Source organism: Cryptomeria japonica, chromosome 2, assembly GCF_030272615.1.
Source record: "Cryptomeria japonica chromosome 2, Sugi_1.0, whole genome shotgun sequence".
NCBI classification, from domain to species: Eukaryota; Viridiplantae; Streptophyta; class Pinopsida; order Cupressales; family Cupressaceae; genus Cryptomeria; species Cryptomeria japonica.
The window spans coordinates 624371472-624443560 of record NC_081406.1 but is presented as its reverse complement, the minus strand read 5'-3'; positions in this window follow the sequence as shown (position 1 = coordinate 624443560).

The window sequence follows — 72089 nt, the reverse complement described above, 5'->3', positions numbered from 1 at the left end:
TTAGCTCCTATTTTGGTAGCTTCCACAAGCCATTTGCTCACACCCGTGCCATCTCCCTTATCTTCTAAAATTAAGGAATTGTGGGCCTCTCTTGAGGCATCGATGCAGAAAATGATCAACCCATTACAACAACAACTGTAGGGATATGAAAATGAATTGGTCTCAGTCAAGAGATAGTTTTGGTAGGCTAACAACAAGTCTTATTAGCCCCAAAACCAAAACTATCAGCAGCGGAGACCTAATTTTCAAGGGCAGAACCAATGGAACAATGCTAGGCCCTTGAACAATTTGAATCCCACAACTGCAAGAACTTCAAAGGTTGTAGTGCAAATTCAGAACAATCTTGCTTAGGAACAAGATTGGTGTGTCCCATGTAATCATCCACACAATCATACCTCATGTCAGAATGGTGAGTTTTCTTAGGCCCAAGTAGCACAAGAGGAACCAACAACATCAGGGCAACAACAATTTGTTGACTATCCCAGTCATACACAAGGAGATACAACTTTTATGAATTGGCAGGAGGCTGATTTTTGTGGAATGAATCAGTGAATCAGACAAGTGGGGACAATGTGGCCAACAAAACACGATCAAAAAGGAGGGCCATATATCCCAGTGTTAATTCTGTAGTAGTAGCTCAGACTCCATCTATAGCTCAAACTTCACAATCTATCCTACAAACTACAATGCCAAAGACCCCTAATAAGATGGCTTCTTTGAATAAGGAGCAGGATTTGACTCAAAAGGTCATGCAAGGAGAGCCACCTAAGGCTCTTATAATACAAAAGTCAGACCTTGTTGTTGCAAAGGTCCCTGCTAAAGCTACCATCCCCTTTAATATTGTTGAACAAATGAAGATGGCCAGCCTCAATGTATCTATGTGGGATGCTCTTGCTATCCCACCTCAAAGAGACCTACTTCAAGAAGCCCTAAAGAGAATGGATGTTGCAAAGGATACTAGTCAAGGTTGTTTTTCTTCAACTTTGACAAGCTTGGTGCAACCTTTGGAGGCAGAGAGCTCAAAGAAAATCAGTGAGCCTCCCCCTTTTTATCTATCATTAATCATAGGAGATAAACTTGTTCATAATTGAATGATAGATAGTGGGGCTAGTAGTTTAGTTATGCCAAAAGAGATAGTTGACCGCCTAGGTATCAAGTATGAACCTATCACAAGAGGAGTTGTTCAACTTGATGGCACATCAGTTCAGAGTGTGGGAGTCATTAAAGATTTAAATCTAACCTTGCATGCCTGCTCAGGTTGTAGTGTGTTGCAAGACATCTTTGTGATTGACCTCCCTGCTTATTTCGCCATTTGTTTATCTAGGGAATTCACTGCCAAGATAGGTGGCTACCTATCTTCTAACTAGTCTCACATGTTGTCTAGGATAAGATATGGTACCAAAGTAACCATTAGGGTTGAACCTATTGCCAATGTTTATATAGAGCCCTATACCCCAAGTCCTATCAACACAAATTGTACACTCCGTGAGGAGAAACAAGAAATTTTAATAAGAGAGCCTGCAACTCAATTTGATGAGGTTCTTGATTGCCTACTTGATGAGTGGGAAAATGCATTTCATTTTGACTCCATTGATGAGGTCAATGATATCGGCCTAGGTACATATTGTATACATGAAGAAGACATCTCCATTCCCAATATTTCAAAGGAAGACAATGATATGTAGGGGATATGGGATATGTTCTTTGATGGTTCAAGGAACAAAAAAGGCACAAGGGAAGGTGTATTTTTTATTTCTCCCAAAGGGGAGAAATATTTCTTTTCTTGCATACTTCAATTTAGTTGCACTAACAATGTAGTTGAGTATGAAGCTCTGATTTTGGGTCTCCAAACAACACAGAGGAGAGGAATCAAATCTTTGAAGGTGCATGGAGACGGTAATTTGGTTGTAAATCGGGTCATAGATCAGAATGTCACCAGGAGAAACCTTCTCAAGTCCTACAAACATAGAGCATGGGACCTAATTGAAGGATTTGAGGCCTTCAAATTTCTAGTGTCCCTCTAAATCAAAATAAACATGTTGAACAATTAGCAACAATTGGTGCACAACATGAAATTCCATCGCATGCTGCAGTAGAGAAAGAATAAAATATCAGACTTGTGGTGAGACCAGTAGTGCCTAAAAACCAAGTGAACTAGCAGATCTTTGGTTTTGATCAGCAAATTGTGAAATTCCTACAAGATGAAGCAGAGTTGTCACATAAGAAACAATGCATGATTTAGGACCAGTATGAAGATCAAATCATGCAACTAAGCTCAAACAGGCTACCCAAGGGGTTGATCACCTTGGAGGGGATCTTCAACACTAATGATCAAATGAAAGGGAGAGCAATGAACCTAGCCACAAAGAAGCTACAGATCAGTCTCCATATCTGATGGCAGAGCTCTCAACTTGGGGAAGGTATGTTCCCAAAGTGATCAAGATACTTTTGTCAATATTTGTCAAGAGTATAATGATATTTTTCCTTTTACATATAAGGATCTAAAAGGGTTTGACCCTATCTTAGCTCAACATACCATAGAGTTAGATCCTAGTGCTAAACCAGTGAGAGAAAAGCAAAGGCCTATAAATCTCAAAATTGAGCCTTTGATGAGGAGAGAACTATCCAATATTATAGAATCTAACATTATTTTTCCAATTAAGTATTCTTCTTGGGTAGCCAATCTTGTTCCAGTTAGGAAGAAGAATGAGGTTCAAACATATTGTGTGTGGACATTAGGGACCTAAATAGAGCCTCCCTCAAAGATCATTACCCCCTCTCTTCCATGGACCAAATTTTAGCAAAGGTTAGTGGCTCAAAAATACTAATCTTGCTCAATCACGAAAACTAAAATGCAATGATCTATCCTAAACACACTCAATAAAGACATGAAAATGAAACATTCAAAACTAAAGACTATGCAAACCAAATGTAGATCTAAATGCTTCCTTCATGTGGCTCCATTGTCCTTCTTTCTTCTCCAAATAGCCTTTGTTTGTGGATCTCACCTTCAAGTGCATACACATGAGATGAAAGCAAATAGACAAGATATTGGCGCAAGAGTACTCGAAGTGTGATTGATTTGACAAAGTGATTAGAAATTCGATAATCTAATTAGGGATTCAATTAAAGAAATTCATCCAATTTATAGACAAATTGGAGAAATGATCAAATTAGCATGATTCAATTCAAATGGAAATTGTAAATCAAAAATGTCAATTATGACAAATTATGCACTTTCTATGCAAAATTGATTGATTGATAATTTATGACAAATTATGACAAATTTCTATGTCAAAAATTGATTGATTGTTAATTATGACAAATTATGACAAATTGGAATGTCATTCCCATGAAATTAGGAGAAAAATAGGAGGAAATTAAAATTAGGAATTAGAAAATTAGAAAATTAGAAAAAGAGGGAAAATTAGGAATTAAGATAAATTAGGTGAATTAATTAATAATTTGTCATTTATTAATTAATTCACAAAAAGAGGAATAATTAGCCAATTAAATGAACATTTAATTGTGACTCGAAGACTTAGGATAAATAAATAATTTATTAATCCTAAAGGGAGAAATGACAAACAAGGTTAAATGATTAAATCACGAAACCCTAAAAGATGAATTAGCAATGCAAGGATGACAATTAGGTCTTGATGAAAGATAATTGACTCGATCATGACTCTGATTAACAAAGGACCAAAAATGATTTGATTGATAAATGCGCCAATTGACGAGGAACAATGACAAATTGATCCAAATTGACATGATTGAGAAGGACGACGATAGATGACAAATCGATCACAAAATGAAAAAATTGACAAGATGACAAAATAGACTGCAAGACGACAAGATGGAAAATGACCACGATCGATGACAAATCGATCGCAAAATGACAAGATCGAACATGACAACGATCGATGACAAATCGATCGTTAAAATGACAAGATTGAAAATGATAAGGATTGATGACAAATCGATCGCCAGATGATAAGATTGATAGGAGGACAAAACCCTAATTAGGATTGACGATGTCCAAAATGATGACAAATGAGCACGTACATTGATGCGACAGGATAAGATCGATCAAAATCATGACTGGAGAGTGTTTTCGACAAGACCAAATTTGAGAGCGAGACAAATGAAGAATGCAGAAGAAGAACTCAATGCTCGCAAATGATAAAAATCAAGTGTGTGACATAGGAGAAATGTTAATGCGACGCAAAAACCCTAAAATAAGGCAATGCACAAATGTTAAAGTATGATCTCGCAAGCGTTGACCATTTTTAGGTGTCTACATTTTGCCCCTCTTTGAGACAATGCGATTTTAAGCGTTGTTTTAAAGAACATTAATAAAAATGCCCCAGACACTGACAATGACATATGCATGCCCCCTTGAGGAACTGGCCAGAAACATGCAGAAAAGAGGCCAATTGATCGATAAAAATGATAGGATCGAACGGACTGACAATCAGAGATCGGATGCATGAAGGACAAGCAATTAACGACACACAAGACCATGACCAACATAACATGGAAAGGGTGCACGTCCATCTATGCACTGACAAAGATCTATAAATGAGGCAAAGAGCATGAAATTTGCTCATTTGCACTAGCTCAAGAAGAGGATTTGTTGCTCTGGAAAAGGACACTTGCAGAGAGATGGCGAACATTCCAATGGCAGATCACCTCAAAGAACATGTACGCACATACAGATGACCGAACGATGCAGGAGCAGCGGTATGTATCTCAAACACCCATGTGTTCAATCTTATGAATTTGACTTGCTTGCGGGACATTGCGGGGCCCACAGGGAATGCAGAAACTGACTTTTGCGCTTGTGTAGGGCGAATCCTACACTTGTGTGATGTCTTATGTGCTTGTGTAAGGAGACACAGGTGCAAGACTCATCACACAAGCGCAATTGTGCAATGGAAACCCTAATTTTGGTCAAAACAACATGCAAATAAGTCGGAAAGGGGGGATAAGGGTAGGATAGGTCAGAATAGCTTAGAAACACCCTGATTTGTGGATGAAAATGAGGAAATGCAACCCATAGGAGCAAACCCTAAAACTAACAAAATATGCCCCAATTATGATGCAGAGTTGACAGTATCCATTGATCACGCAGGAGAGCCGACCAGACTGCTTCATGTTATGACATAGACTCAGGAGCACAGACAGAGATACATTAGCAGGACTTGGGATATATTATGTCACATTCATGCCCAAGATTAGGGCAAACACAAGATTGCTTACTGCATTGGCAGAGTGATGGCATTCGGAGACTTCCTCCTTCCATCTGGCGACTGGAGAGGCGACTGTGACACTAGAGGATGTATGGCGTATCCTCCACATTCTGATTCATGGAGAGATGGTAGAGTATGACCCAGTGACAGGGAGAGACACGTTGTGTAGATTATTTGAGTGAGATGTAGATGATTTGGATATCGTAGAGAGGGAGATTGGCTGGGAGACCATGGCATCAGAGTATGATCGATGATATGTGGTGATAGCAGTGGTGATAGCATGCTTATTAGCAGGAGACAGATGAGGACATGGATTCCCTATTGGATGGGGAAGAGTGCTAGAGCAGATGGCGACAGAGGGGACGGTGTATGCGTGGGGACCATGTGTACTGGCTATGTTGTATTTTCAATTGCATCAGATAGCATATCAGGGAGTTCAGACTTTGAGCTGTGGAGTCACATTGTTACAGGTATGGGCATTTGAGCACATAGCCATATGTCGACCGATTACAGAGAGACAGGTAGTACCACACTGACCCTATGTGTACTGCTATGGTGGAGCACTGAGACAGGGTCCTTTTGGATACATATTGTATTGGCGACATGAGCTAGACAGATTGAGAGAGTTCACATGGAGGCCATATAGTGATTGCCCTGGATGGTTAGATGATAGGGATGAGCTACCGTATTGTAGATAGGAGAGGTACTTGATTGGGTGACCAGTGAATCGCCAGATAGTGATTGAGATGTACCTGCCAGAGAGAGTCAGATGACAATTTGGAGAGAGGCAGGATGTACCTAGGAGGACTGCACACTTTGCCCGATCTCACAGAGAGATGAGTCAGTGGGGGAGTATGATTCAGCCACACATAGCATATGCTAACTTCTCATAGCTACAGCAGAGACACTGGGATTGGAGATCAAATGTGGTGGACGTCGGGACGACAAAGGAGTATGAGAGATGGTTTGCACGACGACGGCCAATGCCCTTGACAGATCGGACATTCCAGTACCTAGGCGACAGGAGGACTTCCCACTCGCTGGAGAGGAGGAGGGAGATGATGAGGATGAGGAGGATGAGGGTTGTGATGAGGATGAGGACGGAGATGAGGAGGGGGATGACAAGTAGGAGGCATTGCAGGATATACCCATAGAGCCGGAGATAGCTAGGACAGAGGAGATGGAGATGTGCAGGGCTACCATAGCGAGTCAGCAGGATCACATTGCGACATTAGAGAGAGAGCATGATCAGTTTAGAGCAGAGATAGCCAGACTCACAGTGGCTCAAGATACAGCGATAGCTCAGGCACAGTGGGAGGAACAGAGAGTCACTAAGTACATTGGGTCGATTCGGGATGCCAGTGCATGGGAGATGGCACAGATGCTGGTAGAGACCGGAGAGGAGATACGCCATTGGAGGACTCTATATGAGAGCGCAGTCCCACTAGAGTAGAGAGCAGCATCATATCGGGCACGATCAAGGACAGAGAGCAAGGCACACTCTCGGAGGTCATTGAGCAGCATGGGGGTGAGTGGACCTATGAGACCACCACAGCAAGGACCTAGGACAGGAGGGGCATCATCCGCGAGACATGGCAGGGATGAGGAGGACAGAGGGAGCACCCAGTGACAGAGGCACATGCTCCGTATGACAGACAGTGGACATTATGTAGCTTGATATTTTGTAGTCAGCATGCGGGCCATACTTAGGACAGACAGTCCAATTTTGTACTCCGATATTTTTGATGATATATGATATGATATGCATCGATATGATGGGATGCAATGTGTTATGACGGATGTTATTTTCTATGTATGGATGACTTATGCATTGTTTATGTACCATTGTGGAACATGTATGGATGTATTTTATTTTTTTTTATGTGTTTTTGATGCATTTATAATATGAAATGGATAAAATGCTTGATATGATGCTCGATGTGATGTTTGATATAATGAAAATGTACTAACCAATGAATGCAGGATGCAGCATATGTGTTTGGGGAAATCAGAGCACTAGACCGAACTGACTATCTGAATGGACGGAAGAAATGTTAGTAAGAAGAAATGAAACAGAGGACAGTTAGAGATGAAGAAAAACTTGCTTTCAGTAATGCACTTTGTAGGTGAGAACCTTTATTTTAATGTAGCAAAATGGATGCGTAGCATCATGGCATTGAAGGCCAAAGCTGAAATGCAACCCTTTTTGCAAAAGATAGACACATCACAGACAAACAACAATCACAACAAAAAAGAAAAGGACCATGAACCATCCCGGTCACTCTAAATCACTCAGTGACATCCTCGAGCAACATAGGAACATGACCGAAGCCAAAGATAAATCAATAAAAAGATAAGATGCACAAATTCCAACAAATCAAACAAACATCTTGATCTTCATTGTCAAAAGTTGAAAGTGCTGATAGGACGATCATGTTGTTTGGTTTCAGGACATGCAGTACCCCGTCTAAGACAGGACACAGTCTGGTTTTGAGTATACCACACCCTGTATAAGACCCATGATAGTAGAGACAAGGACAAATGATATTGAGGTTGATTGATATGACAATTTTGATCAGTTGGAATGTCTAGTTTGATTGAAAAAGTTCATCTGTTAACACATGATTTCATTAAAGCACAGTGTATGATTGCGAGTGTCGTTGGAGGGATGCTCAGTGATCTGTTTTATGCACAAAGGGGATATTTTTATGTTTTGTTTTTCGAGTTTTTATAATTTTTTTGTTCGTTTTTTCAGGACTTTATTTGATTTTTTTGATTTTTTCAGGACATTATTCAATTTTTTTGAATTATTTCAGGACATTATTTCAGGACATTTTTCAATTTTTTTGAATTATTTCAGGACATTTTTCAATTTTTTTGAATTATTTCAGGACATTTTTCAATTTTTTTTGAATTATTTCAGGACATTTTTTTTTTTTTTTTTTGAATTATTTCAGGACATTTTTCAATTTTTTTGAATTATTTCAGGACATTTTTCAATTTTTTTGAATTATTTCAAGACACTTTTCAATTTTTTTGAATTATTTCAGGACATTTTTCAATTTTTTTGAATTATTTCAGGACATTTTTCAATTCTTTTGAATTATTTCAGTGATTGATCATGACAAAGGGAGCGTACCCAATGCACAGCGGAAAGACATAAAAAAGCGACCAGGACCAGAACATATGTACAAGAAACCGGGGTATGCAAGACAATGATGTTGACCAATAACAGGCCTGAAATAGAACATTAGGTCAAGACAAAGATAGACATGATAAACCGGCCAAGAGCAAGCATAGCTAGAGGTCATGACAGATGATGGAGCAACGATCTCATTACTCACATGGTGCCTATTTGCCAGGTTTTCACCAAGGTACTTGCCCAAAGCGCCTGTTTGCCAAGTTTTCACTAGAGGGTGAATCATTTTTCTTTACTCTTTTGCTCTTTTTTCATTTTTTTTGTATTTTGCTTTTTTCACTTTTTTTTTTGTATTTTTTGCTTTTTTTCAATTTTTTTTGTATTTTTTCAAGATCATACTTGAAGAAGTGCTGATAGAAAATTATGCCCAGTACTTGCGAAGATGCATGTTGTTTACAGGATCAGACAAAGGTTCACCTTCTGGGGTGGTAAGCTGATATGCCCCCGAGCCATAGGCTGCAGTCACTATGAAAGGCCCAACCCAATTAGGTTCAAACTTACCTTTGATGATGTCAGTAGACTATGCATTATTAGGGTTTGCCTTTAAAACTAGATCTCCCACTTCGAAGTGTCACCCTTTGACCTTCTTATTATAAGAGCGACGGAGAAGGTTTTGATATGCTTGCAAATGTGTCAGGGTTGTCTGACGTTTCTCATCTAACATTTCAAGCTGATGCAACCGAGAGACTCTATGCGTCTCATCATCAATCAGATGTTGCAAGGAAACACGCAAGGAAGGAATCTCCACTTCCAAGGGTAAAATGGCTTCCGCACCATACACCAAGGAATAAGGTGTTGCTCCCGTAGGTGTGCGGATAGAAGTGCGATAGGCCCATAGTGCTGGATTCAACTGTACATGCCAATCTTGACCAGTGTCATTGACAACCTTTTTCAGGATCTTGATAATGGTTTTATTTGATGCTTCGACTTGACCATTCCCCTGTGGATAGTATGGACTGGAGAGATGGTGTTGGATATGAAACTTTTCATAGAGTTCCTTGACATCTTTATTCTTGAAGGGACGACCATTATCTGTGACTATGGCAAGGGGAACCCCATACCGACATGTGATATAATTTAGTAGGAATTTTGAAATTTGCACACCAGTGATATAGGTCATGGGGATAGCCTCGATCCATTTTGTAAAATACTCTGTGGCTGTGATGATGAACTTGTGTCCATTTGTAGATGTCGGGTGAATCTTGCCAATAATATCCAATCCCCACTGAGAAAAGGGCCACGGAGATATGATAGAATGAAGCTCTTGGGTTGGTGCATGAATGTAGTTTCCATGAATCTGGCATTTGTAGCACTTCTTAACAAAATCATGAACATCTTTTTCCAGAGTGGGCCAATAATACCCAACACGAATCAACTTTTTAGCTAAGCTCAGACCATTGAAATGGCCCCCACATATACCATCGTGGACCTCGTGTAAAGTTGTTTATGCTTCATCAGAATCCAAACACCTGAGGAGGGTATGGTCAAAGGAACGACGGTAAAGGGTGTCGGCAATGATGACATATTTGGCCGTCTGTCAGATGAAGGCTCAGCGTTGATTAGCGGAAAGGTTAGGTGGTAAGGTTTGTGATTTCAAATATTGATATATATCATTGTACCACAGGGAGTTGGGACCAACCAGAACACACATCACATCTGTTGTCGGAATGTCAAAAGAAGGAACCAGCAATTGTTCAACTAAAAATTCACATTTGTCCATATTGTGGGGCATATTCAACATGGAAGCAATCGTAGCCATCGCATCTGCCAACTTGTTTTGCATTCTTGGAACTTGATTGAAATGGATAGCTGTGAATTTTGTCTTGAAGAAGTCTACCATATGCTTGTAAGGAATAAGCTTTTCATCTTTTGTTTCGTAGTCATCATTCACTTGTCGGATGACTAATTGAGAATCTCCATAGACTTGCAAATGTGTGATATTCCAGTGGACCGCTACTTGGAGTCCTGTGACCAATGCTTCATACTCTGCAATGTTATTGGTACAATGGAAAGTGATTCTGTAGGACTTGGGAATAGCATCACCTTGAGGGGTGACAAACAAGATGCCTGCTCCAGACCCGAACTTGGTATGGGACCCATCAAAGTATAACTTCCATTCATTAGAAGATGTAAGAGCAAAGATTGATTCATCTGGAAAATCTGTCAACATGGGATGATCATCATAAATAGGAGCCTCTGCAAGTTGATCTGCGATGACTTGTCCTTTTATCGCCTTTCGCTCCATATACTCAATATCAAATTCACTAAGGATCATAACCCACTTTGCTAGGCAACCCGTCAAAGCTGCTCTGCTAAGCAAGTATTTTAGAGGATCAATTTTTGCAACCAGCAATGTTTGGTGACTTAACATATAATGTTGGAGCTTCTGTGTTGCAAACACCACTACTAAGCATGCCCGTTCAATAGTTGAATAATTCAGCTCATAGCCTACTAGTGTCCGGCTGATATAATAAATAGCTCGCTCTTTGTCGTTCTCATATTGTTGGGCCAAGAGAACTCCTAGTGTCATTTCAGTCACAGAAATATATAATAAAAATGGCTTTCCTTCTATAGGAGGCATTAGGATAGGCGGCGACAGCAAATAGTCTTTGAGAACTTGAAAGGCTGATTGACATTGCTTAGTCCATTTAAAAGCGACACCTTTATGCAGTAGATGCTGGAATGGATGACATTTGTCAGCCAACTGAGCTATGAAGCGGTGGATTGACTGTAGCTTTCCTTGCAGACTGCGTAGTTGCCGAAGATTTGAAGGTGGAGGCATATCCATTATTGCTTTAACCTTGGCAGGGTCAACCTCAATGCCTCTGTGAGAAACAATGTACCCTAGTAATTTGCCAGCTGTGACACCAAAGACACACTTCTTTGGATTGAGTCTGAGCTTGTAGGTCTCCATTCAGTCAAAGATTGGGCCCAGGATGGCTAGATGACTATCTCTTGTGACAGATTTGCATAATAAGTCATAAACATAGTCTTCCATCAAAGTATGCATGAAATCATGGAAAATTGTCGTCATTGCTCTTTGATATGTTGCGCCTGCATTTTTAAGACCAAAGGGCATCACGTTCCAGCAATAGGTACCCCAAGCACAGGTGAATGTTGTCTTATTTTGATCTTTAGAAGCAAAGCGAATTTGGTTATAGCCAAAGAAACCATCCATCAATGAAAGCATCTCATATCCAGCAGTCATGTCAATTATGATGTCGATATTTGGTAGTGGAAAATCATCTTTAGGGAATGCTTTATTGAGATCCCTAAAATCTGTACAGATTCTGATGCCCCTAGTTACTTTGCTAACTGGTATTAAATTTGAAATCCAGTCTGCATAATCGATGGGTCTGATAAAGCCCACATCTAGTAATTTTTTCAGTTCCACCTTGACCAAAAGAGCCACCTGGGGATGCATCTTTCTAAGTTTCTGTTTGACAGGCTTGGCATCTTCTTTCAATGGTAAATGATGAAGGACTAATTTTGGATCAAGGCCAGGCATGTCTGCATAGGACCATGCAAAGCTGGTCTTCTTCTCAAGAAAGAAATTGACAAAATCTATCTTTTCCTGTTGTGATAGAGAAGCAGCAAAATGAATGACCTTAGGGTTGTCAAGTGTACCCAAATTGATTTCCTCGATCATTTCCACAAGCAATGTTGATTTGTCCTGACTTGATAGGGTTATGTCTGCTCTTCCACCTTTGGGCGCCTCAGAGAGGTTTTCACCTGCAGGTACGTCTTTTATTTTTACTTTTTCATGGTCAGAGAGTGCCTTACGGTTTTCACTCAAAGACCTATTCTTTTGATTTTTTACTTTTTCTTTTCTTTTTTCATTTTGATGACTAGAAGAGGGAGTTGACTCCCCAAAATATGCTGTGGAATCTAGGTCAATAGCAAATCCTGCCTTATGATCACCTTGTGGTATGCCTTCCCGTAGTCCAAGGAATTCTGCAATTGCTTCGTCATTTTGAAAACAGTCGAATGTGAGTGGTTCTTGTTGGTCATGTTGGATAAGCTGGGGATAGATGAGGGGCATGTCATCATCAGTTGTAAGGAGAGAAAGGGCTGATATGGTAAAGATGTAAACATTTGTGGTGTCACTATTCGAACTACTTGTATCTGATTCGGAGCTTGGATCCCAGAATGACTCTATCCAAGCATGAGGACATGTTTTAGGAAGAGGAGTTATTTCATGTTTGTCTTCCATAGGCAAATTATCAGAGTCAAGGAACATATTGTCAAGGGCATAGGAGCTAGAAGAAAAGGAACTCCACTCCCATTCATTGGAATCAATTTCGGGTCGGGTATCCTCAGGTGTTATTTCATCATCAGAGTCATGCCCTTTTCTACACGTGGGCACTTAGGTAGATGAGGATCCAATTCGCAATGGTACAAAACCTAACCCTAAAGTTGGAGGTCGCATCTTGGGTATAACAGGTTCTAGCCTTCCATTGTTTTTCAGGCCTAAGCCATTGCAGCCGTCATATCCTTTTTTTTGCAGCATAATGAATCCTTTGCCGTATCGTTCCACTGGCAACCTGATAGGTGGGGTCTCAGTTGGATCTTTGTAAAGCCAATCTATGACATCATCATCTAACGTTTCTTTGTCAAGTTCACCCCATCTTGTAAATGTAGTGTGAGGTTGATATTGAATAACGACCTTAGGCTCCTTTTGCAATAAATGTGGTTTGCCATATGATTTTGGAGATATTGGTAAATTCCCAATGAGGAATGTTTGATCCATTGAATATTCTCCACATCCTTGGTCCTGTATCTTCAATTTTCCTTTGACAGCATCTAACAATTCATTAGGATCTACATAACTATGTGATTTGGCCTCTCTATTGACTGGGACTTGCTGCTGAGGGGTATCCTTTAGAGTAGCACAAAATTGAAATGGATTAGGATCTCCTGGAATAGTTATCTTAGTTCCATTGTAAGGATATTTTAAACATTGATGATAGGTGGATGGAACTGCTTTCATTGCATGGATCCATGGACGGCCAAGAATCATATTGTAAGGGAGATCAAGGTCCAAGACCTGCAGAAAAGTGTTTTCTGTCACTAGACCAACTCTGATAGGCAATGTAATTATCCCTTTGGATGGGCGCTCAGCATCATCATATGCTTTGATTGTTATTCTTTTGGAAGCATCAATGTCATTTTCTGTATAACCAAGGCCAATGACCACTCTCAAGGTACAAATATTAAGACCCGCTCCGCCATCTATCAAGACTCGTCGGATTTTGCAGTTATGGACAAAGACTTCAAGGTGTAAAGGATCATTGTGAGGGAGCTTATTAGGTGAGATATCATTATCAGAAAATGCGACATTTTGGGAAACAGCTAGATGTCCAATCCGGGCTTGAAACTGGTCAACATCAATATCTGTCGGGACAGTGGACTCAATTAAAGCTTTATCCAGGACTGCACGATGCATGGGGGACATTTTCAACAACTCAAGGATTGATATTTGTGCAGGTGTCTTTCCTAGATGATCCAAGAGATTATACTGACTTGCAGGAGTTGGTTTGGAAGGAGCTGCAGGAGCTCCTTTTAGGACTATTTTAGATCGACGAGTGGTAACTACGCAAGAAGGATCTTGTCCCTTTATTCTTAGGGTGGAAACATACTCATTTGACACGTGAAAACAATTGATGACATTGTTATAACCAGTATTTGCATAATTTGCTGTTTGGGTAGAGTTTGAAGAAGACGCTTTACCCTTGTCATGATCAAGCAAAGGAGTTTTGAAAATAGTATGATCAGTGTTAGAGGTCGCATGGGGTGGATCTACCTCAATTACTCCTTGCTCTAACAAATCTTAAATCATATGTTTCAATTGAAAACATGACGCGGTTTTATGCCCTTTAGACCGATGATATTCACAGTATGCATTATCATTCCACCAATGCGGTTTTACCACTGGTTCTGCCTTGATATCTGGTAGCTTAATAAATTTGGCTTGTATTAATTGCTTCATTACCGACTCAATAGGCTCTCCCAATGGCGTAAATTGTTGAGGAGGCCCATCCCTTGATCCGAAAGGTTTGCATTATTGGCTTTGTTACTGGCCTTGTTGTTGATTATATTGTTGAAGATGATGTTGGTATTGCGGCTGTTGAGTAACATTGCTCACTGGTGTTCGATTTTGTTCCATAGTTGACATATTAGGAACACTCAATTTCTTGATCGTGAATGGAGGTTGGTTTGTATTTACCGCTCTTGCATCAACAACTCCATCATTAGTGACATTCTTGTTCTTATACCAAAATCTATTTTTGTCCCCTGAATTGTTCGTGTTGTCACTGTCTTTGGTAAGCTTAATGATTCCTTTAGCCACAAGAGCAGTTTCAATATTCATCCCTTTCTTAATGAGTTTCTCAATAGTACTGGGACTTTTCAATTTCAGTTCATACATCATTTCTGGGACCAAATTTTGGATAAATAGATTCACTTGTTGTTCTTCAAGTATATCTAGGGAAGAACGACTATACAAGCTTCGCCATCATTGCAAGAAAGTCACTAATGGTTCACCTTGCTTTTGCTTAGTGTTGCATAAATCTGACATGGTCACGTCACTGTTGATGTTAAATGCAAAGTGAGATATAAACTTTTGAGCCAATTCAGACCAAGTCTTTATATTTCCTGGCAGATGCGAATACCAATCCATGGCTTGTCCCATGAGACTTCATGCAAATAATCGCATTAAATATGTCTCCTCATAGCTCACTTTAGTAGATGCCGCGAAAAATGCTCGAATGTGATCTTTTGGATTGCCATTCCCTTTATATTTCTCAAAATTAGGTGCCTCAAAATGTTTAGGGAATGGAGGCATGTATAAGCTCTTATCAAATGGATTAGGACACAAATCATGATCTGTATACAACTTCTTTGTTCCTTTAGTTTCTAATGCGTCAACTTGTCATTGCAATTTCTCAAGTTGTTGCGCAATTGTATCAAATTTTGGAGGTTCATCATTAATCCCGGTGGGTACTCTTTGTCGATACATCGTATTTCCAATCGGCTGTTGATGCTTTGAAATGGCCGTTTTTGGTGTCTCCGGCATATAATGTTCTTAGTACTTCTCTGGTTGTTGTGGTTGTGCCATGCTTTGATATCGACCTTGTTGTGGTGCTTCTTGTAGCCTAGGTTGATATTACAATTGAGTATGTTGATATTGCACAGGCGCCAATTGCGGTTGTGAAGTATGATAGCTTGTTTGCCTTGGCACATATTGAGGCACATGTTGTTGATGCTGACGAGTCGGAATTTGTTGACTTTGTGCCAATTGTTGTCGCAGTGTATATCCCATCATTTGCAAAAAACTTTGTTTAGGTGGTTTTTGTTGTTTCTCCTTAAGATGGGGTATAGCACTTGCATTAACTTGTTGTGTTGTTTTTCCAATCCATTGTGATGGTTGTAAGTTTGCAATAACTTGTAATGGTGCCGAAGGCGCTGCAATTTGTTGTCGAATGCGATATTGTTGTTGTTGTACATTGCTTGTTTGCACATTTGATTATACCTTTTGTGTATTACTCAATTGTTGTTGGTGCAAACCACTATCTGTAGCTCTTTGTGTCGCCATTATCAAAGGATCTATCGCAATAGTATTTGACAAATATATTGAACTTAATGGGACATAAGAACTTTGTTGCATCATGGAATTGTTTTGGCCATTGGTGATATCAGGCATTCCAGTCGTGAAGCTTTCTTGCATCTTAGATGTTGATCCAATTTTATGCATGTAAGGAACCACTTCTTGTTGAGGGATAGTTGTCAATATTTGCGCGGTCTTCATTTGATCTTGTTGCACAGGTGTTGTGTTGAATAATGGATTATTTATTGTTTCAAATGGTGACTTTTGAGGAATAGTCACTGTCAATGCTTTTGAAGCACGTTTACTCATCAAGGTAGGTTGAGTTTCTTGTTGCATATTTCCTTCATTTGGATGCGGAGAGAAACTTAACAACTCACCACTTTGTTGTTTTTGCACATTGATTTGCTCACTTGAGGTGGTCACATTACTCATCATGTTAAGATATTTTTGTGGGAACATTTTAAAGACCTTGTTCAAGAATTTATCCATCTTTTTTGTCAACTTTGGATCTTGAAGGAACATGTCAACATCATCAGAAGCATCAGAATCTGATGAAGAATCTGGTTGGACATTTGGATTCGTTTCTTGTTGAATGCCTTGATCTGAACCAAATCCTTGCGAAAGAGTTTGTTCTTCATATAATGTTTGTATTCCATGTTGCAAGTTTGGTTGATTCCAATCGAAAGGTGCATTTCCTCTTGGAGTTGGTGGAACACTCCCATGTCTTAGTTTCATAGGTACAAACACTGGTTCATATAATGGAGGTGGTCCAAGTTGAACCATTCCATATGGTGGTAATGATGTATTTGATGAACCTTCAATTTGCACTGTTTGACTAGTTTGAAACTGCGAATTTGCTATGTTGTCAATGGGTTGATACGTTGGTTCGCCCATCTTTTTAGATTTTGATCTTGTTTCAACAGGCATGTCACTTATGCAAATGCAATATTTTTGAAAGTTTTCAAGGACAATATATGATATGCAACTAAATGCAAACTAAATGAATGAGAATGCAATCTATGGCAAGAATGCAACCTATGTTTTTGGTTGTTTTTCAAGATTTTGACAAACTTTTTGGAATGCAAATCTAAAAGAGACCTTTAGGAAATTGAAATGATGTCTAGACCTTTAAGGACAAAAGGACCAAGTGACAAAAGGACAAAATGACAAAGTCTCCCCTATATGCTTGGATACTAAGCTAGGTTTGACCAAATGACAATAATGACATACAGAGAAAAGGTTTGATAAGGTCTAGACTTCTTAACAATGACTTAGGGTTTATCAAAGATTTGGATTACTCAAGTATGACAAAACCTAGTTTTGACACTATATGCAAAGGGACAATTACTATGCAAATAACCCTAATATGATATGATAATGACCTAAACTTAATGAAGAGACCTAGGGTATGCAAATATGAATGAATGACAATGGTATTACTCTAATGCAAGAGGACATATGCAAATGGATGACCCTAAATCTAAGTGACATGAATGTTGAGACAAGATTTTGAAAAATGTTTGACAACCATGCTTGAAGATGTTTTGAACTTTGTTGGATGAAATGTTCTTGTGTTTAACCTTGTTTTGAATCAATTTGTCTTGTTCTTGAAATGAGATAAAATTCAACTTTTGGCAAGTAAAGAAGACAAGATATTTTAACATAGACTCAAGACAATCATGCTCATTCACACATTGCTTATGGTAGGCAAGGACATTAGGTACTTGAGAGGTAGACTCATTATGGGATTCAAGGAGAATACATAGATGCTTGACCCCAGGGGCTCCCCTCCACGGCACTCACTTCTCAAGGCAGCCAAGCATTAGTCCCCATGGAAATCTCCCCATGGCGAACTTAGTATCTCTTCCAAGTATCCGAACTTGTCCTTCTCAAGCAACTAGAAGGATTTTTGGCCTCTAAATACAAGGTGTTTAGTAAGGATTTCTGTTAAGCGTTACTCCTTGATGTCACGCATGCGTGATTGAGACATTAAGCCCACCAAGATACCAAACAAATGTAGTCACGCAAGCACGATTTAGACCATGAGTCCCTACTTAGATGTTGATATGAGAAAGAGTTCAAGGGTCATCACTTCCCAAGTAACTACAATTCCCACGTAACCCTTCCTTCAAAGCTTTCGCTCATCAGGTATTTGTTTATAGTGAGTTAGAATGCCAAGGTATTCTAGCCGTACTCACTTTGGGTTGTTCCCTTCTCACGATTATCACTTGCTTGCAAAAGCAAATGGTCGGGAAGGCAGGCCCTCTAAAGGTGACAAACAATCAAAGACATGAGCATGGTATTGAAGATCTGGATTTTTGATCACCCTAAGAAGGATGAGAGCATACTCTCCTACTCCAATGTCAAACTCAACAATCAAATCGAGCATAGATTCATTCCATCCTATTTAGAAATCACTAGGTGCCTAAACATTAATTGCAAACACAAAGTTTAGTTGTATTCCAAGGCAACCTGCAAAACCCAAGTCAGAAGTTTGATATGTTTACTCTTTGACTATCGAACCTGCACAAAAATGTGTTAGTAGTTTCATTTGTTTGTCTTTTCCATGCGTATGCCAAGGTGTTGCATAGAGAATCAGTACCAAAAACCAAAAAGTAGAAAACAGAATGCAAAACAAACAATTTTCAATTAAAACACTGCCTTTTTTTTACCTTTGTTTCTGGACTTTACACTGGCACAGAATTCATAACATAGGCGCATGCATGACACAAGCGCAGAATGTCTTTAACACAAGTTCAGGTTGCTTGACACAGGCGCAGGTTGTCTCACACAGGCGTAGAAGTCCCCAGAAAGCCCTGCATTACCCTGTTTTTTGGGTTTTTGGCCTGCAAATCAACTCAAAAGGCACTCAAGACATGATTAGAGGGTTAGTTCACGTCGGGTTCACCAATTAATGTAGCATAGGAATCTAGAAATCATCAAAGCATATCAAAATACTAATCTAGCTCAATCACGAAAACTAAAATGCAATGATCTATCCTAAACACACTCAATAAAGACATGAAAATGAAACATTCAAAACTAAAGACTATGCAAATCAAATGTAGATCTAAATACTTCCTTCATGCGGCTCCATTGTCCTTCTTTCTTCTCCAAATAGCCTTTGTTTGTGGATCTCACCTTCAAGTGCATACACATGAGATGAAAGCAAATAGACAAGATATTGGCGCAAGAGTACTCGAAGTGTGATTGATTTGACAAAGTGATTAGAAATTCGATAATCTAATTAGGGATTCGATTGAAGAAATTCATCCAATTTATAGACAAATTGGAGAAATGATCAAATTAGCATGATTCAATTCAAATGGAAATTGTAAATCAAAAATGTCAATTATGACAAATTATGCACTTTCTATGCAAAATTGATTGGTTGATAATTTATGACAAATTATGACAAATTTCTATGTCAAAAATTGATTGATTGTTAATTATGACAAATTATGACAAATTGGAATGTCATTCCCATGAAATTAGGAGAAAAATAGGAGGAAATTAAAATTAGGAATTAGAAAATTAGAAAATTAGAAAAAGAGGGAAAATTAGGAATTAAGATAAATTAGGTGAATTAATTAATAATTTGTCATTTATTAATTAATTCACAAAAAGAGGAATAATTAGCCAATTAAATGAACATTTAATTGTGACTCGAAGACTTAGGATAAATAAATAATTTATTAATCCTAAAGGGAGAAATGACAAACAAGGTTAAATGATTAAATCACGAAACCCTAAAAGATGAATTAGCAATGCAAGGATGACAATTAGGTCTTGATGAAAGATAATTGACTCGATCATGACTCTGATTAACAAAGGACCAAAAATGATTTGATTGATAAATGCGCCAATTGACGAGGAACAATGACAAATTGATCCAAATTGACACGATTGAGAAGGACGACGATAGATGACAAATCGATCACAAAGTGACAAAATTGACAAGATGACAAAATAGACTGCAAGACGACAAGATGGAAAATGACCACGATCGATGACAAATCGATCGCAAAATGACAAGATCGAACATGACAACGATCGATGACAAATCGATCGTTAAAACGACAAGATTGAAAATGATAAGGATTGATGACAAATCGATCTCCAAATGATAAGATTGATAAGAGGACAAAACCCTAATTAGGATTGACGATGTCCAAAATGATGACAAATGAGCACGCACATTGATGCGACAGGATAAGATCGATCAAAATCATGACTAGAGAGTGTTGTCGACAAGACCAAATTTGAGAGCGAGATGAATGAAGAATACAGAAGAAGGACTCAGTGCTCGCAAATGATAAAAATCAAGTGCCTGACATAGGAGAAATGTTAATGCGACGCAAAAACCCTAAAATAAGGCAATGCGCAAATGTTAAAGTATGATCTCGCAAGCGTTGACCATTTTTAGGTGTCTACATAATCATATCCTAGTCCAAGAATTAGACCAATTCAAGACTGCATTCACTACTAAGTGGGGTACTTATGCCTATTGTAAGATGCCTTTTGGACTAACAAATGTAGGTGAAACTTTTCAAAGAGCCATGGATATGGATTTTAAGGGAGTATTAGCAGAAATTATACTAGTATATCTTGATGATATTACTGTATACTCCAAGCACGCAGCAGACCATTTTTCTCATCTTGAGCAAGTTTTCAAAAAATGCAGGGAGTATGGTGTGTCTTTGAACCCCAACAAGTGTGTATTTGCCACTAATAAGGGCAAACAACTTGGACACATTGTATCCAAAGATGGTCTGGATATAGACCTAGAGAGGGTGGAATCCATTATGTCTCTTCCACTTCCACATCACAAGAAAGGACTTCAAAGCTTCCTTGGAAGAATCAACTTTGTCAGAAGGTTTATCCCAAACCTTATAGCTTTGGTTAAGCCTCTCACAGCCATGCTAATGAAAGATTTACCCTTCAAATGGACTAGTGAAGGGAAAGAAGGCTTTGATTAGATCAAACTGGCCACTGCTCAGGCTCATGCCCTAGTAAATCCAAACTATGAGAAGGATTTCATCCTTTACACCTTGGGAGGAGATGCAAGTATATTTTTTGTCCTAACACAGTTAAATCAGGAGGGATTGGAGCAACCCATAGCTTTTTTCAGTGAAGGCCTAAAAGAATGTGAACTCAGGTATAGATATGTAAAAAAATAAGTCATCATAGTTGTGAGAGCACTAAAAAAGTTCAGACACATGCTCTCAAACAACAAGATTCAGCTCCTACTCCCACATGCTAGTGTTAAGGATTTCCTTCTCAACAAGGATAAAGGTGAGAAGAGAGTTGGATGGATCACTAAGGTCATGGAGTATGACCTTGACATCAAAATTACCAGGTTCGTGAGGGGAAGGGGACTCTATGATTAGTTCAATTCATCTTTTAGGAAAGAGTCAAAGACCTCCATCTTGCTGTAGGAAGAAGAACAAGTTGATAACTAGGGAGATGCACAAATCGGTTGGTTGGAAGTTATGTCTTCCTTCTTAAAGGATGGTAGCTATCCTTCTAACTTTGATAGAACCAAGAGAAGGCATCACAGATTGCATTCCATCCCCTATGCCTTAGTGGATGGTACATTATTCAAAAGGGGCCTGGATGGTGTCTTGTTGAGGTGCATCCATGGAGATCAGACTGACAAACTGTTAGAGGAATTTCATAATGGGCCCTCAGGCGGCCATTTCTCAATAAGGACCATAGCCATGAAAATCATTAGAGTGGGCTATTATTGGCCTTCTCTATTCAATGATGCTCACAAATGGGTTAGATAGTGCAAAGAATGTGCACTTTTTGCAGGTAAACAAAGGTTAGATACCCTTCATCTTCATCCCATCTTAGTTGATCAGCCCTTTCCATAATGGGGAGTATCCAGTGTAGGCAATGAGTGGATTTTTGAAGCCACTAACTATTTCACAAGGTGGACAGAGGTTGTTGCTTTGAAGGATACAATTGAGAATGCAGTGGTTCAATTCCTTGAGGGGATTGCAACTATATTTGGATCCCCTTCCACCATCATATTAGACAATTCTAAGGCCTTTATGGGATCTCAGATCAGTCTATGGGTAGTCCAACAAGATGTGTTTCTACAAACATTATCAAATTATTATCCCTAGGGCAATGGCTTGGTTGAGTCCTCCAACAAGAATCTAATCAAGATCATCAAGAGGACTCTTGAGGACAATCAGAGGTCATGGAACCTCAAGTTGGGAATAGCTCTATGGGATAATTACTCCCAAGAGAGCTTTGGGCAACTCACCTTTCATGCTAGTATATGGCAGGGAAGCAAGGCTCCCATTATCCCTTGAGTTGCCATCTCTAGACCTAGCTCATCAGTTGGAGCTCCTAGAAAATGATACCTTGTCGGTAAGGTATGCTGAACTTACAGAGCTTGAAGAGGTCAGGGAGAAGGCCAAGTAGGCTTTAGATGTCCATCAGGGATAGGTAAAGAGATACTTTGACAAGAAAGACATTTTGAGGACCTTCCAAGTTGGAGATTTTGTCCTAAAATGGGATGCTGACAGAGCAAAACCTGGGAGGCACTCAAAATTTGACGCAATATGGAGTGGTCCCTATGTGATTACAGGTTGCAAGGAGGCTAATGCTTTCGGGTTAGCTGGGTTGAATGGGGATGATCTCCCCATTGCGGTGAATGGGATTCACCTTAAAGCATGCGCTTAAGGGTTGATGTTTCACCTTCTATTGTAAATATTATAATTTATGCTCTTCTATTTTCCAACAAGTGTGTGTGCACAGGCTATTCCCCATAATGGCAAAGTTTTGATCTTTTGCAAGGGCAGAGATTTATTTTTGTTTCAGGCCTTGACTTTATGCCCAATAGATTTTAGAGCTACTGATCAATGTGCCAAGCAAATGTGTCACCCCCTTTGAGTCACCAGAAATGTTGGAAATTTTTGTGCCAACCGTAGTAGGTTTTGACCGCACGGGATAAGGTCCTGCAGGATAAGGAAGTCAAAGAAAGGGCTTTTCTCTTATCCCGCGAAGTGAAACAAATGCGACAAAGGTCCTACGGGATAAGAAACAATGATAGGCTTTTTGCTTATCCCTCAAAGTTTTAAGGTCATCAGCGGTGGTCCGCGAGATAAGAGGTTAACTAAGGCAAGTGTTTTCTACCTTATTCAGCGAAGTTGAAAGGGCAACAATGTGATGTTGTGGGATAAGAAGCGAAGGAGAAAAAGTGACAAAAGCTTATCCCACAAGGTAAAGCGAAGGCTCATAAACTACCGCGAGATAAGAAACAAAGAAGACAAAGCAAGGAAATCTTATCCCATGATAAAAGGGGATAAGAGAGGTGTCGTAGGATAAGAGATAGTAAAGGCCAATAAAGAAAAACCCAAGATCGCTTATCCCGTGAGGTTGAATAGACCGTAAAGAAAGGTTGTGAGATAAGCAAAGCAAGGTAGATCAAAGAGGTGGTTTATCTCGTGGGGTAAAAATAGACCCTCAATGTGCTTGCGGGATAAGAACTCAGTGCAGTCAGCGGTCAATCACATTCAATGAGACGTGGACCCGGGGTACCACGTCAGACATCTACGGTCATTGGATCTTCATAAGGGCCCAATCTGACGGCCATATTTTAATCTTGCATTGGACCTATTGGGTGCTTGCATTGAGAGATCTTGCATGTCCATCTTCACATGAATCTCTCAGATCGACGATGAACATTTCAATTCATGGTGGTCGTTGGGTTTTGAATGCTCTACAGGAAGGTGGTTGTCGACCCGATGGTCGACGTCATTCTATTCTCAATTGGCGCCCGATTTTGGATCCGATCTCACTCCAACCACCGGATTTGAGCGCCATAACTCTAGAGGTGACACCTCCAACCCGATTTCAAATGCCACCATACCTTTTAATGAAGAACAAAGGTCTTTTGTCCCTGCAAGTGTGCTCGGCCATGCTTGTCGACAAGGATTACTTCACCAAGGAGTGGTTTTCGCTCTTCCGGAGGCAAAGGACACCTTCATGTTAGGACCCGAAAGGCAACTGAGAGGGGGGTGAATCAGTTGTCTATGAATTTCAACCCAAATACAACTTAATCAAACTTGATAATTAATATCGATAAAACAAACTTAATATCGGTTAATAGATTAACACTTAATATCAATACCGGTGAAACTTAATGCATGAACCAGAAAGAGAAAAAACATTCACAACACATAACATAGAGATTTTAACGTGGAAACCCTGTAAGGGGAAAAACCATGGTGGTAAACCTTACCCACAATCAGTTGATACTACTGTAGATAGTATGTGTATACAAATGGGGTCTCCACATGCATAAAGGCCAACTTCCTAGAGCACACTACTCAAATGGGAGTCGCAATGACTATAGTAGGATGGTTAAATCCTAGAATAATGTTCTGCTCAAAATAGCATCTCCAATGATGGATTCGGTATTGGTTAAGCTCTGATAATCACCTTCAAACCTTCCTTGAACCTTCTCTATGGTCTTCTCATATGATCTTTAATATTCACACATACCATGTTACAATACCATAACCTTACGTACCATATGCCATATCATGTATCTCATCAATTGAGATCTTACATATATACAAACCTAAGACCAAATGTGTAGGTCGGTTCGCTAAGAATATTACAATAAAATCAATTACAAACAAGTCAAGATGCGATGCATCATGTTGTCTCAATACATTTACAACAATGTCCAATCAATAAATCATCTCCATAACGTGTTGTGCTGATCTGGAATAGATAATGCATATCGGTCCATAACCTAGACCAATTTGTCAGTAACAACAAATATGTCAACCCGATTAGACCATTAACCAAAATACCAAAACCAAGTATCCAACCCATGTCTTCGACATAACCAAGTGATCTCCAAATGATAACAAGTCATCCTCAGTGCCGGTGAACAATATAACTTGTCAGTGAATAATATACCGGTGACTGTGCATAAGTCACTGAACATGTCAGTGAACACAATGTATCGGTTCAACATAACCAAATATCTCCAGAAGGATAAGTGTTGACATCAATGACAAAACTAATGCAACACATCCATAATACCAACAATCTCCCCCTTTGGCATTGATGGCAACACAAGATGGAAAAATATCTAAGTGCCAAAACAAAATGCCAAAAACCAAAAACCACCAATCTCCAGAATAGATCAATACCAGAAATCAAAATTCAAATACAAAGAGTATATATCTCTACCTCAATGAATAATCTCTCCCCCTAGGATAATGTTTCCTAAATACAAAGTTTTTCCATAGATATCTCTCTCCCTTTGAGATCAAATGCCAAAGAAATACAAATATCAGAACACACAACCAACTAATATGACCAATTAATATAACCAACTACTCCCCTTGTGAAGTAGCTCTCCTCCATCAAAGCCGGAAAAATATTTCTCTGTTAGTTTTTGTTGGTTTGATGCCAATCTTCAACTGTCTAAGTTTCTGATAACTCAATGATGAGAAAATAGTACCAAACTGGTACTGAGAAGGGGGGTGAATCAGTACAGACAAAAATACAGTCCTAAACCGGTTTGACAACAGACACTTCAAATGACTGGCAGACGGTGACACCGATTTGAAATAGAGTGCAACCGGTAAAGCTAAGAATGTCTGAGACAAGCATTAACTAGTTACTCACTTAGATTTTCACTCAACTCGAGACTACACTACCATTTCACCCTTATGCATAAACAGTTAATCTATCATCAGATCATAATAATAGCTAGTTCAACATGTTTTATTGACAGGCATAAAACACAGAACCATCGTATGCTTGACAGACAATATCAAAGCATCACAAGATAAAAGCATCACACGTGACACACATTTTTTTCACGTGGAAACCCAACTAGGAAAAACCAAGGTGGGGATGAATACCCACAAGCTATTTTGAACTCTTTAGAAGTCTGCTCTGTTAGGAGCCTTGTCCAGTTAGAGACATTACAATAGGTTCTGCTAGGAACCGATCCTGTTAGAGATCACCCAGTTAAGGGATGGCTACAATACCCAGTTAAGGGTTAAACCCTGTTAAAGGTTACCTTGTTAGAGGATTTCAAGAACTCAATAGCTAAAGGACTTTGAATTCAGTAGCTTTGAATTACCCTATTAAAGGATTTACAGCAAGTCGGTTAAGGCTACCCTGTTAAGGGATTTTCCAATTGTTGAGGTGGTTAGAGATCAACAGGTATTACAATGATCTGTTAACAACACTCAATGCCAATGCAGATCTTCTTAAGCTCCTCTTCACCTTCTATACTTACACTCTGCAGGTATCACTTCTCTCCTTTTGGTCTAGCAAGAATCATGTATCCCTTCTCTTGGATACTCACACACAACTTTTGCCAACAACCCTAGAAAGAGTCACAACATCGACCTTATAGGAAAACAGTTAGGTCGGTAGCATAAACCCTAAACCCTAAACATATTAGGTTAAGGAATTCAAACAGTTCAATCCTAACCGTTGAGCAAACTGCATTAATCTCCATCGTTTGTTTTCCACCGATTTCATGGCAGCTGATAACCCATCACACATTATCACCATTTTACAGACTTCGCACATTCCTGAGGTAGATAGGAACAATCTTCTTCATGCAAGATCCTTCACGCACACAAGGCTTACGTGGCAACATGATCTATTCTTTGCTATCATGCTAACTCATCACACAAAGTCACCGGTTGAGCCACATAGGCTTGAAGCACTTCAACTGGAAACCCTAAAGTTGAGACTACTAACCGGTAGTCATACAATGCTTCCATGTGCCAGTTCCCATAACCATATGTCGGTTCACCTTTGAACAAGCACACCACTTCACTTTGGCACACATGTTGGTTCACAGTGTTATACCAGTTCTCTCATATGTCGGTTCTCACCTCTTCAGCAATATTGACATCAATGACAACAGACAATGTCATTATATCCTCATACCGGTTCACATAATGCCAACAGTTTCTACCGGTGGGGGTATTACCCCAAGCTGCTCTCTGAGATATTCAAAAGTTTCCTTAGGCAAAGGTTTAGTAAAGATACCTGCAATCTGCTCTTTATTATGCACATAAACCAAACTTACTTCTTTTGCTTCAACATTTCTCTTTCAGAAAATTGTATTTGATAGAAACATATTTAGTCTTAGAGTGAAATACCAGATTCTTTGATATATCAATTGCTGTTGAATTATCACACTAAATGATTATAGGTTCTTTTCATCTTACCTTTATGTCGTTCAACATTTTCTTAATCCATAATACCTGAGTACAATTAGTTGTTGATGCAACATATTTTGATTCTGCTGTTGATAATGATGTACAACTCTGCTTCTTGCTCAACCATGAAATCAATCTGCTACCAAGAAAGAATACTCCGCCAGTGGTGTTTTTTCTGTCATCTACATCTCCTACCCAATTTGCATTGGTGTATGCACATAAATCAAAATTTTCATGTTTAGGATACCATAAACCAAGATTTGTTGTGCCTTGTAGATATCCTTTTTACTGCTAATTCATGATTTTATTTAGGATTACATTGAAATATTGAAACAATACATATTGCATTCATTATATCAAGTCTTGTTTGTGTCAAATACAGTAAACCTCCAATCATAGACTTGTATCTTGTCGGATTAACAGGAGCTGAATCATCCTTCAATGTCAATTTATCAGTAGTAGTTATAGGAGTACTTACCGGTTTGGAGTTTTCCATACCAAATTTCTTCAATGGTTCCTTCAAGTATTTTTTTTGACATATGAATATACCTTTATTAGTTTGTGAAACCTGCAATCCTAAAAAGAATTTTATCTCCCCAATCATAGAAACTTCAAATTCTTCCTACATCTTATTAGCAAAGTCTTTACACAATCCATCTTCTCCTCCAAAAATTATATCATCAACAAAAACTTCAATAACCAAGATGTCATCATTAGTCACTTTGAAATATAAGTTATTGTCAGCATTACTTTTAGTGTAACCAAGCTTCAAAAGATATTTGTCCAATCTAGCATACCAAGCTCTAGGAGCTTGCTTCAATCCATACAAAGCTTTCCTTAATCTACAAACCATATCCTTATCATTTGTTAATGAAAATCCATCAGGTTGTTCAATGTAAACTTCCTCTTCAAGATCACCATTCACAAAAGCACATTTTACATCCATTTGATATACTTTATAGTTCTTATGAGCTACAAATGCAAGAAATAATCTGACTACCTCAATTCTAGCTACCGGTGCAAAGGTTTCATTATAATCAATTCCATCTTTCTATGAATATCCTTTACACACTTATCTTGCTTTGTTCCTGATTACCTTACCATCTTCATTAAGTTTATTTTTGAATACCCATTTAGTTCCAAATACATTTTTGTCTTTAGGTCGGGGAACTAATGTCCATGTATTGTTATTTTCAATTTGTTCTAGTTCATCTTCCATTGCTTTAATCCAATGTTCATCCTGACAAGCTTCAATAACAGATGTCAATTCAATTTGAGAAATTAAGCATACCTCTTCATTTTCTAGTCTTCCTCTTGTCATAACACCTTGATACTTATTTCCAATTATCTGATTTTAGTGAGTGATTCAGTCTTACATACCTGGGTTTATTCACATGTTGTTGTTCTTCAGTCACTTTGGAATTATCTGATGATGCTGGTGTGACTGGATCCACACTCTGTATAGGTTCATTTATGATCATCTCAACTGTTGGTTTAGAATCTACAAACCTTGAATTTCCTCTAAATTATTCATCTATCTTCACATTAGCACTCTCAATAATTTTTTGCAATCTTTTATTAAAACATCTATATGCCTTGCTCTTAGATGAATAACCAAGAAATATTCCTTCATCACTTCTAGGATCAAATTTACCAATATACTCATCTCTCCTAATATAACATTTGCTTCCAAAAATTCTGAAGTATTTAAGAGTAGGAGTATTACCAAACCATAGTTCATAAGGGGTCTTACCGGTTTCACCTTTGATGTGAACTCGTTTAAAAGTGTAAACTATTGTATTCACTACTTCTCTCCAATACACATGAGGTAGATTTGCTTCCAATATCATGCTTCTAGCTACTTCCAGAATAGTTTTGTTCTTCCTTTCCACAATTCCATTTTGCTAAGGTGTCTGGGGTGCTGATAGTTGTCTTCTGATTCCATTCACTTCATAGAATGTATTAAATTCCTTAGATGTAAATTCACCTCCTTGATCAGATCTCAAACATTTGATTTTCTTACCGGTTTCATTCTCTACCATTGCCTTGAATAGTTTGAATTTTCCAAAAGCTTCTAATTTCTCCCTGAGAAAGGTAACCCAACACGTTCTAAAATAATCATCAATAATTAGCATAAAGTATCTATCTCCCTGTAGACTTCTTGTTCTTGTCGGACCACACAAGTCAGTATGAATTAAATCAAGAACATTATTGGATTTCTTGGAAATACTCTTAAAGGTTGTTCTAAGTTGCTTTCCCATTTGACATTCCTTACATACCCGATTATGAGGTTTCACAATCTTAGGTAAATCCCTTACTTCGTTAGTTGAACTAATCTTTACAATGCAATCAAAATTTACATGACAAAGTCTCTTATGCCATAACCAACTTTCATCAATATGTGCAATCAAGCATGTCTTATCATTGTTGTTCAAATGAAATATATTGCCTTTAGTCTGATTACTGGTTGCAATCTCCAATCCAGTTCTGTTCATGATTTTACATTTAACATTCTTGAATTGTAACTGAAATCCCTTTTCAACTAATTGACCAACACTCAAAAGATTATGCTTCAAACCTTCAACATAATAAACATTGTCATTATTGTGCTTACCATCTAAAGATATAGTGCATTTTCCTTTGATCAAACAAGCTTTATCATCCACAAATCTTACTAGACCTCCACTATATTCCTAAAAAGATAATAATTTACTTTTATCACCAGTCATATGATGTGAACATCCAAAATCTATGATCCATTCATCCTTTTCTTCAATTTTAGCTACTAGGGCCTCCTCTACCGGTGGAACAGTAGGTATCGGTTGATCTTCTTTTATTGCGACAAAAGCCCATCCATTGTCTATCAATTCTTCATCAAAATCATCAGTAACTCCTTCATCAGCATAGTAACAAGATTTGTCTCTATTCTTCTTAAATCTAGATCTCTGATATTCAAGGTTAGGCTTATATGTTCTTTTAGCTTCCTCTCTCAATCTTGCATGTCTGTCGGGACATCTAGATGCCATATGACCAACTTTATTTCAATTGAAACATTTAAATGGTGCTTTACCTTCATAGTTACTTCCAATTGGACCTTTAGGCATTTTCCTTGCAAATAGTGCTTCAAGTTCTTCTAGTTCTTCATTTTCCCTTCTGATATCTTCAAGTTCTCTTGCATAAAGTGCTTTCCAATCAGATTTGTCAGATAATGATGATGATGTTGTAGATGATGATGCTCTAAAGGCTAAATCTGTCTTAATTGTAGCAATAGGACCAAATTCCTCAAGCTCAAATGTTGAAAGTTTTCCAACCAAGGTATCTCTAGATATTGATGTATTAGGCATTGTTCTCAACTCATTAATAGCAGTTACTTTCATTTTGTATGCCAGTGGCAATGCTCTTAAAACTTTAGAAACAATTTTATCTTCAGTTAAGGATCCTCCACAACATTGTATTCCTAAAACAATTTCATTAACTCTTTCCATAAAAGCAAAAATTCTTTCATCTTCTTCCATTTTCAAATTTTCATACCTGACCCGAAAATATTCCAGTTTTGCAATTTTGACAGTAGTATCTCCTTCATTCAGTGTCTCCAATTTATCCCAAATAGCTTTAGCAGTAGATCGGTCTGATTATCCCATGATTTGTTGATCTGATAATGCGCTCAAAAGTGCTTATCTTGCTTTGCAATCATTTTCTTGATCTTTACCCAATGTTGGTCGATTAGGCTAATTCGGTGTAGGACCAGCATAGCCATTCTTTGTAACTTCCCATATGTCTCTTCCAATGCAATTTAGATGAGTCTCCATTCTGATCTTCCATATACCATAGTTAGTTCCATCAAGTTTCAGACTGTCCTTCCTGAAAATGTTTGTTGCCATAGGATCTCCTCAAGTTGTTAGGCTTCTACAAAAAGAGGACTTAGCTCTGATATCAATTGTTAGGACCTGAAAGGCAACTGAGAGGGGGGGTGAATCAGTTGTCTGTGAATTTCAACCCAAATACAACTTAATCAAACTTGATACTTAATACCGATAAACCAAACTTAATGTCGGTTAATAGATTAACAGTTAATATTAATACCGGTGAAACTTAATGCATGAAACAGAAAGAGAAACAACATCCACAACACATAAGACATAGATTTTAACATGGAAACCCTGTAAGGGGAAAAACCATGGTGGGAAACCTTACCCACAATCAGATGATACTACTGTAGATAGTATGTGTATACAAATGGGGACTGCACATGCAGAAAGGCCAACTACTTAGAGCACACTGCTCAAATGGGAGTTGCAATGAGTACAGTAGGATGGTTAAATCCTAGAATAATGTACTGCTCAAAATAGCATCTCCAATGTTGGATTCAATATCGATTAAGCTCTGATAATCACCTTCAAACCTTCCTTGAAGCTTCTCTATGGTCTTCTCATATGATCTTCAATATTCTCACATACCATGTTACAATACCATAACCTTGCATACCATATGCCATATCCTATATCTCATCAATTGAGATCTTACATATATACAAAACCTAAGACCAAATGTGTAGGTTGGCTCACTAAGAATATTACAATAAAATAAATTACAAACAAGTCAAGATGTGATGCATCATGTCGGCTCAATACATTTACAATAATATCCAATCAATAAATCATCTCCATAACATGTCGTGCTGATCTGGAATACATAATGCATACCAGTCCATAACCTAGACCAATTTGTTGGTAACAAGAAATATGTCAACCCGATTAGAACATTAACCAAAATACCAAAACCAAGTATCCAACCCATGTCTTCAACATAACCAAGTGATCTCCAGATGATAACAAGTCATCCATAGTGTCGGTGAACAATATAACCTGTTGATGAACAATATATCGGTGACTATGCATATGTCATTGAACATGTCAATGAACACAATGTGTCGGTTCAACATAACCAAAGATCTCTAGAAAGATAAGTGTTGACATCAATGATAAGGGCAAAGCAAAGGTTTAATAAATAAGAGATGAGTACAAGAAGAAATGGGTCAAAAAGAGTGATTCCAAGGTAGAAAATGGGTCTGCACCTAATTCCGATACTGGAGCCTCATCTGGCAACTAAGATAAGGCATCCAACCTTGGGGGAAATTTTCATGAAAATCTTTCAAACCCCTTGTCTAAAGATTTGTGCCTGATTCCAGTAGGTTACAAAGGTATATATGACGATTGAAGATATTTATGATGGATTTCTGGAAGAATCTGAAGGCCCGCAGAAGATCTTTGTGAAATGAAGGGTATCCAGAAATATTAAGGTTAAGTGCATTTATTAAAGTGAAAAGTTAGGTATGTGAAGGATAAAAGGAAGATCAACCATTCATTTGTCACCTTGCATTCTAAGTGAAAGAGTTGAAGAGCATAGTATAAGAGAATTTGCGGAGATTCTGAAGCGATATCCAAATTTGGTGTACGACCTTGCGTCCGGTTGAAAGGTATTTAACATTGAAACCCCTTTTCGGTTGAAGTTTGAAATTTGAATTTGATAAGATGGTGCATCTGGTACTGCAACTCCTTTGGCCATTCAACTCATTGAGCGTGTGTGTCTGAGCTTCAAGAATCATCTATTAATTCTGATGGAAGATGATCCTGAGAGCGCATTCTCATCGACGCCCTACAAAGTATTGCATATTGAAGATATTAGGGTATATTCACATTTCCCCATTGAGGAATTGGGTAGCACACAGATGTTGAATCTATATAATAATCAGCTAGTAGACAAGAGTTTCAAGAATTGGTTTTGCACAGTTCATGAGATTTCCAATGTTATATGAACAAGAATGGATATGGTTCATCTTGAGCCAAGTTCATGATGAATTTGTCTGGTTGGATAAGCCCCACAAAATCACCAAGTCAGTCATTCAGGTCATAACAGGATTATGTGCAACTGGAGAACTACCATCCCTAAAAGTTGTGAAGAATGAAATTGTAATCAATGCAACAAGATCAAAATTTGACAAACGAGCGATGATAATTAACGATATTTTGGAACATGATATTAGGTTTGCATCAATGGTCATTGGGTACAGAATCTATTTTTCTAGCAGAGAAAATTTTGTTTCTGGTACTGCCATTTATACCGCATATGGGATGATGAGAGAGAACAAGAAATATGATCTTTGTGAATTGTTCCGGAGTGAGCTTATCAATAATATCAAGAAGATCAAAGAAAATAAGAAACATCCTTTCAAATTTGGAACACTACTTCTATGTCTATTTTTCTACTTTTTGAAAGAGGTTTTGGGTGTTGGTCTAGTGCAATGGGCATTTGAAAAATCTGGAGGAGTTCAAATCTGGGAACACCTGTACAATTCTGGTGACTCTAAGGTTCAAAGAAAGAATCTATCGTGGGGTTATTTCAAGAACTTCCAGAAGGAAATGCATGATAGGGATAGGATACCTAAGTCTTGTAGAGAAATATCAGGACTCCATTTGCTTCATGGTAGATACTAATCAATGTTTGATGGAATTTGTACAACTCCAAACCAGTTGGATCATGCCTATGGGCTATGAGGCCGAAGAACAAATTTTGGAACTGTATGCATAGCATATGTTGAGAGAACCAATGGACCCCAATGAGGAAAGATTCATAAAGTACAAGGAGAAAATTTTTAAACTTCATCAGTAGTTTAAGAAACCAGTGATTCAAAAGAAGGTTCGAAAAGAAGTAGAGGCTTTTGCAAAAAGTATGGGGATAACAAAGGAAGTTGTCTGAAAAGATAAAGAATAAAATATTCTCTCTGAGGAGCATTTTGTGAAGAAGGAAGCAAAACCGGAAGTACCTAAGTCTAAGCCAAGGCAAGTCAGAAGCACAACCCCCTTCTCCAATCCTGCAAAGTCAGCAAGCAAACCTAAATCTTCAATCAAGCCATCTGGTGGTGAAAATAAGAGGAAGACAGTCATATTTGTGATTGTAGATGAATAAGATACTAAATCTAATGAAAGAAGTGAAGGCCCAAACTCTAGAAGTCACCGAGATTTCAAAGGAGAAGCCCTCTTGTAGAACAAGATCTAGTAAGAAATCTAAGGCATCTGAGTTTGATGAAGCTTTGAAACAAGGAAATTTTACTATTGTTCATCCTATAACATTAGAGAAAATTGTTAATGAAGTTGTTAAGAATGGTAACTTGAAACCACTATCTGAGTGGTATGACAATTTTGATGAACCCTGTAAGAGAGCACTAGAAGAGGCTACTATATAATACCTTAATGTGTATAGTAAAGCATTGATTGAACTAATGTCAATCATACCCAAGAGCTTGTATGAAATTTTGGATGCCAGAAGACAAATAACTAGTAAGGAAGATGAGAGATTGAAGGAATATGTGTCGGTCAAATTATGTTTAGTCATTACTATAGAGGAGATAGATAGATTGCTTAAACTAACAAAAAACGAATTCGGCAGTGAACACATGGTAAACAAAATCATGTTAGGGAAGATAGATGAAGTTGTGAAGGAGACTAAAAATATTTTGACAAATTTTTTGTTAGATAATCGATATGAGGTAAATAAGGCTCAAGAGCAAGAAGAACTTCATCTGAAAGAACAAAACATAACATCACAAGTCAATCTGAAAGCCGAGCAGACAGTGGATGACACATCTGAGCATGCAAAGGTCAATGTGCAAGAAGAAGTTGGAGAAGAGGACACAGGGAAAGCAGAGGAAGGAAAGGACAAGGTTGAGAATCCTCCGGTTGTTGCAGTTGACTCTCCAGTTCCTAAAAAGAATGCAAAAAAAGAAAAGGTAGAGGTCAAGGTTGAAATAAAGACTGAAGCAAAAGACACTATAGAGAAAGTAAAGGGAAAGAAAGTCATTAATGATCCGAAATTCATTTAAGGTCCAATCAATCTCACTTCTTTGTCCCCAATTCAAAAGGTTAAACTTGCATCATTTGTACAAGCCAAAGCCAACGAAGATCTTTTGAAATCCCATACTGAGGATAGTATTTTGCTAAACATGGCAACTAGTGTTTTTCAAAAGTTGATGCCCTCATTTCAAAAGGATACTAAAAATACTCCATTTGGGTAATTAAAGAGTTTGATTAATTCTATAGACAAACACTTTGAGTCCTTTGAAATGTCAACTAAAGAAAAGGTCTTAAATGAATTTAATGCAAAAAGGCTTAGAAATTTTAAAAGGATGACTGGCAAAGATAAAGCCACATTAGGAGAACGTGTGAAGAGCATGTAAGATGCATTGTCCAAAGGTGGAAACTTGTACAAATCATGTCTATCCTTGAACAATAGAGGCACAAGCTTATTTGATTAGTGGGTTCATAACCATATTGGAGAATCTGCAGAAAGGCTGGGACAACCACTTGGACTCATTGAAGAATTCTTATGCGGATATGTTCAATTTTTTGTGAGTGTATATGGACTGTGTGTGCATGTGTAAATAGCATTTTTTTTTCAAAAATCTACCTTTGTCATTGATGTCAAAGGGGGAGAATAGTTGAGTGAAATTTTTTTATCGTAGGGGGAGATTCTTGATTCTTTGATTCTTTTGAGCCTGACAGTTTGATTTTGGTTTTGGTCCGACACTTAGTCATTTTTTAGTAAGTGTTGCCATCAATGCCAAAGGGTGTCATTTTTTAGTAAGTGTTGCCATCAATGCCAAAGGGGGAGATTATTAGCAAGGGACACTACATTGATGATCATATTTTGTCATTAATGGCAACTTGAGTCAGATATCTAATATGCAGTTCTTAATTCATTCATTCTGGAAGATTGATTGAGGTCCAGTGTGGTCCGGTAAGAAGAACACTATATTCGACAAAGTGTACAGTTTGGTGGTCAGCGGATTATTTTGGTCGAGTATTTTGCTTTGCGGATCTAGGAGATGTATTATGGATATGCAATTTACCTTATTCCAGGTTTATGGCCTCCAGTGTTCAGTTTGGTGTTAGTTGGAAGATCTAGTAGACAGTTTCTCTGGTAGAATAGTGTTTTGGAGCAGTAGCGTGTGAAGATTCATTGTGCGGATCGTGCAGAGTAATTTTGGTGGTTGTTTGTGTGTTCAAGGTTTATGAGATGACATATGGGAAGCATGTGAACATCTTGTTTTGGTCCACTTAGTTGTTTTTGAATCGGTTTGAGCCGACTTGGGTAACATGTTTCATGTTACATATGCGGTTTTTGGGCCAACATGGAATTGATTTAATTTGATGGTGCAGATATATTAGTTTGATTGATATGATCATTTTATGTATTAATGGTGATAGAAGAAGCATGTATAAGCGATTATGCACAGTTTCACTTGTGCAGTTGAGAGATTTGTGCTCCAGTATAATGCAAAATATCACAACAAAGCAGAGTAGCAGAGCAGAGTGTGAGTTTTGTGCTTAACTGGAACTATACTCAAGCATTTTTTGATGCTATTAATTAGTTCAAACTCTCTTATATCTATTATAATCATTTTGTAAGGCAATGAGCCTTTTGGGTCATATCCCTTATTTGTAATTGAGCAATGAGCTCTAGGCAATGTGCCTGAAAGCAGGTGCATTCCCCTCAGTAATATTATTATACTCTTGATCATAGTATTATAATATTGTGGGTCTCAATCCCATCGTGGTTTTTCCCTTAACTGGGTTTCCACGTAAAATTCTTGGTGTTATGGTGTTGTTGATCTTGGCTTTGTGTTTTTGCACTTACTTTTATTCATTTGCATAAAGTGGTTGTTAGATCGGGTTATTAAAGTTAAATTTTTTGAATACTGATTCACCCCCCCTTCTCAGTGTTCCCTCGATTCCAAAACTTTCTCCTATAATAAGTCCACAACGGCCAATATATTTGCATGTGAGGCCACTAGGCCAAATATAAGGAGTATGTGAGGGCATGTAGACATGTAAACATTTTGTATTCATCAATTGAGTATATTTTATCAACTACATTCAGTTCATGTTGTGTTCTTCCTTATGTTTTGTTGAACACTAGATGTCACTAAGAGGGGGGGTGAATCAGTGGTTTCCAAATATTTTACCTTTTCTATCCTATGTGTGTATATTGGTTAACAGATCTAACATAAAGCAGACATACTGGTTAGATTGAAAGATAACACAAATGCAACCACACATAAAAGGGACATCTCATAACATCAGATGTATGAGGAAAACCCAAGATGGAAAAAACCTTGGTGAGAAATGTTGTTGGAGACTACTACTCTGATCTAGCCTCACAATGAAAACCTCGGTTACAACATTTAGGGCACCAACCCCATGAGCACCAACCCCTGCTGATTTAGGGCACCAACCCATACACTGATCTCCAACTCAGTGATCTACAAAAAATATAATCAAATACAAAAGTAATAACCTTGTTACAAAATAAATTTGTAACTTTAAAGTGAATCTCTCCACCGGTTCTCCTCACTCCAATTCTCTGTCGGTTCTCTGCTCACCCTCTCACTATTGCAACCTTACCAATTCAATTTCTTATTCTTCTTTGTCGATTTTGCTCTCTCCCAGTTCTCCTTCCTCTCTAACAAATTGTTGCTAGTCACCAACAGTCTTCTTCACTTAGTCAGATATCCACTATTTGATTACTGCCTGTTCTCAGCTTATTAGATCTTCACTACAATCTTTTGTGGCTCTTCTCTGCCAGTTCAGTCACCACCGATGTACTCCTCTGTCAGACTTAATAGCAGTCTACCAGTTTCCTCACTTTGTCTGGTTGAACTCTTCAAACCGGTTCTCTCTCTCACAAACTCAGTCTCCTCTCTGATTGGCGTTGGGCACTTAACTGATTGGATCTCTTCACTAGCCTCACTCTCTCATTCAGCAGCAACAAATCTGGCCTTCGATTGCCATGTTTATACTATGCCTTCCTGCCAAAACGACATTCAAAATTTTGGCACACTAGGGTTCCTTCATTGACCCTAAGGCAAACCAAATCCAATCAGATCTCCTTTTAGAGATCGACCACCTGCAACTGAACACCAATCATCGCCAATTGTACTGCATCCAGAACATGTTTGCCCAATTTGGCAAACATGACACCTTCTTTGGTTTGCACATGTCAAACACCTATGAGGTGAACACGCAAATAGCACCTGGACACTTGACCTCAATCATGGAGTCATCAAATCAGATCTATGTCCTCTGATCATTCTCAAGTTGCACCCTTCTATTTTCAACCCATGAAACACATTATCAACATTAATGTCAATCAGTCACCACCTACTTCACTGACAGCTCTACACCGACCTGTGCATGCATGCCACATCAACTCCACATGGCCCCTTTGTCTGCATCCACCTTTGCTAGGTCTTCTATGTTAGTCCAAATAAGATCACGAACCAACCACACAACCGGGTTCATCTACTGGTTCATAAACCCCTATCGGTTTACCCTAATTGGTCTATCTTCAACCTTGCATTTGGTTTTTCTTCTGGTGGAACACCTAAACCGGTCAACACTCTTGCCAACCTTCCTCATGCACATATTCAATAGATGGGAGCCTTCTGCATCTTCACTTTGTCAGCTTATCAGTTGATATCTATACCGATAGAATCTTATGCATGTAACTGGTAAGATACCATGCACACTGGTGGCACCAAACTTCATCTTCATTTCGGTTGCACTCTATGTTTGCAACTGCTCAATCTCGCCTTCTTCATCATTTGACATGTTCTCCTATCAACTGGTTTATCAAAGTGACAAATGTATCCTTCCTTCTCTGTACCAGCGACTTATCATGTCTACCGGTTCATCCGGTGCATATCACTGATCACATGCACCTCATGCAACTTAGTGTTTCAGCGATTGATCCGATGTGAACCTTCAAACACCTATCTTTAACTCTTTTGTCTTATCTCAAAGAACTATGATGTATTCCATGCATAAGAGGAGATAAGATCCACTTACCGGTGGGAGTGGATCCTTGTCATCTGCATCCTACATTGCACCAATGTGGCTTCCTTGTTTGAGCATGCATATCTTCAAACAGGCACATGTGATCCGGTTGGGCATGCTCACTGTCAGACTTCTCTTCACCCTGTGATATCTTCTTCATTTGGTGATTGCATCTTTATCCAATTGGAGTCATTTTGTTTCACATCCACACGGCATACCGGTGGCCTGCACATACTTTACCTCCGGTGTTGATGTGATTTTTGTAACATTCTGCCTCTTCATCACAATCAACAAACCAGCATCTTGCTCTCTTATAGATGTCATCATTTTCTAGTCATTATATCATACCGGTCTCCTATCCATGTCTTCAACACAATTCAACACTTAACTTGTGTACCAGTGACTCCAATTAGCATTATATTGAATGACACTCTCTTCCTTTCCGGTGACCTGCTGAGCTAGGTGACATCAAAGACACCGCACCCAATATGCACTAATGACAACACTGCTCATCAAAATCCCATACTGGTTGCCATCCTATACCGGTTGAAATCAATGACAACACAATACCAACATATTTTTGGCTACAAGGTTGGACAACCCATTCTAGACCCTCTAGCCTTAATTGTGTCATATAAGGTTTTCATGATATTTTCACTTTTAGGCCGACTTGCATGGTCATATCAAAATATCAAGATTAGATCACAAAAGAAAATAACTAACACTCTAACATATTCAAAGTCAGTTCCCTTTTGGGGGATTATGGAGTTAGGTGCTATATGTTAGGAATCCCACAGATACTGAGAGGGGGGGGTGAATCAGTATCTAACCGGTATATAGAATTTCTTGACTTAAAACATGCAGAACATAATATAACAGTGTACCGGTATGCAAGAAATAATGCAATAAATAGAATCAAGAACATCCACATGAAAATCACACCATAACACAAGGTTTTAACGAGGAAACCCGGTGTGGGAAAAACCTCGGTGGGATTTGTGACCCACAATATTCACTCACTGGCCAATAAGAGAATATTACTTACAATAGGGGCCTGCACATGCAGGAAGGCCAACTACCTAGAGCTCACTACTCAATGGGAAGTCTCACTGACTTACAATGAGGATTATACAAATCCAATATATTGTACTACTTTACAATAGCATCTTCAATGCCTGATCCGGTACCGGTTGCTACTCTACTGCTTACATAAACCCCTTAACCTATATTTCGCATAATAGGTCTGCCCAATATTTTTCCTTAATGCTTACATCTCATATATCAAATGTCTACAATGATCTCTTTTATATATGAGAGTCATTTTACAATTTGCCAAGTCGGCTTACAAAGTTTTCAATAATAAACAAAATATAATATAACAAAATCCTGTCGGCCTCTGTGCCGGTATACTTCCTTTCTTCTGTGTCGGTGTCGGTGTCCTGAGTGCCGGTGTAGAGTGTGATCTGTTGATGCCAGTATAATGCCTTTGTTGGTGCCATAGTATTGCAAGGTTTCCATCAATGACAAAACCTTCAATCACATACAATGTCTCATTGGAGTGTGCATATGCCAACACTATAGTCCACCCAGAAAAGGGAAAACTATAGGTGCTTCAAGAGTGCATAGACCCAAGACATTGGATTAGGTCACCTCATGAGCATATGATAATAGTTTGGATAAGAGAATGCCAAAAATAGGCTGAAAATGACATAGGAGAAGACACACTAAGGAAAGGGCCCAAAAAGGAGTGTAAAATTGTAATGGAGTTACAATTTACAACATTGAAACTTGAAATATTCTCTAAAAATGACAAAAAATATTTTCAACAAAATATTTTTTCCGTGACTGTATATTCTACTTGGAAGCCATTTGGTGGCTAAGCGTGAGCTTATGTCACATGACGTCTTCTAGGTGGGCTTGTAGTGTATCCAATGGGTATGGTATACTACGTAAGATTGTATATGTAGGCCTATCATACATTACTTTTTATTTTTATTATTATTTTTTATTTTTTATTTTTTATTTTTCTACTATATGAGTGACGATGACTTGTGCATTTATGACAATCATATAACTAAACGGGAAGTTTTTTGAGGCTTTGCATGAATGCTCAAATTTTGATGAGTTGACAGTTGATCTTGGACTTTCCAAATGTGATGTTTGTTGAATTTGACCCAAAATGCTCCAAAATTGTAGTTATTTTTTTAGATCTAACAACTGCCTCCCAACTTCAAATGCTTATAGATCTAGCTCTAGATGCCCAATTTGGATGAAACAAAATATAAATCTAACTTTCTAAAACCCTAAACTCAATGGAGAGCTTAGATTTGCACTAGCAATCACCAATTTTTACTTGCAATATAAATCCAGAAAGATGACTCTCCTAAAATCTAGTATTTCTATCAAGTTTTTCTATTTCTCTAGATCACCACTCAATGTGCAAGAGAAAAGAATACTCAAATTTTTAATATCTACCAATATATATGCTCGTAATATTTCAAAAAAAAATCACCAAAGGCATCCAACTTGCTCCAATACCATGTGAGATTTGGCTATGGAGATAGCCACCCAAGATTTAGAGACCTAATGGAAAGCACAGTGAAATGAGAAGGTTGATATGATTAGACTAAATTAAAAGTTTATTAATGAATACAAATATACAATATGAGTGAATTTACAATGAATACGAATGAATTAGATTATGGATGGAAAGTACAAAGTTGCATCACACTTTTATAAAAGAAATGATGAATACCAGTTCATATTTTTAACTTGAATCACTAAAAAGAGACATATATTTTGAATTTTGAAATTATGAAAACTAATAAAATGTGTATTTTTAGTGCATTTTATGTTTGTATTTAAAAAATAAATAAAATTATTTGAATATATATTTTTTTTAAATTACACTATAATTTATGTAAGGAAGTTAAGTAGCAAAACAACTTCCTAAACTAACATTGAGAGGAGGGTAATGCAAAAAAATTTACAGATCGTTTTAATAGTTACAGAAACTTAACAAAAATAGACATAACGACATGCATACCACAACACAATGATTTACGTGGGGAAAATCCTTTCAGGAGAAAAACCTCACACTCAACTCAATATATTATTTAGCAATCAATAACAAGTTATAATATACTTGTAGAGAAAGCTCTTCACAAGAGTACCACCAACTAGAAATTCAAAGGTAACTCAATAGACATAAGACTCTTACACGCTACCTCTATCTCATGCACCTCATATATAGGAATACAATAATGGTATTACAAAACCATGGGATAAAATCACCCAATAAAGTGGAGTTGACCTTATCTCCAATCTAGATGCCCTGTGATGTGTCAAAATACACATCAAAATGGGTTCCTCCCTTTTATAGCTCATTTATGTTTCTGATGCAATTTTATATTTCCTATATTAGGAGTCCAAACTTCTAGAGGCCATAATTTGTGAACCGGGTGTCCAATTGACAAACCGTTTGAAGTGTCAAAAAACTCGCGAAGTGCTCTATCACCTCATAACCCATTACGCTAGTTATGCCAACTTTTAGGGTGTTTCAGAGGGTTTAAAGTCCTCAAAATTAAATTTAAACCTTTTAATCACACCTTCCAAAAATGAAAACTTTAATATCTTCAAAACTAGCTATGATCTCATGACAAAAATTTATCGACATGCTTATCTAGCCAATTTGAAGCTTTGAAGATAATTTGACACCATTTCATGCTAAAAAAAACTTACTATAAATAGTAACCTCATGTAAATGCAAGGTTGAGACACCATTTTTCCAACATTCTCCCACTTGTTGAACACCTTGCAAGAGCAAAGAGAGTATCAACACAATAAATTAATTGCTAGGGGCCATGAGGCCCATAGACTTTGAACACCATCTGAACTTTTCTATGCTCACAACCTTAGTTAAAGAATCTGCAACATTCATCAAAGATTCTAACTTAACCAGCTTCACCCTACCATCTTCGATCATATCTCTGACAAAATGATATTGAACATCAATGTGCTTGGTCCAAGCATGAAATGTTGGGTTCTTAGTTAGGCAGATCACACTGACTATCACAATAAATTGTTTTTGCACCTTGTTTTATTCCAATATCTAAATAGAGTCTCTTAAGCCAAATGGCTTCTTTACAAGCATTAGTAGCTTCCATATATTATTCTTTCGTGGTGGACAAAGCAACCATAACCCATCACTTACTCATCCAAATAATTACACCACCAAATAAAGTAAACACATAAGCACTAGTGGATCTTTTGCTATCAATATCACTTGCGCAGTCTAAATCCACATAACCATGAGTATCAAGGGAAATCATGTCTCCTACCAAATTACCATGATAACACAAAGAATATTTTAAGGTACCCTTCAAATATTTGAAGACTCTTTTGACTGCATCCCAATGAACTCTACCAGGATTAGACATATATTTTGAAAGAACTCTCACTGCTTGGGCAATGTCTGGTTTAATACAGACCATAGCATACATCAAACTTCCAAATGCACTCTGATAAGGCACTCTTCTCATTTCTTACATCTTTGATGGAGATGTATGACAATGTGAAATAGATAATTTTGTTCCAACTGTAAAGGGAACACACAATGGTCTACAATCCTACATATTGAACCTCTGTAAAACTAAATTCAAATACTTACTCTAGCCTAGCCATAGCTTTTTGTTCACTCTATCTCTTCTAATTTCCATCTCAAGAATGTGTTTCACTGCACCGAGATCTTTCATTTCAAATTTAGCGGTAAGTTGAGACTTTAGTTCTGAAATCATACATTTCCCTTTACCGAAGAATAACATATCATCAACATATAATGCAATGTACAAGAAATGATCACCATCAGATTTATAATAAACATAGTGATCTAATTTAGAATGTTCAAATCCCAAACTCAACACATATGTATCAAATTTCCGGTACCATATCTTAGGACTTTGTTTGAGGCCATACAAATATTTCTTTAATTTACCGACCAAATTACTTTTACCTTTCACCACATAGTGCTCTGATTGTGTTATATAAATATCTTCCTCCAAATTACCATGAAGGAAAGTAGTTTTCACATCCATTTTCTCAACCTCTAAATCGTAAGCAACAACAATAGAAAGAGAAAATCTAATGGATGTCATTTTTGCAATAGGAGAAAATATCTCACCATAATCAACACCCTCCACTTGAGAGTAGCCTTTTGCAACCAACCTTGATTTATACTTTTCAATGCCTCCATCTAAACCAATATTTTTTCTGAACACCCATTTACAACCAATAGGTTTTTGTCCTTCAAGCAATGCTACAAGATCCCATGTATCATTTCTTTTTTAAGCTGTCATTTCTTCTTTCATAGCAACCTTCCAGGATTCTGCATCATTCATACCTAATGCCTATTCTACAACTCTAGGTTCATCTACGTTAGTATTCAAAGAAAAAATACATTTCCAATCATCAAGTGAATACCTTTCAGGTGGTTGTCTATGTCTTGTATACCTTCGAACAAGCTGAGTTGGAGGTTCTTCCTCCTCTTTTGAAGATTCAGAGCTAGATGAACTCTCCTCAACTTCTTCCCTATCAAGTGGTCTTGATTCAACTCTTTCAAGCGTAAAAGGGGATTGAATCATATCTTCTTGTTTAGTCTATTTTGGCTACAATGTAACACAAGGAGACTTAATTTCTCTAAATATAACACTTCTATTGTGTTACCTTCTGTGCAATAGGGTCCCAAAGTTTGTATCCTTTCACACCATGACTATATCCAATAAAGATACATTTCACAACCTTTTTCTCCAACTTTGTTCACTTCTCCTTTGGCACATGCATATGCCTCACAACCAAAAACTCTAAGATGTCTCAAAGAAGGCTTGTGACCCGACCATTCTTGCATAGGCATTTTATTAACAAAAGTTGATGTAGGAGACCTATTAATCAGCTATCAAGTTATAGCAACATCTTCAGACAAAAACTTTTGTTCTAGACCAGCACCACTCAACATACTCCTAGTTTTCTCCATCAGTATCTTGTTCATTCTTTCTACAACTCCATTTTGTTGTGGAGAATACAGTGTTGTCTTCTATCTATTAATGGCACAGTCTTTACAAAATCTATCAAAATCATTAGAGAAAAAATCACCACCATTATTAGTCCTCAAAAATTTAATTTTCTTTCCAGTCTGCAACTCAACCATTGCTTTAATTTTTTTAAATTGACTAAAAACTTCAGATTTACTCTATGAAAAATATACCCATGTCCTACTAAAATCATCAATAAATGAAATATAATATGTGGATTTTCCAATGGAAGGAACATCTACAAGACCAAACACATCGAAATTAATAAGATCCAAAACACCACATGATTTATGAGAATTTGAGTAAAACTAAACACGGTTTTGGTTTTCCATAAATGCAATGCTCACAGAAGTCAAAGTCAAGATTACAAACATTCAAACCTTTAACAAGGTTTTTATTTTTCAAGGTCCTTAGATCAATTTCTCTAATGTGGCCAAGTCTCTGGTTTCATAACATAATCTTCTCTATAGGTAACTTTGCTGTAGAAGAAAGAGCACTCTTAGGTACCCAAAAGACATGTTCATCCACTGAAGGTGAAACATTCAAATGTTCCAACAAAGTATCCACATATTAACCTTTTATATAAGTGCTATTACACTCAATAGTGTATGCCTCTAACTTATATAAAGTGTCAAACTTGACACCTCTAGCAATCAACATAACACCCTTAATCATCTTACATCCTGCATCTGAAAAGACTACCTGCACACTTGCATCTATTAGTTTGCTCACAGAATAAATTTCGTTTTAATCCAGGGATATGTAACACACTGCTAATCCTTTTTATTCTATCATCAGGAAACCTGATCCTAACTTTACCACGACCAACAATATCTAAATGTGAATCATCACCCAAGTACACCTTACATCCATTAAATTATTCATATACAGAAAACCAATCTCTATTGGAAGTCATGTGAAAAGATGCACCTAAGTCAATTAACCATGCATCATTACCTACATGAGTAGCACAATGAATGCATCAACATCTTCCTTCTCAAACTCAAAATCATAATCAAACTTCTTCTTTTTCTTTTTCTTTTTCTTTTTCTTTTCTTCTTTGCAATCCTTATGGATGTGATCTAATTTACCACAATTCCAGCAAATGACTTTGGACTTTCCAGGAGATTTCGATCTCCCTCTGGATTTGGACTTATTGCACTTCTCATTCTTCCTGTCTTTTTCCTTAGGTCTTCCACAAACAATTATGGCTTCCTTTGAACTGATGGATACCTTCCTTTGCATCTCTTCACCAAGTAGGGCACCCACCAGATCTTCAAACTTCAAAACAATAGAAGTACTATAGATAGTCATAACAAGAGAATCCCATGAATCATGCTATTGGAATCAATGAAAATTGAGAGGGGGGATCAATACTCTGTAATTTTTAACTTTCTTGAACTCATTCTTAAACCACTTGATGCAAATGAATAAAAGTAAAGTGCAAAAACTCAATAAAAACAAGCAGAAAACCATAACACCAAAATTTTTACGTGGAAACCTGAAAAGGAAAAAACCACGATGGGATTGAGACCCACAATATTAAAATATTGTGATCAGGAGTATAATAATATTACAAGGGGAATGCACATGCATTTAGGCACACTGGCTAGAGCTCATTACTCAGTTACAAGAGAGGCTACAACCCCAGAAGGACTCACTATCCTACAAATGTTTACAAACAATCACTTGAATGTTTGAACTGATGAATAGCATCTACAAATGTCAAAGTGCAGTTCCAATTAAGCACAAAGTATCTTATTTCCACTGTTTTGGCACACTGCTCTATTTTGTTGTTATGTCATACACCAGAGCATAAATCCAAAGATAGCATACATGAAACTACACATAGAAGCTCATACAATCTTCGCACACCAAAATGAAATGTGTAACAAGAATTCAGCTCAATTCGATTACTAATGCACATGCGGACCAAAATAAATTGATTATATGCTTCACATATGCCAGCTCGACAACCTCAAACTTAGAACTAATCAACAACATCATCCCAAAGATTCTACATAGAAGCTCATATATATATCTGCATCACTTGTTTTAGGTCACCAACATGTTGGCTCCAAAAACATTTGCAAAACGTGAAATGTGTAACAAGAATTCAGCTCAATTCGATTACTAATGCACATGCGGACCAAAATAAATTGATTATATGCTTCACATATGTCAGCTCAACAACCTCAAACTTAGAACTAATCAACAACATCATCCCAAAGATTCTACATAAAATGCTACACCATTAATCACCCAAATAACCTTGTTCTTCCTGAAATTTCAGATGCCAAATCTTCAATCTTGCATGAAAATCAATACCGAAGGCTAGGATTACAGACTAAGTTATTCAAATCATTGAATTGACTACCTCTTCCACCGCAAAGAAAAATATGCACCCATAATTGAGTTCTACTCAATGTACTCATACTCTGATGAACATTATGTAACACCTGTAGACACCCAAAATTGTCCAGTTTAATTAAATAAATATTTTATTTATTTAATTATCTAAGCTTAATTATTCTATTAATTAAATAAATCTTTATTTATTTAATTAATTCATTTATCCTCTTCTAGCCTTATTTCTCATTTAAATAAATACATTTATTTATTTAAATTATCCTTTTCCTAAATTAAATAAATATCTTATTTACTTAATTGATCCCACTTCTTCTATTAATTAAATAAATCTTTATTTATTTAATTAATTCATTAGCCTTTTCTACCCATGACACATGTCATTCATCTCTTAATTCATACACTACCTACCCCTTTCATTATTTTATTATTTCTTTTACCTACCCTCTAATCATAGCCGACCTCCTTTAACACCTCTCAATCTTATCCTTCCATTTCATATAGTGTCTTCTATATAAAAGGATACTTCCTTCATTATCAACCCTGGCTAATCATCTTTTATGCACTTGACTACATTATGATCCTACTTGCAACCACATTCCGTTCTTTGTTGAGCTCTTGTGCACATAAAATCTAAGAGCAAATATATCAAGCAAGATTAATGGAGATAGGAAGAATGGAGATCCAAACCCTATTGGACATGTGATGGTATAATCTTTGTGATTTCATTTGATTTGCATTGTCTTAGGTAATCTTCATATGTTATGGTGGATCTTTGTTGTTGTTAGGCTAGGGTTTTGTGGTTGAATTCATTTAGCCTTTCAATATCGTTATTATTGTTATCCATTTTCATCATAAACATTTTGGCATGCCCGGTGGGACTCTTGTCCCTTTTGCATTTAACATCCTTGTTGCAGATTTTGTGTTTTGAAGTTGCAGATTTTGTGTTTTGAATTTGCAGATTTGACATTTTCGACAGCATTTTGATATTTTCGCGTTTGCGTACTTTCGGATCGCATTTTTTATTTTCTGGCGCGTTTGCGACATCTGGAATCACGTCTGTGTTATTGGCAGTATTTTATTTTGCAGGTTCCAGGAATCGCGTTTGTGTTATCAAGTCGCATCTGCGGTGTTTTTAGCCGCATCTATGTCCAGAGGTCGCGTCTGCGTTCTGGAGCCGCGTCTGTGTCTCACAGAACCGCGTCTGCATCAGGAATTCGCGTTTGTGTCGAGGATAATCGCGTCTATGTTCACCAGTTTCAAATTTTGGGTTTATTGATTCAGTTTTGGATTTTGCATTTAGGGTTTCAGATCTGGTTTATTTGGAGCTAACATTTTTAGATCTAGCTAACGAAATTGGTGCAGCTTGTCTCGAAAGCAAAATCATTTGGTTGAAGGCCCCTATTTTCACAAAGTCTTTTGGATTTAAAATTTACCTAACTTGTGTGCTTGCAAGAAGGGGTGATTATTTGAAACAATCCAAACTACTAACAACTCTTTGTTGCAGGTCCTTGGCAAGGGTTTTTGGATTTTTATTGTGTGCCTTGTTTTCATAGACTAGCAAACACTTCAATTGGTGCACTAAAATTGAATCATTGTCTTTTGTGTCTTGAGAAATAGGCTCTTTTTGTTTAATCTTTAGAGGGCTTGTCTTCTCGTGTGGTCATTAGAACTACTAGTGAGAAGAGAACGACCCAAGTGGTAGCGAGGAAAACCCACCTCTTCTGAACCACTATAAACAACTGTATTCATGGTGAAAACTATGGATAACGTGTGCTGATTAGTTCATACCGACACTATGTCTCCCCATAAACCCGTTTGATCAAATTTATTTGATCAGTTGTAGGGCGTAACCCCTACCTGTTGGGAGCCTTCTGTATTTACAGAGCTGAAAGTGCTGCATGTATGGCCACACGAGTGGATGTCCTTACTAGCACCTTTTTATTTTAGAAGCCCAAATCCTTCTAGTTGTTGGGGTAGGAGGTCGGACCTCTGGTAGTGGCCCACACACATACAGTTCTTAGTAGAGATACAAAGTTCGCCACAGGGAGTTTTCATGGGGACTGATGCTTGGCTGACCCGAGAAGTGAGTGTCGAGGGTGGAGCCAGTAAGGTCAAGCATCTAAGTATCCACTCTGAATAGCGTAGCCTCGGGGGTAAAACCCCATGTGGGATCAACAACTATTGTCTTGGCTAGCCATAAGAATTGTGCTTGACTTATTTTAAACATTCAAAACATTCAAGACCAAACAGCAAAACATTGTGTCTTTTGTGTCTTCAAGTGTATGCAAACATTTTTTTTACATCAAACAACACACTTTCCTTAGAGTCATTTTGAGTCTAAACACTTGCAAACATTGAGTCCTCATCAACACTATGTCCTCTTGTCACGAAAAATAGTCAAACAGTCAGATTTGGTCACAACAAAACGACTTCACAGATTGGAAAAAATTGCACAAATTTTGCAAAAACGCGTCTGTGTTGGACATAATAGCGTTTGTGTTGTATAACCGCATCTGTGAAGGGCAGAAACACGTCTGTGTTTACAGAATCAACATTATACTTTGCAAAAAAATCTCAGAGGCACATCTGTGTTGAACAAAGCCACGTCTGTGTCAGGAAACCGCGTCTGTGAAGTATACAGGCGCGTCTGTGTTCAGAATTGAAAAAAAAATAAAAAATTACAGTCCAGCAAACAACCACAGTCAGTTTCGGAATTCTTGAGCTTCCTAGGTTATTTCTCCAGGTTTTCATCTAGCATTCAACCTGTCCTTGGGTCTCACAAAGTCCATCATTGCTTCACATCTCACTTTACATTCACAACTGTCTAAACTTGAGTCAAAAGGTCACTTGTTTGTCCTCATCATACTTTGTCAACACACTACATACAACAACACTTTGCTAAGTGGTCCCTCATCAAGGTTTCTTACCTTTGGGTCTCATTTGGTCTTACTTAGAGTCGAGGTCAACTTACCTCATCAAGAGAAACTATCCTCTCTTTGGAAGCCACACCTACTCTACTACATACATACTTCATATTACACTTTGGACATTGCAAGTACACCTCAGATTCATTTATATTCCATCCAACTCTTGGTCTTCCATACTTTTTCCATTTTCATCTAGTCTCACACATCTCGATCAATACCTAGTTCATGGTTGAAACCCGTCTTCAAAAATCTAGGAGAGAAACTAAAGAGGCTCAAGAGTCCGCAAACATGAGTTCTTATGAGTATGATAATGATATCTTTTTCAATTCCGATCATACTACATTACCTGACATGGATGCCTATAGAAACATTCCAAATGTTGAGAACATGGACACTACAAACAACAATGATACACACAATGATGATATGGACAACTTTTCCGTACATTCAATAGATGTGGAAGAATCCATTATGAATCCCCATTTCAATCGATTGGTTGAGGAAATAATGAGAAGGGATAGACAATACTTCTTACAAATGATGGCACAAAGTGGAGCCAAGATACCTCATGATTTTGACATGTCTCAAATAATGGAAAATCAACCTTTGCAACAACCTCACTCCAACATGGATCAAAGGAGACCTAATAGTGGAGGCAATAGAGGACCACATCTTGTGCCTGAATCACCATCATCTTTGTTTCAAAAACCAGAGGTCCCACACACACATGGTCAAGTATATGATACTCACCTTCGCAGACCATTATGGAAGTCTTAAGGAGACATATATGCTCAATCACATACCAATGCTAAGGATCAACCACCAAAGCAATTGGATATTCAAAGGCATGCTCAAAATTTGGACACAAGGAAACCTCATGTCAAATTTGGGGGCAACACATTAGAACATGACATGCCTGTAGAGTATGGTATACATGGACAAAATAGATATGGCATTCCTCAACATGAATCTATACCAAATGGTCCATATATGTAGCATCACTATAGACCACCTCCATATGAACATGTGTATGATCACTATCATCCATATATGCAACATGCTCCTCCTCCTATTGGTGCCTCAAGCATGGGGTATGGTCCAAGAAGTCGATCTCCACCTAAGAGAAATTTGGAGCAACAAATCAGGGACTTACAAAAGAAAATGAAGGACATAAATACACCAAATCCAACATACACAATGAGAGACATATATCCTTATCCATTTGACAAAAGCATTCCAATGTCTCCTTTTCCTACACACTTTGTGACGCCTAAATTTGATAAGTATAGAGGAAAAGGAGATCCTAAGGCACACATAAGACAATTTTTCACAGCTTGCATTGAGGTAGTAGCAGAAGAGACATATTTGATGAGATTATTCACACAAAGCCTAGGTGATCAAGCTATGGAATGGTTCTCCCAACTTCCACCTGGTATTAAGTCATGTGGTGATCTAGAAAAGGCATTTATCCAACATTTCTCCTACAACATAGACAGACATATCAGTCACTACTTTGTGCAACACCAAGCAAAGGGATGGAGAATCTTTTTCATCATTTTTACAAAGATGGAGAAATCTAGCCAGCAGATGCTCTTGTGAAATTCCACAAAAACAAATGGTAGAGATGTTCACCCAAAATGTTAACAAAGAGATTGGCTATGATCTAAGGAAAGCTTGTTTGTCCACCTTCAAGGACGTTATTGAAAAAGGCTTAGCGACAGAAAAGGTCCTAATTGAACAAGGAGTCATTAAGATATTCAAGGAAAATAAAGATGACTTTAAGGGAAGAGACAAGCCGAGATTTTGGAACAAAAACAAGAACACAGTCAATGATGGTGTTGTGGATGCCAACACAGTGCAACCCAAATTCATTTTTTCGGGATCAAGTTCTACAAACAATCAAGTGAATACTCAAACAACTTCCAGATCATTAAGGAAGTACACTCCCTTGGGAGAACCACTTCAATCAGTCTTCAAAAAGCTAGTGGCAAACAAGGTAATCACAGTTCCATATTTTCCTCCATATGAACCAAAGGTCAAACCAAATTGGTGGAATGATGATGAGTATTGTGAATTTCATAAGAGCAAAGGTCATAAGACAGGAAATTGTCATCGACTGAAGAACATCATACAAGATCTCATTGATAGAGGTGATATTGAAATTGATGGACACTCATCCAATCAAGAACATGAGATGTTCAAGGAACCATTCCCAAAGCATGACAAGGGAAAAGCTAAAGCCACAGATGACCAAACCAACTATACTAGAGCAACCTATAATTATGATTCAACCATCAATCACATCTCGATGGACAACTATGTCTCTACCATTATCATCAAGGACAAAATGTCTGAGAATTCTACCTGGAGACCTAGGATTGTCCTAAAAGGTGTTGGATCTTCTTCCGAATCTACCTCTGAATGTAATGTCACAACCCGTCGAGGTAAATTCACTTTGCAAGGTGCTCCAGCCAAGAACCCCACTTCCTCATCAACCAAACCTGGGTATGACCTTGTAGAACAATTAGGGAAGATACCCGCACTCATCTCCATCCTTGAGCTATTACGCATATCCCTCGCTCATAAAGCCATTCTTCACAAAATCTTGAGAGACACTGTCGTTCCTACTGATCTGAACGTGGACCAATTTCAAGCCATGGTGGGATATCTTTCCATTCCACACTCCCTTACATTCATAGAAGCCGATGACGCCTCCGTAAGTCAGCCACATAATGCACCACTACACGTCGAAGCCTTCATACACAAACATCGAGTAAAATGAGTCCTGATAGATGGAGGAGCTGGTCTAAACATTTGTACATTGAGCACAATTAAACAATTGGGATATTCTGATAAAGTTGTGAATTCTACAAATCAAATCACCATCAAGGCATATGATGATGAAGAACGTTCGTCCAAGGGCACAGTCACCTTGCCTCTCAGAGTTGGGCTAGTTACAAAGGATGTGGTTTGTCAAGTCTTGGATCTAGATCTCACTTATAACATATTGCTAGGACATCCTTGGATTCATGAAATGAGAGCAGTCCCATCTACATATCACCAATGCATTAAGTTTCCTCACAATGGAGTGGAGGTAACCATTAACAGTGATCCTAATCCATTCATATACTCCAATAACCTGAGATCAAAGACTGAGAGCATCATTCCCAGTAATCGTGAAGCTATTCCTTCCTCGGCATACATTAATCCTGAGTCATTAAAACCTTCAACATCAAAACAAGGTGAGCTTAAAGGCAAGTTTCAAGACAAAGGCATGGGGGAATACACTTTAAATCAGACCATGTACCTATGACAAGTCATGAGTTCCCCAAAAGAATATGGAAGACCACATCCTAAAAAGCAAGTATCCATCATGATACTCAAATGGGACCCTACTACCTTTCAAAGATGGGGTGAACTAGAAGAGGAAGATTTATACAAAATGCTTTACAAAGACATTGAAGATGACACACAAGATCACATCAGTCTACTATGTGACAAATATGGCAAAGGCTTCAAAATTCTACAAAAATTTGCAAGCCCTCTTGGGTTAGGAAAGGAAGGCATCATTGAACCTTTACAACCTGAATTGACTTTCAAAAAGGAACGCTCGAAAGGACTTGGTTTCTTAACTTCCAAGGTCCACACCCAAAGGATAGAAGAAGCCTTACAAATCAAAGCTGCCAAAATTCAACAAGAGGATCGCTATTCCACAGACTCCAATGAATGGGAATGGGGCTCAGATAAATCCTCCAGTGACTACGAGCTCATCGAGACATTCAGAGAGCCAGATGAACCCACAAAAGAAGAGGAATTTTATAAAAGATTCAAAGTTGGTCAAGAAACAACCCATGAGGATTCCACACAATCCTTGTCTCAAGGTCCTAGGTTGAAATCACATAGGATGAGAACACGTGTCCCAGAATGCGCTACTAGTGATGATAATTTGGATTTGCTCATGATCGAGACTGAGAGGAGAGTGCCATCGATGACCTCGATGATTACCTTGACATACTCGAATATAACTGCATTTTCACTCTTAGCCCCGCTAACTTCGAAGACATTGAAGGCCTTCCCCTTGTTCACCACCAACTCATTGACTGGGATCATGAAGGACCTGCATAGTTTGACACATTCCAAAATGATGAAGCTTTTATTGACTATCTGGGCATACGAGATGATCTTCCTCTTGGGGACCATAAAGCGGGATACACTATAGAACTCAATAGCGTGGCATATTTTGGTGAGGGTGTTGGACCTTCCAGTCACAAAAATGTGAAAATAAGAACAAATCAAGGGTCTTATGGCGAAAACCACACTGTGGCGCTGTCTGCCCCCAAAAAAGTAAAAAGAAAGGACATATATGAGGGCGAAAACCTCTCTGAGGTACCCGAAGATGGAAGGCTCAACATTCTCCCAGCATCATATGAGGAAAAGTCATCCATGTTGGTAGAGGAGACTATCAAAACAAACATTGGTACATAAGAGATTCCACACAACATATTCCTGGCTCAATCGTTGACAGAGTCAGAAAGGTCAAAATTCATAAGTTTCTTCAAAGAACGACAAATCAACTTTGCTTGGTCATACGTTGATATGCCTGGATTAGACCCGGATTTGGAATGCATCATTTGACAATCAAACCGGGGGCAAAACTAGTGAAATAGAAATTAAGAAAGATGCATCCACAAGTTGCATTATTGGTCAAAGCAGAGCTTGAGAAATTATTGGATGTCGGATTCATACACCCAATTGATTATCCTGAATGGATCTCTAACTTAGTACCTGTCAGTAAACCAAATCGCAGCATCAGAATATGTACAGATTTCAGAGACATCAACAAAGCTTGTCCAAAGGATGACTTCCCATTACCAAATATTGACTTGATTGTTGATCTCACAACAGGTCATGAAATTTTATCATTAATGGATGGATTCTCTGGTTATAATCAAATAAGGATCATGCCCGAGGATCAACACAAAACATCATTCACTTGTCCTTGGGGAACTTTCTGCTGCAATGTCATGCCCTTCGGGCTAAAAAATGCAGGTGCTACATATTAAAGAGCCATGACTACTATCTTTCATGATCTCATGCACGTAACCATGGAAGATTATGTCGATGACCTCTTGGACAAATCAATAGATAGAAATACACATTTGGACATACTTTCAGTCATCTTTGATCGGTTGGAAAAATACAAAGTAAGATTAAACCCCAAGAAATGTGTCTTTGGAGTAACCTCCGGGAAGCTTCTAGGATTCATTGTATCCAAAAGAGGAATCGAAGCTGATCCAACAAAAATCAAAGCTATCTTGGAGATGCAACCACCAAGAAATATCAGTCAACTTCAGTCATTACAAGGCAGACTCCAGTCCATGCGAAGACTCATAGCACAACTTGCAGATAAGTGTAATCCTTTTCAGCACCTACTACATAAAAACATCAAATTCAACTGGGATGATAACTATCAATAGGCTTTTCAGACTCTCAAAGATTATCTTCTAAATCTATCAGTTTTGATGCCACCAGTTCCAGATCAACCTTTGTTACTATACATATCAGCTACTCCAACAACACTGGGGGCACTCTTAGCACAACAAATTACGGAGGGCAAGGAAAAAGCAGTATACTATATCAGTCGCACATTGGTGGGATATGAGCTAAACTACACACCAATTGAGCGTGCATGTCTCGCCGTGGTATTTGCTTTGCAGAAATTACGACATTACATGCTCACTCATAAGACTAAGTTGGTTGCAAGGATAGACCCATTGAAATACCTTCTCAATAAAGCAACACTTACTGGGTGACTGGCCAAATGGGTAATGATCCTGAGTGAATTTGACATCGAATATGTGGACAGAAAAGCAATAAAAGGAAAAGCCATCGCAGATCAATTAGCAGAGGCTCCCATGATAGATGATGTTCCTCTAAGTTCAGAATTTCCAGATGAATCCATTTTAACAATGTCACATGCAACGCCATGGCAACTGTACTTTGACGGCTCATACACACAGCATGGGGCAGGAGCTGGCATCCTCTTTATAACTCCTCAAGGGGATTCTATACCAAAGTCATACCGCTTATCATTTCCTTGCACTAACAATATAGCAGAATATGAGGCATTAACAACTGGATTACGGATTGTAGTTCAGTGGAAGATCCAGGAACTTTGTGTTTTTGGGGACTCTCAACTTGTAATCCGTCAAGCAACTAACGATTACCAAACAAAAGATGAAAAATTAATGCCTTACAAACAAATGGTGGATGACTTGAAACAACACTTCACAAAGATAAACTTTGAGCAGATACCAAGAGAGCAGAATCGCGTCGCAGATGTCATGGCTACAATTGCTTCACTGATTGATCTACCTCCAAATGAGACCTGTTATGAGTTCTTGGTGGATAACCTTTTGGTTCCTTCATATGAAATCATTCCTACTGAGATGATATGTGTTGTCGGTCTCGAGTCTCAGTTATATGGTTCCATTTTCACATACCTTCATGACAATACCCTACCTCCTGATCTATCAAATAACCAACGTCGCACTTTCATTCACCAATCCTCTCAATATGTCATTTTAGCTAATATCCTCTACTGGCAAGGTCTAGATGGCACTCTTATTAGATGTTTATAAAGTGACGAAGCTCATATTGCATTACGGAAAGTGCATGAAGGGATATGTGGTCCACATGCTAGTGGTCCTACCTTGGCCAAGAAACTCATCAGGACTGGATATTACTGGCCCAATATGGAAAAAGACTCATATCAGTTTGTCAATAAATGTAAGCAATGTCAAATTCATGGAGACCTCATACATGCGCCAGCACAAGAACTTCAACCAATTCCGTCTCCTTGGCCCTTTTGTCAGTGGGGACTCGATCTCATAGGCAAGATTCACCCTCCTTCCAATGGTCATAAATTCATTATCACTGCCACAGAGTATTTCACAAAATGGATTGAAGTTGTGCCTCTCACACAAGTCACTGGAAAACAAATTGCTACATTCATCCTCAACTATATCATTTGTTGATACGGTATTCCTGTTTCCATTATCACTGATAACGGGCGTCCCTTAAAAAATCAGGATGTTCGTGAAATCTGTGACCGTTTCCATATTTCACATCATTCTCCACGCCATATTACCCCCAAGGTAACGGTCACGCTGAGGTATCTAATAAAACAATCCTTAAAATCCTCAAAAAGATAGTCGACGACGCTGGCCGTAATTGGCATATCCAACTTAATCCTGCACTTTGGGCATACCGCACAAGTGTCCGTACACCTACAGGAGCTACACCCTATTCACTTGTCTATGGCGCTAAAGCCATCTTGCCTATTGAGGTCAAGCTACCTTCTTTACGGGTCTCTTTACAAAACATCATCAGTGATGAAGACTATAAGGTCTCTCGCTTACAAGAACTGGAGCTATTGGATGAACGAAGACAAACTGCTTTTAGTCATCTTAAGGCTTACCAACAATGAATGAGTCGTAGCTACAATCACAAGGTCAAGTCTCACACATTTGAGGTAGGTGATTTGGTTCTCAGAGAAAATCTCAAAAATCAGCAAGACAGAGAGAAGAAGGGCAAGTTCGAACCAAATTGGCTTGGTCCTTACATCATTACAGCAGCATATGGATCTGGGGCATATTAGCTCTCAACTATAGAAGGTGAACCTTTGGAGGATCCTATCAACAACATGCACCTTCGTAGGTTCTACACATAGCTCTTCAGAGTATCCTAATTCAAAAAATACAAAAAAATCTTTAAAAACATAAAAATCGTTACTTGGTGAAAACCTGGCAAACAAGCACCTTGTGACACAAAAAACATTGAAAATTTGAAAAAAGTAAAGAGAAATAATTTTGTCCAATGATGAAAACCACTTCGGTGGTGCCCTGGACAAGTACCATGGTGAAAACTGGGTCACCAGCACCATGTGTAGAGACATTGCTCCTCCCTCCTTCAAGATTCACTTTCATCCTTTCACTTTGCACACACGCACAACCTATTCATTCATAATAAACTTACCCATTCCCATCATGGCTTGTTATTGATCTACCCAAGATTGGTTTGTCATTAATAATAAACCTCCCTTTTCACTCCTTTCCATCCATAATAAATCAGATCCTATCTGTGGCTAAGGAAAATCCTACGTCTAGTGATGGGTGTGGAACTGAGAACATCACATGTTTCGAGGAGTACAGTTTCTTCCAGCTTCCTTCAGTCTATCCACACACAATCCGTAATAAAGCAGCATCTGCATCACAAATCTGCAATAAAGTTTCGTCTTCTCCACAATAAAGTATTAGTTTCATGGATTCAGTCAGTTTTAGATGAGACACAGCAGCAACAATGGGCTTCAACAAATCAAATCTTTCAACAGATTCAAACAACATTATGGTTCAGTGCTATCTATCCTTTTTGTGAAAGTAAACATTGTGACCACAATCAAATAAGACTTATACAAGTGACAAGAGACACTAAATTTGAGGACTACAGTGGATGTTGGTGTCGAGTCTTGGTTTTCTTTTGATTTCATCTTTTTTGGTGACATGTCTTTTAGCTTTTCCGGGATGTCTCTGACTAGAGATTCTATCTCCAGGATGTCTTTGACTAGAAAGGCGAGGATGGGGTATCATCACCTATTTGTATTTGCTATTTGTGAATTGTCTCCTAGTAATGTTATGATTTGTCCAAGGATATGAGGACACTGTGAGTCTAGTGTGAACTGGGGCATTCCTTGTTTGAGACTGTCTTATCTCCATGCAAACAGGTACAATGACTTTCTGGGTCGAACATATGCCTCGATTGTCATAACCTACTTGCCATAATAAAACTCAATGATGATAACGCACAAGAAGCTCTTTCACTTTCATATCTTTTGTCTTCCATCCCCCTTTCTTGATTGACTTTCATCCTCCTTCTTGAGTTTGCATAGCCTGCTATCACCTGACTGAGTATAATGACACACCAAAAACATTTGCATTTCATGTAGTTGCACCTGCATTACCACATATAAGCATTTCATACATACATATAGATATCACAACTGCATCACATCCTGCACACAACACCTGTTAGCACATTTTATATTTTCATCATGTAAATAATTATTTGCATTATCATATTCATCTGCATTTCATACATTCACATTTGTATCATGCATACACATATAAAACATAAAAGAATAAAAATATTGCATTGCAACATGTACATATTTGCATCACATAAGCACATCTCATCACATAGGTACGCATGCATATAGTTGTCGCAAAGATGAATCATCTCATATATATATCATAAAGTGTTATGATACAATGATGTCAAAAAAAAATCATATGGCTACAATCACCCGAAGGTGTCTACATCATCATACAAAAATGGTACAATACTAATACATAGGGAGCCCTCTATGGCTATGATGAACTCCCTCCCTCGGAGCCGCCTGGCCTCGATGGAATCTGAGCCCCTGAAGGACCTGCCCCAGGATCATCCCTCCTATCCCCTCTATCTGGTGGTGGTGGAGGACCCATAACCCCACCACTCGATGCTTGTCTCCTTCGGCTCCCTCTCGTAGCTGTCGCTGTCCGCGATGGTCTATGGAAGCTCCTCGCCCACTGATCCGCTGGCATTGCACCATAATAGAGATCCCGCCAGTAGGCAATCTCCTCCCCGGCCCGCAGAACATAGGCATATCCAGCCCCTGTGTCCTCTACTGCTTGTCTCCCAGCCCTCAGTGCTATCTCAGCCTCTGTGTAGCGCTGAATGGCTTGGTCTCACTCCCGCTCAGTATATTGGAGCCACCTCCTAAGCCTATCCCTCTCCCTCTCCAACTCCTGGATCTCATCTGCCTGTCCCTGGCAGATCTCCCTCAGCTCCATCAGCCCATCCTCCTCTGCATCAGCCCCCTGTGGCTCCCCCTGTATAAGTGTCTGCCCCTGTGCCTGTACTAGTACCTGTAATGGTGCTTGTACTAGTACCTATCCCTGTATCTATCCCTATCCCTATACCTGCACCTATCTGGGACCCTATGCTGCTGGCACCTATAGCGGCAATCCACCGCGACCCCTCACCACCCGAGCCTGCCTATCCTCTCCACCCTCCCTCCGTGGTACAACCCTCCTCTCTCCAACTACCCCCCTCCTCCTCTGTCAGCCTCTGCCCCCATTAGCTCCACCATCATCATCATCCCCACCACCATCTCCATCTAATGGCTCTCCTGGATCCGTCAGGCGTGGGAATGGATGCTCGGCCCAGTATGCTGTGTACTTGGCATCCATGCTGACATCCCCAATCTCTGGCCACATATCCCAGGGTAGGGGCATCATCTCTACAAGTTGTGTAACAACCTGATCATATGATAACAGGGGTCCAAACTACACCTGATCTCTCACAGTTCGTGCATACATGCCTGAACCCCATGGCATCCGTTGAATCCTGCCAAACTGTCTGCCAACCCTGTCCACTAGCTACCTCTCCAGCACATAGGGCATCCACCCAATCAGGTACCTGCTCTGGAAGGTGTAGGGAAGCTCTACCACATCATCCTCCCACTGCTCGCATCCCAGGTATGGCCTCCATATGACCATATCAATGTCATCAATCACTCATCGCCAGTGCTCTAGCCTGCCAATCCGTGGCTGCGACATGATCATGTCGTATAAGTGAACAAAACTATGTCTGTGACCTCTACCTCTGAAGTGTATTGGTCTCGTTACTGGCAAATGCTCATAAGCCCACACCTGCAACAATGTCACCCCGCAGCCCAATCCCACTGATCCGTGGTATACAAACTGATACAGCTCATAGTAGAGGTGTGCCAACACACACGGTCCCCAAGCATATCTGGTGTGCTGTGTCACCAGTGTCTCCAGTGCACCTCCCCAGCCTACAGCCAACCCCCGTGTCGCTCCATCAGGACATAGGAACCCACTAATCGCTCCTCCTATCACTGCTGGCAGCACCAATCCTGTAGCAGTCATAGTGTCCCAAGCCACATGCCCTGCCCTCGTCTCCAGTCCTGGGTCCTGGAACACTCGTCTCAGGGCCTCCCTATCTCCATCTCGATCATATTGGATCAGCTCCTTGTCGATCGGTATCCTCAAAATCCTATATACATCCTCGAGGGTGACTGTCATCTCCCCCATCGGCAAATGGAACGTACAAGTCTCAGAGTGCCACCTCTCCACCAGTGCAGTCAACAGTCCCATGTTCGCCTGAAACTTAGGCACATATAGAATATGTCTCGATCCTATAGCCTCAATCATAGCTCACTCCTCGACAGTCAGCTCAGGTCGCAATCTCTGCGTCAACGGGAATCTCTCCCGTGACTCCAACATAGGCAAATACTCCTGCAGTCAAGCAAATCAATCATGTCAGTCATTGTGGCATTCAATGTTCATCACAAAATGCTACTTTTTATCTAAGTGCATATGGTTATCTATCCTAGTGACACTCCTTATTCGTCACAAAGTGTTGCTATTTAGCCTAGTGGTACTCCCTGTTCATCACAAAGTACTACGTGTTTGGCACTCACTGTTCATCACAGAGTGTTGCTCACATTTGCACTCACTGTTCATCACAAAGTGCTACTCACATTTGCACTCACTGTTCATCATAAAGTGTTGCTCATATTTTAGTACTCCCTGTTCATCACAAAGTGCCTTGATCTATTCTAGTCTTCCCTAGAGGACCTGTTTGAGTGTATCCTCTCAGCAGCTTATCCAATCGACAGCGTATGTTCATCACAGAACTGTCGATTTGACCTAGAAGACACAAATTCACATTTTTTGGACATAGACACGCCTGAAAAACACAGACGTGCCTATGCTCTGCACAGACGTGCCTAGGTGACATAGACGTGCCTTCTTGGCACAGACGCACCTAAACATCACAAACGCGGCCGCATTTGGCATAGACGCGGTTTCCATCACAAACGCGCCTGGCACAAACACAGATGTGCTTCGCGAGCACAGACGCGCCTGGATGTTTTTGGACATTTTTTTGGATCCTATTCTAAGCACATTTATTGCCCTATCTACCATGCATTAATGACAATAATAAATGCATCAAAGTACGAGGAGGTTTGGTGGTACTTACCGGCTCTCCTGCCTCTACTGGCCTCTAGAATCGGCGAACGCGGTCAAATCTGTGAACAAAGGCCATCGTTGCTGACTGTTGCTGCTCTATTTCGCTCTACACTCTACTCTCATGGATGTGTGGATGATAATGAGGATGTATTTTCCCCTGTGGTCTATCTTATAGACTACCCTAACCCTAGCCCTCGTCTCCCGAGTCAGTCTTCATTATCCCGTGACTCTATCACTTTATTCGGTTAGTCCATTCTATCCCGTCTTTCTTATCAAGAGATTGTCTGCAATCTTTTCAGACATTTTCATCCAATCTCTCAAGGGGGCATATCATTCCCATCTTGGGGCAACTCTGTATCAGTTCATCTTATCTTCTTTGAAACAACGCGACAAGTCGCATTGTCTCAAAGAGGGGCAAAATGTAGACACCCAAAATTGTCCAGTCTAATTAAATAAATATTAATTATCTAAGCTTAATTCTTCTATTAATTAAATAAATCTTTATTTATTTTTCTTCCTGAAATTTCAGATGCCAAATCTTCAATCTTGCACGAGAATCAATACCGAAGGCTAGGATTACAGACTAAGCTATTCAAATCATTGAATTGACTACCTCTTCCACCTCAAAGAAAAATGTGCACCCATAATTGAGTTCTACTCAATGTACTCATACTCTGACAAACATTATGTAACACCTTCCAGACTTAAGCAAAGTAGACTTCGAACTTCCGCTAGAATGATTCTACATATTTTGGATGAAGCTTATGATCTGAGTTGCCATTAATGACAACTCCCAAGCACTCCTCAAGCACTTATTTCTTCTGGTATAGTGTCTCTTGCCACCACAAGCAAAGAACAAAGCAAGATCTAGCATTTCTCCTCTTTGTCCATCTTAACACCAATATATACAAATTGAGCCACCGACATATTAAATGCTTCCAGGTGGTCTGTAATGCAACAGGGTCAAAAAGTATCTCCTACACAAGCTCCCACTCAAATCTGGATCAGTTTAAAAAACCCAACAATCCACAATTGAAACCAAAGGTGATTAGGCTCTTATACCACTTGTAAGGACATTAAGTAGCAGAACAACTTCCTATCCTAATAGTGAGAGGAGGGTAATGCAAAAACTTTTACAGATCATTTCAACAGTTACAAAAACTTAATAAAAATAGACCTAACAACATGCATACCACAACACCGTGATTTACATGGGGAAAACCCTTTTGGAAGAAAAAAATCACTCTCCAAAAGCAACTCAATATGTTATTCAACAATCAATAACAAATTACAATATACTCGTAGAGAAAGCTCTTCACAAGAGCACCACCAACCAGAGATTCACTTTGGGCATTCAAATTTCACTTCGGGCATTTTGAGTTCTTGGTTATGCCATTTGGGCTAACCAATACATAGGCTACTTTCAAGAGTTGAGTGAACCAAGTCTTTTAGAGACAGTTGAGGAAGTTTGTGCTTATATTTTTTTTTATGACATCTTGATATACAATAGGACGTGGGAGGAGCATTTGCAACACTTGGAGGAGGTATTTAGCATTCTTGAGAGTGAATCCCTTTGTGCCAAAGAATATAAATGTGAATTTGGCATGATAGATTTGTTGCACCTTGGGCACATCATTAGTGTTGATAGATTGAGTGTGGATCTAGATAAAATTAGAGCTATATTTGAATGGCCTACTCCTACTAATCTTACCCAACTCAAGGGGTTCTTTGGACTATGTGGATTCTATAAGAGGTTTGTGAAGGGGTTTTCAAAGGAAACAACTCCAGTTACAGATTTGACTAGGAAGGGAGCCTTTGTATGGACAAAGACAACTCATAAGTGTTTTGAGCACTTCAAACAGTTGATGACATCTTTCCCAATGTTAGCACTTCCATATTTCTTCAAGTCATTCAAGCTTTAGTGTGATGCATCTAAAGATGGGGTGGGTGCAGTCTTAATACAAGAAAAGCATCCCATTGCTTTTGAGAGCAAGAAGCTAAGGGGAGTAGAGAAGAGCTATTCTATATATGATAGGGAGATGTTGGCCATAATGCATGCATTGGCCAAATTTGGGTCTTATTTGGTTGGAGGTAAATTTGTGATTAAAACAAACCATAACAGTATAAAATATTTTATGAACCATAGAGATCTTAATGACATGCAACAAAAGTGGATCAACAAACTAAAGGCATACGATTTTAACATAGAATATGTCAAGGGGAAAAAGAATGTAGTGGTTGATACACATTCTAAGAGACTACATGCATGTTCCTTAGTGAATATTTCAGTAGACTAGAGAGAAAAGATAACAGCTAAATATGCTAAGGATCAGTGGGCTATAGATTTGATTGAGGGTTTTATACAAGATGATAGATATGCAATGGTTAATGACATTATCCTATACAAGGATAGTATTTTTATCTCACATCAAAGGTACTATCTTGAGGATATTCCATGATGCACTTATGGCTGGAAATCCTAGGTTCTTCAAAACATATAGGCAGATTCGTGAGAGGTTTACTTGGAGAGGGCTCAAGGATTATGTGTAGACATGTGCTAGAGAATGTCTATTTTTCCAACAGAATAAAGATGAGCATACCCCTCTAGATATATTACTATGGACTTCACCCATTCCTGATAGGAAATGGGAGAGCATTTCAGTGGATTTTATCATAAGCCTACCCAAGGTGCAGGGTTGAGATTGTATTTATACAGTGGTGGATATGTTAATGAATATGCTCATTTATTTGCTATTACATCTACCAACACAACAACACAAGTGGCAAAAATTTTATTTCGGGAGGTGTTTAGGCTTCATGGGATGCTTAAGAACATAGTTATCGATATGGACAGTAAGTACCTGAGTCTATTATGGCTAGAAATTTTTAGATTGAGTGGCACTGAGCTCACTCCTAGCACTAGTTATCACGCACAGATAGATGGGAAATGAAGATTGTTAATAAGTGGGTTGAGGGGTACTTGTGGAACTATGTATTAGGGCAGTAGAAGGCTTGGATCAGATGGCTTTATTTAGGTGAATATTGTTATAATACCACCCATCACATGTCGATCAGGATGTCTCTGTTCATGGTGTTATATAGGTATGAATCTCCTAGCTTCACAAATCTTATTTTTGGAGATAGATAGGTACGAAGTGCACGTGATTGGTTACATGAAATCCAAGATATTATGAGATCACTTAAGGAGAATATTCAACAGGCTCATAATCAACACATAATGGAGCGCAGTTTTGAGGTTGGGGATATGGTATACTTGAGACTTCAGCCCTATAAGCAATCTACACTCAATAAGAGTGGAGAAGTTGAAACCAATATTCTATGGGTCATTCAGAGTTACACGCCACATTGGCGAGGTGGCATACGAGTTTGAGTTACCAATAGATAGTGTTGGAAGATGAATTACTTTGAGGGGGGGTGTTGGAGATTGTTGAATTTGGTTGGTCATTGTTGCTGCTAGGATATGTTGTTGTCATTGATGTTAACATATTCCTGTGATTTCTTCTGGTGTGATTGGGAATATTTTTTGATCCGGTTTTGTAGTTTGGTTTTGTTGATCACTGTTTTGCAGAGGTTGATATTTCCTCTGGTATATTTCAGTGTGATCAGATCTGGTGTTGATCCTTTGGGATAGTTTTTTGGTTGGTCTTGTGTATCTTCATTTCAGATGGTTCATGATTTTGTTCTTTGCAAGTTATCTTTCTTTGTGACAGTTGTTGATTGATTGTGTTCTTGAGCTTCTAGACGTTGAACGATGAAGATTTGAAAAGAGATGTTGGTGAAACTATTCTGGATGGTCTTAACGTGCTTGCTGGTGTTTCTTAATCGTGTCCTATTTTTTTTGGTGATCTACATTGATCATGGTGCAAGTTTTTGGTGGTTTTCATCAACCGGTATTGATTTGCATGTTATGTGGTATTTCTGGTGGTGTAGCGTATTGTGGTCGATCTTGACGTAATTTTCGGTAAAGTTGATCATTTGGGAATTTGAATTAGGACCATACTATGCCATGTAAATCATTATATTGGTTTTGTGGTTGATCTTTGTATCGTGTGATGTAATTTTGTAATTGAGAGTTGAGGTTTTAGCTGACCTTGTTATCAAGGTTGATGAATTGTATATATAGGTGATATAGTCATGTTGTTTTGGGTATAGATGTTGTGTTTGCATTATCAGTGAGAGATTTGTGTACAAATAAGTGATTTATCATTCAATGTTGAGTTTGAGAAGAGTTTGGTGTTGCAGAGCAAACAACTGTGCTTAACCGAAACTGTAATCAGGCATTTGGAGATGCTATTCTTTTAGTTCACTTCTTCTAGATTGTAGTCCAAATTATACTGTAAGTCAGAGAGACTTCCCTGAGGTTTGTAGCCTTTTGAGCATATATCTTTTGAGCAGTGAGCTCTAGGCAGTGTGCCTAAATGCATGTGCATTCCCTATTATAATATTTTCACATACTACTACAGAGTATCATCTTACTGTGGGTAGGTTCCCATCGTGGTTTTTCCCTTAACCGGGTTTTCCATGTCAAAAATCTTGGTGTTGTGTGTTGTGTTGTTAATTTTCTTATCTGTTCATTGCTACAATTTGTCAGATTTGTTGTTGTACTTAAAGTTTTATATTCCGGTGAAGACTGATTCACCCCCCCCCCCCCCTCTCAATCTTCCTTCTTGGTTGTTGCTACCAGGGGGTGAATCAGAGTGCAATTTTAGATTTTTAACTGGGTATGCAATATAAATGCTGACCTTGAGGCAACTTAGTGAAATGTTTGGTTGCAATGAGAATCTTTAGCAACATTGAACTTTAAAATAAAATAATAGATTGAACCATGTTAAAGCATGACATTAATTGTACAATTCCCTTTAATGCTTTGTTTTCACAAGGATTCATGCAAACACTTGAGTATTTAATAACAATGGTTTAAAACAAAATGTAATGAATAAAGAAAGTGTCAAATCATCACATTAATGAACATATGAATATGAAGTTTTGAGCACATAGACTGAAAAAGATGCACACAAAATTGTTGAGCACGGAGTACTGCTAAGAGGGGGGGTGAATCAGTGGTTCCTAACTTGAAATATTTACCAATCCAATTCTAGACAATCAAATTTTTACTTAACCACTAAACAGTCATACAGGTAATGCAAAACAAAAGAACAAGGAGATCATCCACACTCAAGAAATTCACAACACCAGATTTATGAGGAAAACCCAATATGGGAAAAACCTCGGCCAGAAGAGCTGTTGGAGACTACTGCTCCAATCCAACCTCACAAGTAAAACACAGATTTACAAAGATTTTGGGCACCAACCCAAGGAGCACCAACCCCAGCACCAAGCTTCAACTTGGCAATGTATAATGAAATACTATTTGAATACAGTTAAGGCTTCTTGTTGCAAATGAAATTTTGCAACTCTTGAATCAAATTAATCTCTGCCCATTTACAGTCTTTTCTCCTCCACTAGAACTCACACTACTAGTTGTGAAATTGTTGTCTCTATTTCTCAACCTCTATTATTTGTCTCTCCCTCTCACACACAGTCTCTCACTAGGATGTTGCCTTCTCTGCCACACCTGACCGGTTAGGCTCAACTACCAGACTATGATACTTCTAGTAGAATCCTCTCATCAGTTTGCTTGCTCTCTCTAACTTCTCTCTTGTCTCCAATATTCACGGCATCAACAACATTTTATGTCCTTAGCTCTCATTTTCTTATTGGATGATTTCCCGCCAAAATGCAATTTAAAGTTTTGACAGTTAGGGTTTCCTCACCATCTACGAGGCAAAATAAATCCAATCAGGTCCTACATGATCTAATCACCTTGATGTCCATCTGTTCATCTCTGTCATTTCCGTGCCTTTAAACATGTTTTCCAGAAAAGAGAGCCACGATCCATTATTTTGATCTACATCTGTCAAACTGCTATGAATACCTTTGTTGTTTCCTTCTCGAGGTATTCTTTCAATCTGATCTTCTTGCTTCGATCCAGGTGCCAACTGCTCCTTTGATCTTCCTCTGTCATTCCTTCTTCCTCGAGCCACAATCAATCTGATGTCATCCCTTGATTTGCAGTTCTTTATTAATGGCGAATATCTGTTTCATCAACCCTGTCGATGAAGCTTCACCAACCACGACACACTTGCCACCTCAGCTCCACATGACATCACACCAATCAAGACACGACCTACACATATAGGTAAAACCCTTTGCAAGTAGAGTGTTCTTCTTCTGTTAACCGGTATAGCATCCTATACTGGTTGTACATCTTTACTTCCGGTGGTGTGAGACAACTTTTAACATTCTGCCTCTTCATCATGAGCAAGAAACCATCCTCCATGCTCAATCTCCACCAGTTGACATCAATGATAACTTAGTGCCAAAATGCCAACAAAAATCACCACATAACACATTATTTTCTTGAGAGGAAAAACCCTCATGGGGTATAAAAAACCACTCGTAAAATTGTCCTTTTATTCATTCAAAGAGCACCAACTCAGTAACAATGGTGGAGCACCAACTCAACACCTAAAATCATAAGCACCAACTTCTATAAGAGCACCAAACCCTTACAATAGTTTCTCAATAATCAATGTAGACTATTATGATCTTGTATCTGCAATTGTTTTTGCGATCACAAAACCTTAACAGTATACAATAGAATAATTTGCATTATAGCCCATTACAACATGTACTATGTATGCCAGTACTAGATTAAAATATTCTGTAATTTGAAAGTATTCTCTGCAAAGAATCAGAGAAATAATGCAATCTCAATACATTTAATTTGCAATACAAAGATATCTTCTTCAAAAGACCCTTATGAATTATGCAGACTATGTTGTTTTTACATAAACCCTCATAACAAAATAATGGCAAAAAGACATTCCTTTATAACCAAAAAAAATGAAGGCCCAGTTTTCAGTTTACATACCCACATTGCAACTATTTGAAACCCTTGAGTTAACCAGGGTTGAATCAAACTGAAACAAAACTACAGTTGATACAAAAATTGTAATTTTAAAATTGTTTTTGAACAAAACTAACACTTTATCCTTTTTCATAGTCAAAAGAAGAATTCAGTTTCCATTTTTACCTCGAAGAAACAAGAGAAAAATAGCCTAGATATTTCCTTGTTCATGGCAGCTTAAGACTAAAATCAAATCTCATAGATTCTTGTTTTACCTTCATTTCCAGCTCATGCATTAACCACCTCACCATTCTCCTAACTTCACTGTCGCTGCTAGCTCAAGCAAAAAAAACACACCAAAGATCTCAACAAGAGAAACTAAACACTATAACATCAAAGCGGATAGGGTTTTGTTCAAACAAAACAACATGATGAAACCATTGACTCTGCTCTATTTTCCCTTTGCAATGTTTCGAGACCTTTGATAAAAACAATAATAATTTCAAGTCTGAGTGACCTAACATAATAATCACAAAACCAAATTAACATTATGTTGTCCAGCTCACAAACCACACGAGCATATCAAGATGTCCAATAGACTGTCCAAGTCAAACATGTAATTGCCCCAATAATGCCACAACTGTCCAAAGCAAATAATAATCACCAAACACATAATCATTATAAGCAATTCGTTGTCCAACCAAAGCACCATGTGCTAAGTAGAAGAAGACCTGATGTTTAAGTCCAATATCGATGCCAAACAATAATCAACTATTCAATGTAGAGTATCATGTGAAATATAATTATGATCGACTACCACATAAAGCCGACTGTCCCAATGTCACTTTGACTATCCAAGTCAAGTGTCAAGTAAATAATGAAACATGTGACAAGTCAAGTAAATGACCTTCCATTATAATGTAACAATAGAGCCCAAAAGAATATAAATGAAGATAAACCAAGTATGAAACCCGATCATATGACAATATTATGAGCTATATAAACCATCCCCTGTGAATCACACCTTTGTAATGACACCTCATAACCTAACACAAACTATTTTTGTATCTCATTAGAACTTTAATAACTTACGAATTATGTTGATAATAAGACCTTAATAACCTAACAATGAAAACATTGATAGAATATTAAGCCCTCATCAGAGACAAAATGCATAAGGTGTTAAATTCTAATAAGGAACAAAACTATGTGTATCAATCAATAAGAGTGCAGAAAAAAAAGTATAAACCACAAGAGAGAAATAAATCACTGGCATTGCATTGTATATATGTGTCAAGAAGATCATAATATCACAAAGAACCAGTTCAATTTGTTACTTACACTATGAAACACCAAATATAGAACCTGTCACTTGCATGTGTCTTTTCAAAAAAAAAAAAAGTGTTGAAGGTCAACACCTTAAAAGAAAGTAACCCCTGTCTGCACATGAACCAAACTAATCAGTATGGCCAATACACATCAAATTTGAAAGTAAACCAAAACCAAAGCATTATATTGAAACCAAGTGTGCCACAATGAACTGAATATGCCAAGTATCACAAAGTGAACCACATGTCAACCAAGGTGTGAACCAAATCATGAGATCAATCAATTTTGACATCAAGGACAAATATGCCACAAAGAGAAAGTCAATAGATAGTAGGGTGTATAATGTGTTCCATGTCTCCAAGCTGAAGAAATCTCTTGGTCATAGTGTTATTCAATATGTAGAATTACCCCCTCTAGATGAAGAGGGTAAGTTGATATTGATTCTTGAGGCCATCATTGATACTAGGGAGAGAACACTCAGGAGAAGAGTCATCAAGGAGTACTTGGTTAAGTGGAGGAACCCACCAGTGGAGGATGCTACTTAGGAAATGAGCAGATATTACAACACCCAGAGTTGAAATTGCTTGAGGACAAGCAATTTTGGGAAGGGCAGATTATAACGTCCCCTTTCTAGCCAGTTAGTTCATGATTTGTCATTAGCCTATTTTCTCATGGTCTTATAGGCTAACCATGACTCAAAAGGGATCTTGGAGGAATTTCGCCTAGGCATTTTCAGTTGCAGGTCATTCAGAGGTGATTTGATGCAGTTTTGGCTTACTTACTATTTATAGTAAGTCACTTTAGAGTGATCCAAACCTTTAGTGGGCGCCATTGATTTCATGATTAATATTCAGGAGGTTGGCAAACATTTATAGTCATTAAATATTTATTTTTTAAAGCAAGTTATAAAGTTAAATTTAAATATTTTACTTTATTTAATTAATGACTATAGTGGGATAATAAAGTATTAAATCATAAATATCCCCTTTCATTTTAAAAGGTACATTGCACACATAAAGAGGGATACAATATAATAAAGTGTTTTATCATCCCACATTGGCAAGACAAGTGAGTGGGCTCTTATGAAGAAGTTATAAATTGGATTGAAGAGCTCACTTTCATGATGTTGAGTTGAATAAGTAATTTATGAAATTATTTGGAGAGTTCGTCTTCAA